General features: G+C 37.3%; 5 protein-coding genes across 7 annotated transcripts; 2 read left to right on the top strand and 3 right to left on the bottom strand.

Moving 5' to 3' along the window:
* Positions 1 to 26,386: 26,386 nt before the first annotated feature.
* On the top strand, positions 26,387 to 30,446 carry LOC122045152 (accelerated cell death 11-like). Its single transcript, XM_042605252.1, has 4 exons — positions 26,387 to 26,640; positions 28,406 to 28,578; positions 29,597 to 29,742; positions 30,088 to 30,446. The coding sequence occupies exons 1-4, from the start codon at positions 26,455 to 26,457 to the stop codon at positions 30,195 to 30,197; spliced, it is 615 nt and encodes a 204-aa protein (XP_042461186.1). The 5' UTR covers positions 26,387 to 26,454; the 3' UTR covers positions 30,198 to 30,446.
* Positions 30,447 to 30,540: 94 nt separating this feature from the next.
* On the bottom strand, positions 30,541 to 33,229 carry LOC122045153 (40S ribosomal protein S12). The gene is made up of 4 exons (XM_042605253.1): positions 33,119 to 33,229; positions 31,283 to 31,562; positions 31,025 to 31,090; positions 30,541 to 30,813 (listed from the first exon to the last, which is right to left on the bottom strand). Exons 1-4 carry the CDS (start codon positions 33,121 to 33,123, stop codon positions 30,754 to 30,756), a joined length of 411 nt encoding a protein of 136 aa, XP_042461187.1. The 5' UTR covers positions 33,124 to 33,229; the 3' UTR covers positions 30,541 to 30,753.
* A 2,570-nt stretch (positions 33,230 to 35,799) lies between these two features.
* Positions 35,800 to 43,833, top strand: LOC122045154 (DEAD-box ATP-dependent RNA helicase 9-like). The gene is made up of 7 exons (XM_042605254.1): positions 35,800 to 36,333; positions 37,810 to 37,937; positions 38,096 to 38,504; positions 39,041 to 39,139; positions 39,241 to 39,465; positions 42,229 to 42,390; positions 42,873 to 43,833. Exons 1-7 carry the CDS (start codon positions 35,923 to 35,925, stop codon positions 43,392 to 43,394), a joined length of 1,956 nt encoding a protein of 651 aa, XP_042461188.1. The 5' UTR covers positions 35,800 to 35,922; the 3' UTR covers positions 43,395 to 43,833.
* Positions 43,834 to 45,440: 1,607 nt separating this feature from the next.
* Positions 45,441 to 50,607, bottom strand: LOC122045157 (protein PAT1 homolog 1-like). 2 transcript variants are annotated; one of them, XM_042605258.1, is made up of 5 exons: positions 49,986 to 50,607; positions 49,389 to 49,544; positions 48,352 to 48,408; positions 47,740 to 47,809; positions 45,441 to 47,590 (listed from the first exon to the last, which is right to left on the bottom strand). In XM_042605258.1, the coding sequence occupies exons 1-5, from the start codon at positions 50,016 to 50,018 to the stop codon at positions 45,540 to 45,542; spliced, it is 2,367 nt and encodes a 788-aa protein (XP_042461192.1). In that variant the 5' UTR covers positions 50,019 to 50,607; the 3' UTR covers positions 45,441 to 45,539. The 2 variants fall into 2 exon arrangements, with proteins under 2 accessions (XP_042461192.1, XP_042461191.1); XM_042605257.1 differs by having other exon boundaries at positions 49,389 to 49,570; positions 49,986 to 50,605.
* Positions 50,608 to 51,175: 568 nt separating this feature from the next.
* LOC122045156 (pentatricopeptide repeat-containing protein At4g21300) lies at positions 51,176 to 57,647 on the bottom strand. Of its 2 annotated transcripts, none has more exons than XM_042605256.1 (5): positions 55,020 to 57,647; positions 53,985 to 54,112; positions 53,243 to 53,359; positions 52,064 to 52,197; positions 51,176 to 51,940 (listed from the first exon to the last, which is right to left on the bottom strand). In XM_042605256.1, exons 1-2 carry the CDS (start codon positions 57,601 to 57,603, stop codon positions 54,081 to 54,083), a joined length of 2,616 nt encoding a protein of 871 aa, XP_042461190.1. In that variant the 5' UTR covers positions 57,604 to 57,647; the 3' UTR covers positions 51,176 to 51,940; positions 52,064 to 52,197; positions 53,243 to 53,359; positions 53,985 to 54,080. The 2 variants fall into 2 exon arrangements, with proteins under 2 accessions (XP_042461190.1, XP_042461189.1); XM_042605255.1 differs by having other exon boundaries at positions 51,178 to 51,940; positions 52,018 to 52,197.
* Between the last annotated feature and the right edge of the window lie 3,301 nt (positions 57,648 to 60,948).

Below are 60,948 nucleotides of genomic sequence, written 5' to 3' on the forward strand. Positions count from 1 at the left end.
CTCCTACACTACTACCTTCTATTCCATCCAGTTCCTACTCTGCTTCTCCTGTTTTTACTGTCCCTTTTCCTTCCATTGCCTCCTCTTCTTCTCCATCTCCGGCTTCCTCTAATCCCCCTCCTTTATTTAGAGTGGATGCGGGCTTACCTTCTCAATTGGGACAGCCTTCTAGTCCTCCTGGCTATGGCACTTTGCAACTGCAAGGTTTATTGGCTGAATCTTGGTCGCAGGGTTATGAACAATTACGAGGCCTTAGTCTCCCCCATCAAGCGGATCGCCATAGTCGTCAAGCAGTGGCTGTAAGCATTCCTAATTATGCGTTTATTAGCTTTGTAACTTTATCTTTAACCTATATTATCCTTTTATTTAGTTTCTAGCCACAAGTCTGCATATTGATCAGCTACTCACAGCTAAAGATCACGAGAACACTAAGTTGAAAGCTCAACTAGAGACATTGAAGGCTGCTTCGCCCTCTTCTAGTAGTGATAGGGCTCAGTTGCAAGAGCAGGTGGCCTTGCAAAATCAACAATTGGGAACCCTGAAGCAAGAATTGGAGGAATGTCAACAACTGTTGAAAGACAAAGAGCTTGCTAGGAAGACGTTAGAATTACAGGTGGAGAGGTTACACTCTGGTCTTCGACTAGAGATTGCTTTGGAAGAGAAAGCTCTTTTAGATGCTTCTCAAAAAAGCCTTATTTTAGAGAAATTAGAGAAGCTCCATAATGACTGTCTTTATGACCAAGCTCAGGACTTAGCCTCTCATGATTTCACTCTCCTACAGGAACAAGAGCAACGGAGAGCTCAAGAGATTGAATTGTCATCGCTTCAAAAGGAATTGGAGCAGCTTAGATCAGAGAAGAATGCTCTGACAACTCAGAACGCCAAGCTACAAGCTGATTTTCAAAGTTATAAGGAGCAGGAAAAGAGTCGGTGGGAAGAATGGCGGCAAGCTTACTTACAGTCCCCAGCATTTGCCCAGGAATTTGTTCGTAGGATAGTGGGTGCGCTAAATCATTCCGTATCGGGAGTTCTCCAACAGTTAAAAGAGGGTGGATATCTACCCAGGGAACCTCCCCTTTCTTTCATAAATCGTCGCAGGCTTAATGAAGAACTACCCTCAGATTTGAAAGGCCCTTTCCCAAATATTTAAGGAAATTATTCATAAAAACTTGTAAAGTAAGAACTGACAGTAGGAAAAAATGCAGTTGATACTGAGTAATTAAGTACTTGCAAGGTGTAAGAAAACTTTGACACTTACTTGCTTCTCCTTTATGCTAGTTTAAGAATACTCCTTCCTGACATGCTTTTGATTGCTAAATATAAACTTTATTAGAAAATCCCTTGTTCATCTTTCAGAGTTAAGCCTTGTCTTGATGGATTCTTCCTTAAGTAACATTCGGTATGCTTTGTATCTCCTCGAGGATAAATGATCTTAATTGAGACTAGATACGGAATTATTGATCTTCAGGCTGAATATAATATCCCAGCCGGATTTTGAATAAAGACTTTCATATATCTGGACTCCCGTATAGAATCCCTTCTCAATTCCTGCTTAATTGGGCTTCGAAGCCAGGAGATTCTCTGATTATTTATGTCTTGCACGGGTTTAGAATCTTTGATCTCTTTTGTGAAGACTCATCTGATGTACTTCATATAATTTCCCGATGGTTCTGCTTCATATTGGTTTATAGTCTCCGGTTTCTCTATGAAGGCCCGTCCGAGTTGCTTCATAGGATTTTGCCGATCTACTTTGATCTGTCTTGGTTTATAGTCTCCGGTTTTTCTTATGAAGGCCCGTCCGGGTTACTTCATAGAATTTTTCCGATCGACTTTGGTTTATAGTCTCCGAGTCTACCTATGAAGTCTCGTACGGGTTACTTCATAGGATTTACCCGATCGACTTTGGTTTATAGTCTCCGAGTCTACCTATGAAGTCCCGTACGGGTTACTTCATAGGATTTACCCGATCGACTTTGGTTTATAGTCTCCGAGTCTACCTATGAAGTCCCGTACGGGTTACTTCATAGGATTTACCCGATCGACTTTGATCTGTCTTGGTTTATAGTCTCCGGTTTTTCTTATGAAGGTCCGTCCGGGTTACTTCATAGAATTTTCCCGATCGACTTTGGTTTATAGTCTCCGAGTCTTCCTATGAAGTCACGTCCGGGTTACTTCATAGGATTTACCCGATCGACTTTGATCTGTCTTGGTTTATAGTCTCCGGTTTTTCTTATGAAGGCCCGTCCGGGTTACTTCATAGAATTTTTCCGATCGACTTTGGTTTATAGTCTCCGAGTCTACCTATGAAGTCCCGTACGGGTTACTTCATAGGATTTACCCGATCGACTTTGATCTGTCTTGGTTTATAGTCTCCGATTTTTCTTATGAAGGTCTGTCCGGGTTACTTCATAGAATTTTCCCGATCGACTTTGGTTTATAGTCTCCGAGTCTTCCTATGAAGTCCCGTCCGGGTTACTTCATAGGATTTACCCGATCGACTTTGATCTGTCTTGGTTTATAGTCTCCGGTTTTTCTTATGAAGGCCCGTCTGGGTTACTTCATAGAATTTTCCCGATCGACTTTGGTTTATAGTCTCCGAGTCTTCCTATGAAGTCTCGTCCGGGTTACTTCATAGGATTTTTCTGATCGACTTTGATTCATATGAAAGTATAATATTTGGGCTAACCTTGTGTTGGCTTGTAATTCCTTGAGGGGAGCTGAATAGGCCTTTAGGAATTCCCCTTATTTTACTGCTTGAAAAATAGAAAGGAGGCTTCTCCTGATACTTATCAATTTGCATGAACCATATTTATTTCCTGTGTCAATATTTATCTTGCCTGACTCTCATCAAAGAAACAAAGTACATAAACTACAAGTATCTCAGTTCGCCTGGGAATTCTAATAACTGTGAACATATTTAAAGTAATATGATCCAATCAGGCTCGATAAGGTTGCAAATGATTAGCGCTCCAAGGGCGTTCCAACATTCTTCCTTCGGCATCTTGGAGATAGTATGAGCCCGACGCGAGCTTTTCTATCACTTTATAAGGCCCTCCCCATTGTGGTGCCAACTTGCCGACATCTCCCACAAGCTTAACTCATTTCCATACCAAATCCCCTACTTGGAAGAATCTGGGAATGACCCTTTTGTTATAATTCTGTCTCATCCTTTGCCGATATGATACAAGGCGAGTAGTAGCTTTATCCCTTATTTCCTCGATCAAGTCCAGCTCCATAAGTCGTCGGTCTCTATTATCCTCATCATACAATTGTCTTCTATCAGACTCTACTCCTACCTCAATGGGGATTACTACTTCTCCTCCATAGACTAACTGGAAAGGAGTGATTCCTGTAGCTTCACGAGGCGTAGTACGATATGCCCAGAGAACACTGGGTAACTCGTCTACCCAGCTACCTCCGACATGATCTAGCTTAGTTTTCAGTCCTCTGATAATCTCCCTATTAGTTACTTCTGCTTGACCATTGCTTTGCGGGTAAGCTACAGAGGTGAAAGCCTGGGTAATCCCATAACTCTGACACCAGTCTAGGATTCTATCGCCTTGAAATTGCCTTCCATTATCAGAGACTAATTTATGAGGAATGTCGAACCTGCATATTATATTTTTCCATAAGAATTTAATAACTGTGTCTTCTATAATCCTAGCGAGTGGTTCTGCTTCCACCCATTTAGAAAAATAATCCACGGCCACCAACAGGAACCTCCTCTGTGCAGCAGCCATAGGAAATGGACCCACTATGTCCATACCCCATTGATCAAAGGGACACGAGACTATAGAGGTTCTTAATAATTGGGTAGGGTGGTGTAATATATTCTGATGCTTTTGACAAGAAATACAAGTTCTGACCAGTTTAGCGGCATCTTCATGTAGAGTGGGCCAGAAATATCCTGCTAAGAGAATTTTACGAGCCAAAGATCTTCCTCCTATATGACTACCATAAGAACCCTGATGCACCTCTTGTAAAATAAATTGTGTGTCTTCTGTGCCTACACACTTGAGCAAAGGTCTGGAAAAAGCCCTTTTATATAATTGATCCCCCACCATAGTATATTGAGTAGCTCGTTTCTTAAATACCCTGGCTTGTTCTGTATCTCTCGGAAGAAGACCTTGCTGTAAATATAATATAATTTAAGCTCGCCAATCACCCTGAATTTCTATATCAATCTGTCTTTCAACACAGGAAATTAACAGGGTCTGTTCCACTGGTCGATCAAGACTCCATGGCACTACGACAGAGGCTAGTTTAGCTAATTCATCTGCCACCTGATTCTCCGATCGAGGAATTTTTTGTATGCTCACATCTTGAAATTGAGACTTCAACTTATCGAATGCCTCAGCATATAATTTAAGCCTGTCATTATTGATTTCAAAATTACCTGATAATTGTTGAGCTACTAGCTGAGAATCAGAACATATAAGGACTTGAGCCGCTCCTACATGCCGAGCAGCCTGTAAGCCAGCTATTAGAGCCTCATATTCAGCCTCATTATTGGTAGCTCTATAATTTAATCTAATGGAGAGTTGAAGTCTGTCTTCTTTTGGGGATATAAAAAGAATACCAATTCCACTGCCTTGTCTAGTTGCAGAGCCATCCATATAAACTTTCCAGGTATCTTCTTCTTCTGGGCCTTGAACCTCTATGATGAAATCTGCTAGAGCTTGTGCCTTGATGGCTGAGCGGGGTTGATATTGGATGTCATATTCCCCAAGCTCGGTTGTCCATTTGACTAACCATCCTGATGCCTCTAGGTTGAGCAATACCCGTCCGAGAGTGCTATTGGTTAAGACAATAATCTCATGTGCTAAGAAATATGGGCGCAACCTCCGAGCAGTCAATATTAGAGCATAAGCCAGTTTTTCTAATGTAGTGTACCTACATTCTGCTCCTTTTAATAAATGACTAGAAAAATATACAGGTTGTTGCTCTTTTCCTTCCTGTCTGACTAATACAGAGTCTACGACATTTTCATTAGCCGACAAATACACCCACAGAGTCTCTCCTGCTATAGGTTTAGCCAACACAGGGAGGGTAGCTAAATAATCTTTCAACTCCTGAAAAGTCTTATCACATTCTTCATTCCATTGAAACTTATTAGCCTTTCTGAGTATTTTGAAGAAATGAAAACTGCGATAGGCTGATCTAGAAATAAATCTAGACAAGGCTGTGATTCGGCCTGTCAATCTTTGAGCTTCTCTCAGGTTGCGGGGTGGCTCCATGCTCTGCAGTGCTTTGACCTTGCTCGGGTTGACCTCTATCCCCCGTTCGGACACCATATATCCCAGGAATTTTCCTCCCTTCGCGCTGAACAAGCATTTGCTTGTGTTCAACTTGAGCCCATACTGTCTTAATGTCTTGCAAGTCTCCTCTATATCCCTGCATAGATCAGCAACTTGAAGAGACTTAATTAAGATGTCATCAACATATACTTCCATATTCCTACCAATCTGCTTCTGAAAGACCTTATTCATAAGCCTTTGATAGGTTGCTCCTGCATTCTTTAGTCCAAAGGGCATAACATTATAACAATAAGTGCCTTCAGATGTTATAAAACTAACCTTTTCTTGATCCTCTTTGGCCAAGGGGACTTGATGATAACCTTGATATGCATCCAGCATGGAAATATATTCACATCCGGCGGTAGAATCAACTAGTTGATCAATCCTGGGTAAGGGATAGTAATCCTTCGGGCAAGCTTTGTTAAGATCTCGAAAGTCAATACACACTCGCCATTTATTCCCAGGTTTAGAGACTAACACCACATTAGCCAACCAGCTTGGGAATTGCACTTCCCTAATGTATCCGGCCTCCATAAGCTTGGTTATTTCTTCCTTGATAATCTGATTTTGCTCCATACTGAAACTCCTCTTCCTTTGCATGACCGGGCGGACATCCGGAAAGACATGCAAGGAATGTTCCATAACAGTAGGAGAAATGCCCGAAACTTCTTTGGGAGTCCAGGCAAATACATCATTATTCTTCTTCAAACATTGCACTAACTCAGCTTTAAGATCAGGATCCAGATCGGCTGCAACGTAGGTGGTAGCTTCTGGCCGCCCAGTTTGGATTTGAACTTCTTCCTTTTCTTCATAAATTAGGATGGGCTGCTTTTCGCGAATGGCATTAACTTCCATTCTTTGAATCTTCCGAGCGGTGTTGGCCTCAGTTCGGATGATTTCTACGTAACATTTTTGGGCTGTCTTTTGATCACCTCGTACTTCTCCCACCTGATCCTCCACCGGAAACTTAACCTTTTGACAGAAAGTAGAAACGACCACCCTGAATTCATTTAAGGCAGGCTGACCCAATATCACATTATAAGAAGATGGAGCATCTACTACCATAAAATAGGATCTCCTAGTTCTCATCAGGGGTTCCTCTCCTAGAGAAATGGCCAATTTTATTTGACCCAAAGGATGCACCTCATTGCCTGTGAATCCATACAGAGGAGTCGCCATCGGTTGAAGTTCACTGGGGTTAATTTGTAGCTGATCAAAAGCCTTTTTGAATGTAATGTTGACTGAGCTGCCAGTGTCTATGAAGGTACGAGCGATAGCGTAGTTGGCTATCACAGCTTTGATAATCAATGCGTCGTCATGAGGTATTTCTACCCCCTCAAGATCTTTGGGCCCAAAGCTTATTTCAGGACCGACTGCTCGTTCCATGCTGCATCATACTGCATGAATCTCCAATCTTCGGGCATGTGCTTTTCTAGCTCTGTTAGAATCCCCATCAGTGGGACCGCCCGTAATCATGTTAATATTACCCCGAGCAGCATTGTTTCTATTCTCTTCCTGACGAGTCATCGTGGTTTCGGAAGGTGCTTTATCTGATACTTGGCTGGTACCAGCTGGGACCGGTATTGCTTCTTGCCGGGTTCCATCCGGGTGATATTCTGGTTTGAGCGGACTTTGCTGCCTGGAGTACTGTTGCCTGTAATAGTTCTGCCTCTGATAGCGTTCTTTATTGACTCGTCTATTTCTCAAAACAAAACAGTCATCAGAGTGATGACTGCTAGTTTTATGATAAGTACACCATCTCCTTGGTGCCTCCGGCTGCATCTCTACATGCTGTACAGCTTGTGGACGATAATCTGGTTGCCGATGAGGTGGATGAGTGGTTCTAGGTCCTCTCGGTGGGGGTACCGGGGTCGGAGCCTTCTCCTTCGCATGAGTAGGAGAAGAGGAAACACCTTCTTTCCTGCGAGCAGCTTGGGCTTCTTCTACGTTAATGAACTCAGTGGCACGTTCAATCAGGGAATCAAAATTAACAGGAGGATTTCTTACCAAATCTTTAAAGAAATCATTATCATTTAGACCCTGAGAGAAAGCACTTACTAATATTTCAGTAGTAGCATTAGGTACATCTATAGCTACCTGATTGAACCTTTTAATATATGCCCGGATGGATTCTTTAGACGCCTGCTTAATTGAAAATAGGCTCCATGGGGTCTTATGATACCGTTTGTTGCTGGAGAAATGATGTAGAAAGACTTTCTTGAAATCTTTAAATTTTCGAATAGACTTTTCAGGTAATCTTTTGAACCAGCGCTGTGCTGCTCCCCCAAGAGTAGTGAGAAACATCCGACATTTCACCCCATCAGAGAATTGTTGCAACAAAGCTACATTCTCAAATTTCAACAAGTGATCTTCCGGATCTGTGGTTCCGGTATATTCTCCAATTTGCAGATTCTGATATCGCTTAGGAAGTGGGTCATCTAATACACTTTGTGAGAATGGGGAGATGACCTTTTCTGGTGAACGATCACTGGTTATCATTTTAATCTTACGCTTCTCTCTGTCCGGCGCCTCACCAGAGGACTCTTGGAACACAGGCTTCTTACCCCCTGGATCCAAGGGAGTGCGAAGGAAGGCTCGTGGATGCCTGGTTGGAGAAACAGTAGCTGGAGGAAAATACAAAGGTTCTTCTTCTTCCATCTCCTTTCCTTTCCGATGCTCAGTAGTTGATATCGCCGGATGATGAGCCGTCGACAGAGTGGCCCCAGTATGAGCTTGCAGTTGTTGCTGCTGTTGTTGTAGGGCTTTCTGAACATGAGAATTAATGAGGAGATCTAAATCTTCGCGGATGATAGTAAGTAGGTTCGACTTCCCAGCCTCTTCCATCACGTAGTCTCAGATTCAGGCGAAAGTTTCCCACAGACGGCGCCAAATTTGATCCTGTCTGAGAAGCTGACCGTGAAGGAGATCCGGGAGAAAGAAACCCACTGTGCTGATGAAGAATAATGCCGGTGGAACCTCGACCCGAGAAACCCAAAGCGGATCGGAAGAAAACCAGAGTCACCAAAGGAAATCTGATAAGTAGGAAGAAATCCCCGTCCAGATGGAAGAAAGTCGAACTCTCAAGCTCCCGAGGCTCCCTGCGCACAAGAGACCAACCAACACTATCGTCAGTGACCTAAGACCGGGGTGGGAATCCCTGGCTAGGCCCTTCGACGCTTAAGTCAGTGATCTCTCTTGATGTCAAGGAAGAAGATGAACAGTAGCCAGAAAATTAGGGTTGTGAAAGTACACAATGATGTGAACTTACCTAGCCAACGGAGAGGATTCCCCCTTTTATACCACTTCATGTAACCTCCGTAGCCATGAAGTGGACCCCGGTTTGTTAGAGTTCGTTATAAGATGACGTCAGTTGCGCCCTTGCGGAAGATAATTTTTAAGGAATCTTTTTTGTACCCCAGATGTACCTTCTTTGTCGTTTAACACCTGCAAGACAAGCTGAAAGCATATTTCCCGCCAGAATATATATTCTCTATCATGGATTATTCTATTCGATATATTCATGTATGATTCTTCTTCATGTGACTTCTATTTGCATCTTTGTTGTGTCAAAAAATAATATTCAACATGTTTCTAAGGCATTCATTGAAGGAGCTGTGTGGGTTCTTTGCTCGAAAGAACCCTCTTGACCGATATTGGTCTATCTTTGCTCTGGAGTATGTATCGGTCATTATTGACTTACCTTCATTCGGTAGGCATGTATCGACCGATATTGGCCTACCTTCGTTCTGAAGGTATGTCCTGACCAATATTGACTTACCTTCATACGGTAAACATGTATCGACCGATATTGGTTTACCTTTGTTCTGAAGGTATGTCCTGACCAATATTGACTTACCTTCATACGGCAAACATGTATCGACCGATATTGGCCTACCTTCGTTCGGCAGGCATGTATCGGTCGATATTGGTCTATCTTTGCTCTGGAGTATGTATCAGTCGTTATTGGCTTACCTTCATACGGCAGGCACGTATCGACCGATATTGGTCTATCTTTGCCATGGAGTATGTATCGGTCGTTATTGGCTTACCTTCATATGGCAAGCATGTATCGACCGATAATGGTTTACCTTTTTTCTGAAGGTATGCCCCGACCAATATTGACTTACCTTCATACGGCAAACATGTATCGACCGATATTGGCCTACCTTCGTTCGGCAGGCATGTATCGGTCGATATTGGTCTATCTTTGCTCTGGAGTATGTATCAGTCGTTATTGGCTTACCTTCATACGACAGGCACGTATCGACCGATATTGGTCTATCTTTGCCATGGAGTATGTATCGGTCATTATTGGCTTACCTTCATTCGGCAGGCACGTATCGACCAATATTGACCTACCTTCGTTCGACAGGCATGTATCGTCCGATATTGGCCTACCTTTGTTCTGAAAGTATGTTTCGGTCGTTATTAGCCTACCTCCTTTGACTCTTTCTTCCTTTTCTTTCCTCATCTGAAGACCCTTAAAACCTAACACATATCGGTTGTCAATAATGAAATCGAGTTCATCATGAATAACCATACTTGGAAATTAGTGGACCTTCCTTCTAGTACTAAACCATTAGGTTATAAGTGGATACTAAAACGCAAGTATAAAGCTGATGGATCGATTGACAAGTATAAAGCCAGACTTGTAGCCAAAGGATACAAACAAAAGGAAGGCATTGATTACTTCGATACCTACTCACCGATGACAAGGATTACGTTCATACGAGTGCTGATAGCTATCGCAACACTGTTTAACCTTAAAATATACCAAATGGATGTTAAGATTATGTTCTTAAATGGTGAGTTGGAAGAAGAAATCTATATGGAGCAACCCAAGAGGTTTGTAGCTCCAGGAAAAGAGGAAAAGGTGTGTCGACTTGTTAAGTCATTGTACGGACTTAAACAAGCTTCTAAACAATGACACGAAAAATTTGACAAAACAATGTTGTCAAACAAATTCAAAATAAATGAATGTGACAAATGTATTTATGTTAAACACACACCTAAAGGTCATGTAATCGTTTGTCTATATGTAGACGATATGCTTATAATGGGCAGTAATCATGAGGTAATCATGAGTACAAGGAAAATGTTGACCAAGAATTTCGATATGAAAGATATGAGTCTAGCAGATGTTATATTGGGAATTAAAATTCTTAGAATATCCGATGGGATAGTTTTGACATAATCTCATTATGTAAAGTCAGTGTTGAAAAGGTTCAATGTGTACCATCTCTCTATAGTAAAAACACATATAGATCTAAGGCAACAGTTAGCGAAAAATCACGGTGAGCACATATCGCAATTAGAATATTCTCGATTAATAAGAGTAGAGGGCCCGGACCAAAAAAGTCAACCGTGTTGACTTTAAGGGTCTAGGCACCCACACCCATTCCGGGCGCCCGGAACTCGATTCTATCCAGATCACGTTTGACAATCTATTACGAAGGGGATAAAATTTTATCCCCCTCCAGTTACTTGGAACCCTTCCAGGCGTCCCGACCAAGGCTATAAATATAGTCTTGGTTCAAGAAGCATTCTTGCAACAACACTTGTACACACTCTAATTTTCATTTAACTTGTAATTTTTGTGTTTACACTGCTATAAAGAGGCTTCTCCGCCTGAGTTAGTGCATTTTACTTCCTTGGATTAACAACCTCCCCAATTATAACCAAGTAAATTCAGGTGTCTCTTTCTTTTTTAGTTCATTTTCTATTCTATCTTTATGCAAGTGTTCATTTAAGTCTGAGAAGGATATTTTTTTTGTTTTATTTTATGCAAGACTATTCAACCCCCTTCTAGCCAGCCCAATAGTCCCAACATTAATTTCTAAAAATTGTCTTCAAATTCATTGTTTGAATTAAAAAAATGTTCTTCAAATCACATTTATACTTTTCAAAAATTTACTTTTGAAAATGTTTATTTTCAAAATCATTCTTATCATATTTTGAAAACTCACATGTTTTGAAAAACTCTGTTATTTCTCAAATCATGATTTTTGAAAACTACTTTGACAAATGTTTTGGAAACTTTTTGTGCAAATCTTATAAACACTTTTCATATTATAAAAATATCTTCTATGCTCAACATTCTTTTCTAAGAATATTTTGAAAAGTTAGTAGTTATTAAAAATTGTTTTTCAAACTTAATAAGAATCTTCAAACACTTTCCTTCTATTTTTTTAAATACAAGTGTTTTAAAAAAAATTGTTTTAACATGATTGTGAAAACACTTTGAAAAGTATTTTCAAGTTATGAAATTCTTTAAACTCACCCAAGTAATCCTAAAAGCTATCCTGTTGTCAAAACTTTATTTTTTATTACTTTACTTAGCACATTTTTAGCTTATTTGTCTATTCATATTTTTGAAGAATGTCAAAGGGGGAGAGTTAGGGATTAAGTTAGCAAACAACGAAATCATAATAACTTAAACATAAAATAAAGACATCATTTGTCTATTTTTGCATATTTTTTCCTAACTTAACCCAAGTTATCATTGTATCAAAAAGGAGAAGATTATTGGTGCAGTTTACACTAACGGTCTAACTCAGATTTTGATGAATGATAAGTAAGTTAAGTTAAGTGTTACTGTAATCTAACCGCTTTACCAAGTGTGCAGGAGTTGACATGTCCGAGGAAGTCCAGCTAGGTCAACGGGCTGACCGGATAGCTGGCGGGAAGTCCAGATAGGTTAACCGGCTAACCAGATATTTGGAGGGAAGTCTAACTAGGTCAACGGACCGACCGGATAGCTGACAAGAAGTTTAGATAGGTCAATGGGTTGGCCGAATATCTGGCAGGAAGTCCAGCTAGGTCAACCAGCTGACCGGATAGCTGGTGCGTGCAAAGTCTAGATAGGTCAACGGATCATCCGGATATCTAGTAAGAAGTCCATCTGGGTCTGTAGACCGAACAACTGGTAAATTGGTAAGTTAAGGTAATTCACTAGAGGAGAGTGACCTTGTGAGGACACGTCTCGGTTGAGGGACAGTAGGCGTCGGTCCAGTTTACGTCCATTTTAGATCCCTAAGCTAAGACCTTGACTAGTTCATGGTCGAGGGAGGACAAGGACTAATTACTACTCCCTATTATAATTGTCCTAACACTTGTCTTGCCGATTATTTGGACTAACATTATTTTGTAGGACAAAGGAACAAATTTACCTTCGGGTGAACAATGTCCGAAGGCGCCTTCAAGCAATGAAGGCATCTTCATACTGTTCATGAAAGGCGCCTTCCATAGCTATGGAAGGCGCTTTTCGCAGGATAAAAATTAACCTCTTCAACGATAAGCTCCAACAAAGTTTAGGATCAAATTTGACCCATTGGAGGCGCCTTCAACAGCTATGGAAGGTGCCTTCCAAGCCCTATTTATGGCAATCTTGAGGAAGCTTCAAAATACAACACATATATGAGCTACTACGTGTTCATTTGAGGTTCCGACTGCTTCGGGCTCCTTCTATGATTCTCCTGCAAAGCTGCTATGCCCGATGACTATTTTGAGGACTTCCAATCACGGCCAACAGACTAACACTGACACATGAATGCTCCCACCTCGATCCTTACATGTCGGTAACAAGTTTCTTGTGTACTTAAATTCTGCAAACAAAAAGTATAGTCTGTTACACTTCTCGTATCTCTATTCTTGTACTTGATTCCCTCTTTCAAAGGTACCAGAATAGGCCTTTAGTGGATTACCCATCGATAGGTTCGCGGGACCTAGGTCTTGGAGTAAGAGTCACCAAAGTCTCCGAATTAAGTTAACCGACCATGTTTTCTTATTTACTTTTCGCTACGCATACTTTAATTTCAAAATGAGAAAATAAGGTTTTTGAAAATCACATGATTCACCCCCCCCCCCTTCTCATGTGTATCTTAATCCAACAAATTTTACCCACAACAATTAGCTAAACAATAATGTGGGTGTAGCTGCAGTAGGTGGGCTCATAACCGACAAAGTAGTGTTTCTCTACCTTAGAATAGATCATCAAATAGTTATATGGAACCCTTATTCTCTAATAGTTAGGACCTCCCATGCTATTAGAATGGACTAGTATAAGAGCATACTACATAGTTATTACCTTTAGATGAAGATATCGTAGTAGAAAAAATAGAGTTAGCACGATATAATAAAATATGATTAGTAATTAGATCCTGTCCCCCCGAAACCAAGATCTAGTCAATGTCTAAGCTTAGGTTTCTCAAATGGACCTAAGCTAAACTAACGCCTACAGTTCCCTCAATGGGGAATGCGTCCTCACTGGATCTCTCCTCTAGTTTCTTATCTCCACTTACCAACTACAGTCGCTTGACTTAACTTTGACCCACCAAGTCTTCTCACCAGTTGTCAGATCCATAACCCCAACTAGGCTTTGGCCGGATGTCTAGTCCTGCGAACCCAACTAGACTTCCCGTCAGATATTAAACCCTGCAAACCTATCTAGACTTCCCACCAGCTATCGAGTCCTGCTAACCTAGCTGGATTTCAGCCTGATGTCAGGTCTTTCAGACTAGTCAACTCCTATACACTTGATAAAGTAGTTAGATCACAACATATCTAACTTTAATCTATTTATCATAAATCAAAACCAGATTATTAGTGCAAGCTACACCAATAAAAACAAGCTTCGGGTTGCTCAAAACTTCAACTACAACATTGCAACACTACTCCGATAACAACGCTCTACTCCAGATTTCTTAAATTATTGTTGGTATATTTACTATTTATTAAAATCAGTTGTATTTCATATTCAAAATTTTGTACTTGACGACATTATAGTAAATTGCTCAACGAAAATACTTAACAAATGTGGGCCTTAGAGTAGAAGTCATCAAAAATTTCAAACCAAGTAAAAGAAATTGTGTTAGTTTTGACTTTTGTCTTTCTTATTTCCACTACATTATCTCTTGAGTTTTATGAAAAAAGTAAAAAAAAAAAAATGACCTGCGTTATCACCCCTGATCTAGCACGCTTTTAGATTCAACAGTTCCTTTATCAACAAATTAGGTATCACGAGATATGCTTGAATCTAGTCAACCTAGTGGGAATGATTTACCGATGAATGAGTTAGTTTCTCAATAGTCTAGCCTATGAAGAAGTAATCGTCAGATTATTTTTTGGAGAAGGTTTGACATTGAGAATGAGGTATTAATGATTCTCCTAGTTAACGATAAGAAACCTCGGACGGTTGAAGAGCATTTAGAGACTCAGTAAAAGAAAAATAAAAAATTACAATGGATGAGAAATGAAGTCTACGAGAAAAAAATAAGTTTGAGATTTAGTCAATCTTTATTCGGGCTAAAGGGATATTGGGAATAAATAGATTTTTAAAATTAAAAGGAAAGAAAATGATCAATTAATCGATATAAAGCTCAACTAGTTATTAAAGGATATACCCAAATGGAGTATATTGATTTTGAAGAGACATTATCTCCAGTTGTAAAGTTTATGTCAATACGTAGCCTCCTAGTTATAGTAGCACATTTTGACATGAAATTACATCAGATGGATGTAAAAATAACTTTCCTTAATGGTAATCTTGACAATGAAATTTATATGACATAATCAAAAGGCTACATTGTTAAAGGCCAAGAGAATAGAGTATGTAGGCTTAAAAAGTCTATATATTAGCTAAAACAAGCATCAAGACAATAGAACATAAGATTTAATAAAGTCATTTTGTCTTATGATTTTGAAATGATCAATGAGGATCACTGTGTTTACTTAAGAAAAGAAAAAAGGAAAAAATTTCATCTTATCATAAAATGTTGATGATATGCTACTAGTTGGAAGTGACATAAAGTTTGTGATAGAAGTTAAATCATAGCTTTCATCACAATTTGACATAATAGATAAGGGAGAAGCTGAGTACATCTTAGGAGTAATGATTATCAGAGATTAATCAAAAAGGCTTTTGGGTTTGTCTCAACAGACTTATATCACTAAGATACTACAATACTTCAATATATCATATTGTAACATTGAACAAACACATATAGCGAAAGGTAATATTCTGAGCAAAAGTATGTATTCTAAGACTCCTGAAGAAATAGCGAAAATGAAGAAAAAAAAATCATATGTAGTGTTATTGGTAGTTTAATATACACGTTATGTACTCGTCTTGATATAAGCTATATTATTGTCTTAGTTAACTGTTTTCAGTCAAACTAAGGATCGAGACACTGGAAATTGGTGAAGATGATATTCAGATATCTCAAAGGGACAACAGATTAATGTCTATGTTTCCAAGGATAAAATATGAATCTGAAGGGCTACACTAATATGTTGTCCCTTCTTACAGATGTAGATTGGGCAGATGTAGATTGGATAGGTGACCTTGATGATAAAAAAATTTACAACTGGCTATACCTTCTTGTTGAATAATAGTGTCATCTCATAAAACAGTAAGAAACAAGCTTGTGTGACATTGCCAATAATAGAAGCTAAGTATGTGACTTGTGCAGCGGCTATGTAAGAAGTTGTTTGGTTGTGTAAAATATGGTACCTCAAATATTAATTAAATAATAAGTTTAAATAGAGGAATAACCTTAACAGAATTTTCCAAAATTTTTAGAAATTTTCTGAAAATTTTTCTGAGGTCGTATGATATAAGTTATGGGGATAAATATTGGGTCATGGGAAAGCCTGTTTAGGCTACCCCATTTAAACGAGGAAAAATTAAATTTTTATTTTTGTTTCTCTTTTTCTCTCTTCCCTGCGTGCCCGAGCTGTCCCCCTTCCTTCTTCCCTTTCCCCCCAACCAACGTGTCGCTTTGCGCTTCATCTCCCTCGCAAACAAAACTGGTGGCAAAGGGAGATCGAGCACCTCTGTGCTCTGTTTTCCTTCCCCTTCCTTCACGCGGATTCTTCTTTTTCCCCATTTCTTTTCCCTTCTTCCGTGACCTAGCCATATTCTCGGCCACGCCTTCTCCACCCGATGGGGCCCCACCCGCAGACGCCTCGATCCCTCTGCTCTAGCGCCGACATACGGCTGCCTCCCCTGTGCCCTAGCGCCGCTGTCGACCACTACGGACCCACGACCGGTTGTCGCCAACCAGAAATCAACACCTCCAGCTCCTCTTCTTTCGATCGCCTTCAGCTGTCCTTCTCTCGGATCGTCGCCCCCTTGCATCAGCGATCTTCAGCCAGAAGAGGGAGTATCGAGCCCTCTCCTGATCTTCCTGTTGGGACCAAAATGTAGCTAGAGGGGGGTGAATAGCTCGTCGTGCGCTTCGTGTTCTTCGTTGCTTGTTTCTTTGATGGTGTGCAGCGGAAATACAAGAAACAAACACATACAATGCTAACAAATGGATTTTACTTGGTATCCACCTCACAAGAGGTGACTAATCCAAGGATCCACACACTCACGCACCCTCCACTATGAAAACCCTCCTTTATGGTAACTACCAAAGGCGGAGAAGCCCTACAAGTTCACACTACAAGAAGAAAAGGAAAGGGAAACAAAATACAGCACAAACTTACAAGAAAACCCTAACCCTAGATTTCTTCTTCAGCTGTAGATCCGCCTCTTGACTTGGAAAACCTCCAAGAACCTTCAAGAACTGGCGATCTGAACTTTGTGGAGAAGCTGTAGGAGCACTGTGGTGATCTGAGACGAATCGGTGAAGTTGTACCGAAGGAATCGAATGCCTGCAGCTTTAAACAACGCCAACGGTCGGATCCCGATCGATTGTATTGCTCCCAATCGATCGGGGAGGCTTTGGATCGATCAGCTGATCGATCCAGAACGCCTCTGTGCTCTGGGGATTTGCTTGGATCGATCGGCTGATCGATCCAGGGTTTGTCGCGATAAATCGCAGCTTCCCAATTGATCCACTGATCGATTGGGACCTCTGGATCGATCCACTGATCAATCCAAAGGCGTTCTGTGCGCTCGCGACTTCCTCCCAATCGATCCACTGATCGATTAGGACGAAGGCTTCTCGCGGGGACACCCCAATCAATCGGCCGATCGATTTGGCTCCAGCCAATCGATCGACTAATCGATTCAGCTACTGGTTTTTGCCCAAAACCAAGTACCAAATCCCCAAACCAACATCCAGTCAATCCATGACCTGTTGGTTCATCATGCCTACTATCCGGTCACCCTTGACCTGCTAGGACTCCCTCACCAAGTGTCCGGTCAATCCCTTTGACCCACTTGGACTTTTCTTCATCATACCAAGTATCCGGTCAATCCTTTGACCTATTTGGACTTTCACCAGATGTCTGGTCAACCTTGATCCATCTGGATTTCCCCCCATGCCTGGCTTCACTCACCAGGACTTCCATTCTGCCTAGCTTCACTCACTAGGACTTCTCTTCTGCCTGGCTTCACTCACCAGGACTTCCATTCTGCCTAACTTCACTCACTAGGACTTCTCTTCTGCCTGGCTTCACTCACCAGGACTTTCACCTAGCTTCACTCATTAGGATTTCTCTCACTTCCTAGCTTCACTCACTAGGTCTTTCCCTTGGCTTCACTCACCAGGATTTTCCTTCTGCCTAACATCCCAGTTAGGACTTCCCAGTCAAGTATCTGGTCAACCTTGACCTACTGACTCTTCTCCAACCAAACTGATCAGACCCTGATCAGAGGGGAATTGCACCAAACAATCTCCCCAAATGAACAACTGCACTTGCAATTGTCCATATCATCGAAGTCTTGTTTTGTCAAACATCGAAACCCAAACCAAGACTCAAGCTTGGTTAACCAGGTCAGCCTTGACCTGATGGATATTGCACCAACACTTCCCTATTCCGTGCCCTAGACTCCACCGTCGAGTCTTGCTTATTCGCTCGCCTCTTCAGAAACGCCGACAGAGAGGAGCGACTTGCACCAATCTAAGGCATATTTGGGTATTTGGATTTTTTATTTGGGCTCCTGTGATGAACGGGTTGTCTGTTCACTGTGATGACAGTCAATGTTTTGCTACAGAAACATCTCCAAATACTGACCATTGTTTCTCCACAGCACGCGTCTCCAACAGTGCCTCCAATCATTCAGACTTGGTGTTTCTGGGAGGTTTCGGCTGCAAAATCTTTGGTAGCAGTATATTTCAGCAAGCAAACTTTTGGTCAACAAGGGAGAGCTTGTGATAGGGTAAGATGAAGGAAATTTAACTCCTGTTTTAGCTACATGAATGGTAGCTTAAAATCCGTACGTACATGACCAGTAGCAATTATTTGACTCGGATCATAAATTTACATTTATTGAGAGGTTAAAATTCATCTTAAACTATTGATCAACCTATAAATTTATAAGATGGGATTAGCTAATCGAGTTATATAGTTTCTGATCGGATTAGGATTTTGTTTAGTTATTTTGTTATAATAAAACTTAGTTAAACTGTATGATTTATTACAAGACTCTGATTTGCGACGAGTTACCTTTCGTGGGATTACTTTTGGCACCCGCTATATTGGATACGGGTACCTTGACTTATCTCTTTTGATAATGTCATGTTGATATGCTTAGTAGATTATAGCCTCTAGTAATAATTATGTTCCTCTTTGTTTCGGTATGTCACTACATGATACCTGTTGCATACTTTCATCTGTTTTGTATTTATGATTTATTATTTCCTTGATTATTTATGCTCATAGTGGTAGTGACATACCATGCCTTATGATATACCGGACTAGACATTTACCATATCTGACACGTGTATCCATATTTCCGTATTTGATCCATGTATTTTCTTTGGGTACATATTTTATGGACATAGATATGGGCAGGATCTTCATGCTTAGTGTCATGCACCATCTTGCATGATTGCATGCTGAGCGATTGGTAGTCCCATTATTGTTGAGCTCATCGCCAGTTACATGGATCTGCACACACAATCACTCATGGGTTAGTGGTATATCAGGCAGGGTGTGCGGCAGTTTGCTCTGTTAGTGCTCCACTGGTACACTTATGGGTAACGTGACGCAGCGTGGTAACACGTCAGGGATCCCTCCTCTAGACTGTCTCAGGGAGATGAGAGCATTGCGCTCCCCCACTTATGATTTGGGGTAGGAGGATAAGTGTACTCCAACAGCATCTTGTCCACTCGATCACTCATCAGGAGCAATAACGGTAGAGTGTACAGTTGTCATAGCCCTACCCACTCGGTTTCACCATCGTGTGTGAGATGGCTGGTATCCGCTGAGTGTTGGACTCACCCCGTTGATATTATCTATTTCAAGTTGAGGACGTCAGAAGGTTCCAGTCGCTAGTCCCCACTTCGCGTCACGTCGGTTTTCTACTCTTTAATCTTTTGGTTCCTTATTACATTTTATATATATGTGATGTGTATGATTTGTACTCGAGGAATTTTTATCGAGCTTTGGGTTTATTATTTATTTTTCACTGCGATGGTTTCTCTGTTGTGTTTTGTCTTTTCTATTGTAGTAGTGGAGTATGTGGTTTTCAAATAAACTGCGTGGTTGTGTAGTCAGCTGGAGGCTGATTTATTATTAACTACATGGATTGTTTAGTTATGTTTATTATTATTGTTCCGGTCGTGTTGGCCAAGGTTTGTGTGGCCCAGAGGGTCTTGTAGTAAAGTTTCATATTGTCACCCGTACAGGGGAGATGCTGCCGAAATTTCTTCTAGCAGAGACTACCTGGGGCGTGACAGGTTGAGAAGATTTCTGAAGCATTTGAAGATTACTAAGGACAATAGGATTCTTGTTACAGTGTACTATGACAGTCAAGCTACTATAACTTTTTTTAAGGACCCCAAATATCATAGCAAGGGCAAATACATATAAATTAAGTATAATTTTGTAAGGAATATTATGTTGGGGTTATGAGTCTGACATGATTGCATGCTTTAGACTTTTTCACAAAAACATACACAACAGAAAAATAAAAATATAATAAATTCCTAATTTATTACAACACACACCCACACATACAAGATATAACACGTGTAGACATAAGCACAAAATAAAATTTTATAAAATAAAAGAATAATAATTATTCTATGCGTACCCTACAAATGATGCAAAGGGGAAAGACTATCAATTTTAGTGATGTTTATGAACCTTGTCTCTATTCATATCCATGCCAAAATCTTTAAGACAGCTCCGGTGAGCAATAAGGTTCACCTCCGATTGGTACTAGCTAAGCATGGAGGTGATGCAATCCAAGAGGAGAAGAAGAAGCAGAAAAGCTTTGGAAGAAAAATCTCCCTTGGCTTCTTGGTGGCCGACGACAAGGAGAGGGAGAGGAGAGAGAGGGTGGCTAGGGTTTTTCAAAAACCTAAACCAATGAACCTATGTTAATATGTTTCTCCTCATGGAGGAGTATTTATAAACCTCTACATGACTTTGGGAGTAAGTCATCTCCTCAACCCAATAAGCAAAACCAAATTGATTCATTACCATTAAGAATAAGTTTAATTCAAAATCAAACCATCTTGGTCCAAAACCAAACCATCTTAGTTAATAAGTAAACCAAACTTATTTAGTTTATTATTAAACCAAGTTGTTTCATAACTAAACCAAACCTCTTTTGGTTTATTATCAAACCATTATGAAACCATATCTTCTACAATAGTCATGGCTCATTTGTACTTCCATTTCTACAAATATCTTTCCATATTTATCATTTGTTTGGTCCAACCAAACATCTTATCTCTTAATCTGAGAATTGAATTCTCAAACTTATTTTACATCTTTCAGATATCATGATCCTTAATTAACCAAAAAAATATAGTTGATTCTAGAATAAGTTTTAAACCCTTCAGCAGCTACAATGAGTTGTGACTCGTTCCTTTCAGTTATCTTATACCTACTTGGTTCAAGACATGGTCTATGTGTGTGTCCCACTAGGCTAACTACGTCACACCTAGCCCAAATAATATTTACTCATCATGTGGATTCAAATTACTCCAATTATGTGTCTAAGAGTCTCATACTTTTAACATGTGATATTTTGCAAAGGCTTTGAATAACAACTTTGACAAGTGACCATAGAATATACGTCTTCTCGCAGGGAACAATGAATCCTCTGTGGGCTATAAAACCCTTAAACTATACTTAAGGGAATTAGAAAAAAATAATATTTACACAATTGACCTACCAACCTCCTTGCTAAAGTGTCTTTTGACACAACAAGAGGAAACCAAGTTGTGGCACAGAAGACTGGGTCACACTCACATTAAACTTATTTAAAAAATGAGTCAAAATGGCTTAGTTAGACATCTATCTAAATTAAAAAATTTAGAAAATACAATTTGTAATGTTTGTCAACAAGGTAAACAAACTAAGTCAATCCACAAACTAACAAACCTAAATTGAACCAACTCAATACTTGAACTTTTGATACCCCAATGTCTCTAACTAGTGAGTAACAGCTACTTGATTAGACCAAGAAGTATAACTCATGCTAGTCTCACAAAATTGATGATGTCTAGATACATCAATTCATTGAGTATTGAATATTCCAATACTTTCATAATTACATATATAGAGACGCTCACTAATTGTGATCTAATAACAAATTCTCTCATGCTATAAATTGTATTATGGGCATTCAGTATATGAGTTTAAGACCATTCAAACACATAAACAATGTGCACTCAAATAATGAATATTTATTTATCAAAATAAATAGTAAAAATCATAAGATGATTACCTTAGGACACCTCTCAAACATAACATATTGTTGACAAGAAAAAGATAATTCTTGAGTATATTCTTACACGTGTTATGTTTGCAAATTCTTTTACTAAGTCATTGACTAAAGAGCTATTTTAAGTATATATGAAGTCTTTGAGACTTCATAAAATGTAACACATTATAAAATGTCATGATCTATTCAGTGCATATGTTGTTGTTACATTTTAAATAAAAGTCTCAGTGAGCATGTTGACAGGTTGAGATTGATCTACTCATATGGATAATCATCTTTATTTGTTAAGTATAAATAAAGGTAAGATCATTACTTATGGGATAATTTATGTAGCTGTGAATTATAGAGACATGCCCATAAGTTAGGGTCACCTTGATAATTATGTCAAGATAAGATTATTTATGTATTAATAATGATTAGAGTAAATGAACCCATTATATTCTAAATTTACTAAAGGATAGATTGGAATCCATAAGTTAAATTCAGGATTAGACATTAGGCATGTCTAGATCAAAATCTATACGATATTAAATTTTGAGAAAAACATGCACTCTTTATTAATAAAGATAAAAACATTGTAGCATGTAATTCATACCACATGTGCTATAGCGACAATAAGGATAATAGGAGAATGAATCACTGCTTCTCTACTATGTGAGACCCTTGAGATTATAAGTTAATCTCAATTTTACCCTAAGTGACTATTTAGTTGTATATTTGAAGTTTTAATTAGTGTCTGCTACTTTAGTATGTAATCTATTGGCTATGGATGATTTGATGTATGAAGCATAACTAGGAAAGTAACTGATTATAATGAATTGATTTTAGCTAAAAAAGAAGATTGAAATATATTTACATCTTTGGCATTTATTCAATGATCGACCAATTATATTTTTTTTGTTAAGTACAAGTCATTATGAGATATTAGAGATGTTTATATTGATGTAAATGATTAATCTGAGGTAAAACCAAGATACTGATGTCTCTGATTTGTTTAATAGAGCAACTAAGTTAAGTGTAACAACTTTCTTAGTAGTAATTGCTCAGTGTGTTTACTGTCGCACAAATAATTTTTCCTGAAGTATGAATTGAATATTCTTATATGGTCTTTGTGACTAGATGACCTTTATAAATTGACTTAGATAAATGGAAGATGTTGGATAGAGTGGGCTTTACATGTCCTCTTATCTTCCTCCATCAAGAAGGTAATGGAAGAGACCTTCCATTCATCTTCTTCTATCAAGAAGGAAGTGGAAGAGACCTTCTTCTCCTCTTATAAATTTGTTCAAGAAATCGTAATAAGGTGCGGGGTGGAACATTAAGAAGATCTTGGGGATTTAGTTCATGGAACCTGGAAGAGTGATTCGATTTGTAGTCATTCTTCCGACGACAAGCATAAGAATCATTTGCAAGGTAGGTACGAGGACTATTATAAGTGTTTACAGTTTACATATGTATTTTAATGCTTTAGAACCAGCATAAAGATTTTCTTATTTTTATCTATAGATGATAAAAGAAAATAAATTATTAAAATTTTCAATTATTATATTTTTGGAATATAAAATTACACCTCTTTATTTATTTATTTATTTATTTATTTATTTACTTATTTATTTATTTATTTATTTTTACGATAATTAACATCCATTGTCATTAATATTATAACTATTCTTTATTTTTATATATTTATGGTGTAGCGGTTAGACCTTCATATATCTAAGTTTCGCATCGTAGTTACGATGTAGTACTTTAAAGATTTTTCTCAAGTGGGATGACAAATATAAGAACACTAGTCGTTTAGATGAGTTTCTATGAATACTTCTTGATTTATCCTGATAGTAAATGAGAAATTTTCGTGAATCATATTGATCACTTCTTAAAATTAATTAGTTAGAAAAATTAGATAATTATATTTTAAAAAATGAATCGTGAAAAATCATTGCCTAGTTAATTGGGTATCAAGGATCTTTTTTCTTCTCTTAAATCAGATTTTATTAGGTATATACCAAAACATGTCCTAATTAAATGGGAATATTGAAAGTTGTCCCAATAATCACATTTTATTAAAAACAAATGCCTTTATTTTTTAAAATACTCTAGTTTTAAAAATATACGCTCTCATTTAATATCATTATAACAAAGCAATAGTTTTAAAAATACCTAAAACACTGGCCGCCCTAACTTTCATGTCGTGAGAGGATTTATAGAAGTAGGTAGATTCTTCGAATCTCATATTTTATCAAATTGTTTTTAATTCCTGAATATTATGTATTTTGAATTTATGATTTATACAATTTTTATTTATTAAAAAATACAGTGGTTTCCTTCATTGATCTGCGAACCGTTCACTTGACTCTTTTCTCATTGTTTGATCGAAACAAATTATTAATCAGGTGAGTGCGTTCTCATAAATTAGCTATAAATACATTACTACAATAATAATGTTAAATTTTTTATTAATATTAGTCATCGTGCACATGTAAATTTTATAAAATAAATATTTTATATCAAATAATTAAATAATATTATTCAATGATACATACTATGATTTATTCTCTAAAGCATAGTGTCACATTTAAGGGACTCATTTTTATAAAAAATTAATTTAATTCTTTATATCAAATATTAAATTGATAAGAACAAATACTACATTTAATTTTAGCCAAAAGGTTACTCATAAATTGGGTAAAGGTACGTCAAACCCATGCAATAGCGCAATGCAAGGGTAACACTCGAGAATCGATTAGTAAGCTACTGTAATGAACCCCATTATAAAAAAATTAATTTAATATCATATTTGATCTTAACCAAAAAAATTCGGGAAAAATATATTTTTTTAACATTATTGATTAAAGGTATTTATAGAAACTTCTCTGTTTACAAGATCCGAAAATATGAAACTTCTCTTCAATTAATGCACTTGAGTTTTGGAGATCTCAACAATTCAGATACCCAGAGTTAGCTAAATTAGCTAGGGATGTTCTTGTTGTTCCAGTTTCAATAGTTGCATCTGAATAAGCTTTTAGTCTTGATGATAGAATTCTTGACCAATATTATAGTGCAATGTCTTCACAAGTTGTTGAATCCTTAATATGCAGTAGAGATTGACTCTTTGGAGAAAACGGTAAATTTTCTAGAGTTATAATTTTTTTAATCTAAAGTTGTATTTGTATTGTAATTTTTTCGTATCTTTTTCATGTGGATATATCTCCGGTCAAATTGGAAGATGTAACTCAAGACATTATGGTTTTGGACCTCAACAAAGGTGAAGCGGAATCTAGTTTGATGGAAGGTACAAATTTAAATATTAGGTAATTAGATAATTGATGAGTCAATGTCTTTTTATTAATCTTTGCATAAGTTTATTTCATAAACATTTTTTTGGTCCAGAATTTGATGGTGTAATGTTGTTTTATTTGGATAATTAACTTTACTATTTTGAATTGTCATAGTGGATGAAGGAGTACATTTTTTACAGAGGTTTAATATTGAATTGTTGATCCTCTTCTATTCAAAGACTCTTATTCCTGTCAAAATATTTTAGATATTTTGTTATTTAAAATGTTGATGAGCGTCTGATTTATGGAAATTTTATATTTGACAGTGACATTTTGAGTTTGGATTATGATTTCTCGAGGATATTTTTAGTTTGTAATATTAATGGTTTACATTATTTGTGAATTTGACTATCATTTTATTTGTGATTTGATATTATAGTTTGGAGTTTGGACTATGATTTGATTTATAATTATATTTGATAGTAATATTTGGAGTTTGGATTGTGATTTATATTTAATTTGTTTAATCTTAAACATAGAGATGTGCTATTGGTTATAATGTTTATATGATTTATCATTTATGATGTGAATTTTAGATAAATGTAATTTTTAATTTTTAAATTAATATACAAATTTTTTTTATTAAATTCGGGTCATGTTCGGGTTAAACGGTTCAAATGGGTTAAACGAGTCAAACGGGTCGGATTCAGGTCAAGTGTAAATAAACATATCAGATTCAGGTTGAATAGTTTAACTCAAATTAATAATCAGGTCGTGTTCAAATTGTTATTTGCCAACCCACTAACCTGTCAACCCGAACTCGTCAACCGAACTAAATTATCACCCCTAGGTTTGGTTATATTTAGTTCTAATTTGGTTCAGTTCAACTTATAATATCAATTCAATTTTGTTTCGATTTAGTTCAATTTGATTTGATTCCGATTAATTGGATTCAACTCATAATATCAATTTAATTGATTTAACTGAATTTTAATTTTCAAAATAGAACCGTTATTTCTTTTAAAAAAAAAAATCTAATCAAACTTTTAATTTCAATCATTTTGATCGAATAATTCAATTTAATCAAAATTCTACTTCCCAAATACCTGCGTCTGAGTTAAGCATAATCTACAAATAAATAAATAAATAAATAAAAGTTAATGGCAGCTGACTATTTGTCAATTTCTTTCCATTTGCTGTGCATCTCATCGTTGAGCATAGGTCGGAAGAAGGCGGAGAGAGAGGGTTTATGGAGAGTGGAGGAGGGGAGAAGCCCTTGAGGCGGATCGCGGCGGCGTTCGAGGCCTTGGAGGTCAGCTCCAAGACGGCGCCCATGGAGGTCGATGCCTTCTCCCGAGCCTGCTCTCAGGTCTCCTTCCTCTTCGGATGTCTAGGCATAGCCTTCAAGTTCGCAGAGATGGATTATGTCGCTAAGGTCAAGTTTTCCCCTTTCTCTTCGAATCTTACAGTCTGCTTGATCTCATAATGCCGGACTGGAATTGATTTTGCGGATTTCTGCTTTTTCAAATGATTAATTTCCACCAAAAAGTAGTTTCGGTCAAAATTGACGATAAACTGATTGATCTATATGTCTTCTTCATCTTGGTATCTGTCGATGTGCCTGCCTGCGATCGCACAACCTCAGAAGAGTCACATCTATATGCCTGAGGTGTGAAATTAGATTAAAGTACCAAAGTGAGAACTGACTACACCTAGCATTCTAATAGCTATTTACTCATTTTCATGAATTGAAACTTCACCTGATTGCTCTTCAATATTAGTATATAAACTTTTATTTTATCTTTATAGTATTTCCAGACATCCATGCTCCATCTCAACATGACTCATACTTTTTTTAAGTGTCATTATGTACCTTCAACTATGCTTACCTAATTGACAAGATTTATGCTATAGTACATTAAGACAACTTTAGACTAGATATTAATTTTTGAATTTTAACTTGGAAAAGATCTATAAGTCAATGGTTACGCTTGAAATTGGCATGTAGACATTATGTAGATTACCACTCTTACACTGTGTCGATCACCATCTCATCCATATGCAATAGACAAGAGTGATCATCCATAAACATGACAAAAAATTATTCATTTGTCTTTTCAGTTTCTCATCAAAAACATCTTTAAGAACTTCTTAGAAGAAAAACAAAGATAAAGACATGATGGAGGATGATCTAGCAGTTTCTATATTGAGCATGTGGTTAGCCACAAAAGAATCAAAGGCTTGCTAGGCAATCAAGAGAACTTGTTAGTTGTTATATACTCCTTCCTTGGTGACTTCATGATTCATTGTTGTTTCTGTGATTCTGTCTGTTTACCTTGTGATATTGAATAGATCGATGATAATGCATTGGGTAGATAATTTTATCCAGACAACTTAGAGTGCGTTTGGTTTACGCACGTTCCATTTTCATTTTCTGAAAAATGCGCGTTTTCTAGAAAATAGAAAATGACTTTTTGTCATTCTCTATTTTTCCGGAAAATACTATCTATTTTTTTAGAAAACAGACATGGAAAATGTAAACCAAACATCATTTTTCATAAATGCACGTTTTTCAAAAAATGAAAATGAAAAAACGTGCAAACCAAACGCACCCTTTCATTTTTAGTGTTATTGAAAACAGTTTGACAACTATACTGATAATATGTTCCTTGCTTCCTGCACTTTATTTACTCTGCAACTTCAGTGCTTGTGTTGTTGCACAAAATGTAATGTCAAATGATAAAAACCTACTGAGAGAGTTTGGACATTGAATACTGACTCCATATATTTGTGGGCAACGCGTATAAAGACGAAAAAGCATGTTCTTATGAGATGTTTTCCCCAGATTGAATTTTTATTGTCTCTTCCATTCAAGAAGACAAACTATATCCAAAGAGTTTTTCCAGATCAAACTTCATGTTGATGTGACCAGCTTCATTTGAAGTGCTCTGGCATCATTTCATCTGAATGCTTAGGCAATCAACAATACTGGTCTCATCTCTAGTTTAATCCCATTTTCAATTGCATTAGCTTTGGCTTAGAAAGCTATGTATTGAGGAGAAAGGAACCTCCATAATCAAGTTCAAGCGTTATATATGCTCATGCTACACTTATAATGAGGTTTTACTCTATTTTTTAGATGCCAATTTATTAACTGGTTTCTTTTTTTTCTGCCACTTTCTGGTGGACCATGAATATAGGTTGAGGATTTATGTGAAGCATCAAAATCAATCTCAACTCTAAACAATTTGCTTGAGTTAGATATTCAACAGGATTGTGTGAAACAAGGTGGTAGCCATTCACGGAATCTACTTAGAGTTAAGCGTGGACTTGATATGGTCAAGGTGTTGTTCGAGCAAATTCTCGAAAAAGAGTATGGACATAAACTCATACCTTTCTTTTCCATCTGCAATGTGCATGCTAAATATTATATTTTGACATAATAAAAGGATGTCTAAAATTTTATATTCCAACTATTTTCTGTTATGCTTGAAGAAAAGTTGAACACATTGTTAGATTATTCTTCATACGTATGCCAACTAGTTCAAATCATGCTTAAACAAAATTCAAACGCATTACAACAATGACTTAATCTTCAAAGAAAGAATATCAATCTACAAGAATGTTCAAATCAAATCCATTAGTAACTGACTGAAATAATGATTTCCAACATAAATCATTCTAACATGTAGCTAAGGATTTGCCAGATTTGAAACATAAACTGATCTGGTTTTCTGAGCATTTCAAGCCATATTTTTAATGGTAGGTAGACTAACCATCCATCATAAAATTTAAAAAAACATGGTAATTAAGTGCATAAGACTTCACTAATAGCATTTCTGAGAGCTTCCAAAAGTACCTATAAACTATTTATAATTCAAAGATGCTTTCATGTTTTCAAACAAACCATTAAAATAATGAAATATCAGTTCTTAGTTATTGAATTAAGTCCATAGTATTAGAATTCCAAAATGTTCTTCTCTGATCATCTGAAACCATTCATTTCATATTCAGTATGCATTCAGGTGTTTCGTTGCACATCTTGGTTGCTTAAGAAATTCTTCACCAAAACCTTAAGTTGACATTTAGTATGTATTTCCTCTTGTAGTTTTGTTCCTACATTTATGTGTGTTTCATCTTGTTAATATGTTCTCTTTTGCCAGTTGAACAATAAACTTCATCTCATTGTCAGAAAATGGAAATGATTCTAAAATTTGCAGAATCCGTGTTTGAACTTCAGTTACTGTAATACTATAAAACCTTTGCAAACTCCTACCTCAAAACAGTTGATTTAGTATGTATTAAATTGAATATCATTTAGTTAATGAATTATTACAGACGTTGGCATTAAGTCTTTTAATTCTTTTTCATTTTCTTCTTTGCCAACACAGTGAAAATTCCCTGAGGAACCCTGCGACTGTAGCCTATGCAAAGGTGTTTGCTCCTCACCATGGTTGGGCAATAAGGAAAGCAGTTGCTGCAGGAATGTATGCCCTTCCATCAAAAGCACAGCTGTTGAAGAAGCTAAATGAAGACGGTGAGTTTCTATCAAACATGACATTGCTATTTATGGTTATGGTTAAATAAAAATCAGTATGAACCTGTTGCCGCAGTCTTCTGGGATCATACAAGATTTTGAAGAACTTTCTGCTTAAGTCCTTTTATCTGCTTCTCAATTTCCCTTAACTGTCAAAATGGATGACGAATAAGATACAGTTCTAGGCAAATATAAAAGTAAACCTGAGTAGTGTATCAGCAATCTATACACTTGAAACTGTTTTTTTAAATGGTGTGGAGTACATCTTATATCTATGCTTAAGATCAGAACCTTTAAATCCACTTGCAGAAGAATTTTGGCTAACTAGTTGTTGAATGATTGCAGAGGAGGCATCAGCAAGAACTTATATGCAAACCTACATCAGAAGCTCAGGTCCTGTGATCGCGTACATTGAAGAGCTATATAACTCGAGACAAATGGGGATAGATTGGTGAGGATGACAGGCGTGACCCATCCTACAACTTGGCTCATGAGTTTACTCGGGAAACGTTTGTTCATATAGGAGAGATTATTTGAGTTTGATTGATCTTTAGACGAGCTAGATAATTCTTGATCATTACTCTTGACCATATGAAAATGCTCTTGTGGATCATGTTAAACATATAATTTAACATTAGCACTTAAATTTCCCCACAATATCAGTGTATCATCGAACTTGGTAAAATAAGTTTTTTTTTCCAATTCATACAGAGTTCGTTTGATGAAAACTTTATCAATCCAAACCAATTGACAATTCACATTTAGTTTTTCGATGGTACCAAGTTAGAACAGTTAATATGAAGAATTTCCATCACAAATTATCCATATCAGAACCATAATAAAGCAATCTAATTTACTACAAAGTTCAAAATGCCTTCACAAACCTAGACAATGCTAGGCAAGTTCAGAGTCAAAACATTCGACAAAATAATCATGAAACTGACTCGTATTTGAAGGATTTCAACAACACAATTTTCAGGATATGACGAGGTAGAACAAAAATTCCAATTCTCAATGTGATTTGACATATTCTTGAACTATGTGAAGGCCTTCGGATTCTTCACCATAGTCCTGCAAAAGAAATTAGATGGCAGATGAGCCGCAAAGTACAATTTGAAGTTGCTATGGCAACAGAGCAAACTACAAAGAACAAAGAAACTGGACATCTAGTTAATAACAGTCCAAAAATAATTTAAGAAATCTGAATACTGCTTATTGTATAATCAGCCAGAATGATTCGATGAAAACGATGATGATAGATAAAAAAAGGGTTCCTCATCACCTTCACGACGAGACATGAGCAGCCCACCACTTTCCTTGCCTTGCCCTCTGAATCAATCTTGCAAAGCTGCATGGTATTGATCATAAAAAAAAAGAAACTCTTAAAAGTAGCCAAACACCAATTGCTGTTCCAAATGAAAATATAAACTAAAAATCAACATTATTAACAGTTTCTCTTCTACAAGGAGGGTCAGACTAAGAATGTATGCAAATTATAGAAAAAATGAGATGGAAAAAAGGCATAAGTGAATCAACTAACCCCAGCCCATTCACCAAGCGTTTTGGCGCTTGGAACAGTGACCAAGTGCACGTTATGCTCAGCACAGAGCGCCTTCACCAGCTTGACGTAGTCAGCCTGGTTGCAGTCCTCAGCTACAATACAAAGCTGAGCAGCATGCTTCTCAATTGCCTTTGCAGCCTCACGTAGTCCGCGAACAAGTCCATCATGGGCCAATGACTTCTTCAACACCAACTGCAGAGCAGTCATCAAATCCATGGGCTCGCCAAGAACTGGACCAGATTCGGCAACAGCATCTTCACTGGCAAATCAAAAGGGAATCAAGAGCATACTTAAAAGAAAAGATGTAAAATAGAGAAGTAGAGAAGGAGCAGAAGACAGAAATAAGAGAGTAAGCAAATCCCTAATGTTTAATAGCAGAGAGAGAGTTGTAAGGACCAAAGCAGGTAATTCAGTTTTGAAATTCTGAACATGTAATGGAGAATGAATGTTGAACTTGTGCTCGAGTTGATTCATAAATTTGGAAAGTCTAGGAAAAAGAACCAATGATTGTTAACAAGCCTCCTACTTCAGTAAACCCAGGAATTGGTGGCAATCTATCTATGAAGACCTCACCGTGAGGCCTATTGTGTCGACCTTGGAACACATGAAGCCTTCCACAGGTTCTCCATGAAGTTGCTTGATGAATAACAAGCCTCTCAACCAATGTAAGGAGACCCACCAACCATTGCCTTAACTAGCAATGCCTCTCTTTGAGGCCTGCTGCTGACAAACAACACCACAGTCCAACAATTGCACTCATATCACATTTTGAGGCTCACTAAGTGAAGTATACAACATCTTGACGTTTGCAGCCTGAAGAAGGGATATGATAGAGTTTTGTGGAATTGGATTAGGAAAGGATATGAGAGAGTTTAATCTTCACTTTTTTATGGTCTCTCCAATTTTTTTACCAAGAAAACAAAATTTTTAGCGCTCTTTCCTACTTTCTCCTACTATGGTTGGAGTGCCAGACAAATGAACCAAACAACAACAGACCAAGAGGATTTGACTTGGAAGAAAGTAACAAACTCTCAGGATCTTCAGAGCATCAAATTGTCCTATATTCTAAATTGAAGGATACTTCACTACTCAACTTATTTTTTTTTCAAAATGTGGATTTTTTAACATCACATGATGGTCATAATTCAAACTGACTTTAAAATTTTATGAATGTTTTTTAAAAAACTAATAACTCTTCAACGTTTCCCCCTTCAAAAAATGTAATATTACTTTGTCTCGCAAAACCCAAAATCCTGCAACCACCTCTACAGAGTTGCAAATATGATACATTATAGTTAATCAACCATAAAACAAGAAAAAGTAAACTATGTTTTAAAATTTCCACTCCTCTTACAAGTCTCTATAACAAAATAAGAGTCATGGATATCAAGGTTATCATTCCCAAGATAAATAAATCACACTCAATTCCATACATAATCCATAAGGAAAGGATCAACGTGACTAGCTTGGTAGTTTTCTCAATTAGCTTAATAACTTCCCTCTCAACAATTAGCTTCGTATATCTATGTATTTAACTCCATAAATCCACAACGTATAAACTCAAAACGCACGCTCATAGTCAAGGAATCACGAAAAGCAAAGAACTTTGGCAAAAAGGAGTAAGATTAAGCGACCTAGAGACTAATTATACATCCTGTCACCCTCTTGAGAAAATCCTAAAACCCGACTTTTTTCGAACACCAAAATCGCAGAGAAATAGTACCCGACAAAATATGGCCAAATTACCATAAAAACTTCTACACATCGGAGGTAAAATAACAGGAGGCCACGGAAATTGGGAACAAGATCACTTACGCCATTGCGTTCGCTGTGATAAAAAACGAGGGATCGATCGCCGACGAGCTCAAGTGAGGAATGGAGAATGGCGGCGCACCACTTTGGAGGGCTTAAGAAATGCGATCGGACCAGCACCGCGGACGAGCAATTTATCGTAGGTAGCAGGCACATCTTGGCCGTCGATTTAATGGACCCTTTGATAATTAGAACCGGCCGGTTTGGGCTGGGAATGAGAGGTGGGCCTAACTCCAAAAATTATAAAAAGAAATCCAATTAGCTTTATTCCATATTAAGAAAGTCGATCTAATGCTCTCTTTACTCCAATACATGGATAGAGAAATGAAAAAAATCCTTCAAAACTAAGGAAGAGAAAGACAATAGATGGATAACAACAAGAAGAGAAAGGTACCATATGAGTAACAAATCATTATAAAAAGGAAGAAAGAAATTAAAAAAAAAAATGGGCGAGTGTCCCAGGGCACCTGCTTATAGGCGAGCTCTCCTAGTCGTCTACTCATGGGCGAGCGCCCTCGGTCACCTGTAGGGTTGTAAACAAGTCGAGCCGAGCTTTGGGGTGTTCAAGTTTGTTTGATAAGGTAACCAAGCCGAGCCAACTCGAGCTTAAAATGAACCAAGCTTTTGAAATGAGTGTTCAAGCTTGGCTTGATTTATTTTTTATGAGATTGAGTTTATTTGAAGCTTGGCTTAAACTTGGTTCGTTTACATGTTATTAAACTCTCAATTCAAGCTTGGCTTGAGCTTGGTTCGAGCTTGGCTTGAGTTTGGTTCGAGTTTGGTTCGTTTAGATTTTATCAAGCTCTCAATTCAAGCTTGGCTTGAGCTTGGTTCGAGCTTGGCTCGAGCTTGGCTTGAGTTTGGTTCGAGTTTGGTTCGTTTAGATTTTATCAAGCTCTCAATTCAAGTTTAGCTTGATTTATTTTTTATGAGGTTGAGCTTATTTGAAGCTTGGCTTAAACTTGGTTCGTTTACATGTTATCAAGCTCTCAATTCAAGCTTGGCTTGAGCTTGGTTCAAGCTTGGCTTGAGTTTGGTTCGAGTTTGGTTCGTTTAGATTTTATCAAGCTCTCAATTCAAGCTTGGCTTGAGCTTGGTTCGAGCTTGGCTTGAGCTTGGTTCGAGGTTGGCTTGAGCTTGGTTCGAGGTTGGCTCGTTTAGATTTTATCAAGCTCTCAATTCAAGTTTGTTTGATTGTTTGAAACTTTTAATTGTTTGATTGGTTATTAAGTTTGATAATTTAAATTTTTTTATTTATTTTATTGTTTATTTAGCATATTAAAAAGAGTTTTATTAATAAATATGATTCGTTAACATTGTTCACGAACGTTGTTTATGAACATTATTCACGAACGTTAACGAGTTGAACACATATGTATTCAAGCTTGTTTGTTTAGCTTAACGAGTTGTTCAAGCTTGTTTGTTTAATTAATCTTATGTATATTAAACGAACATAAACAAGCTCTTATCAAGCCGAACACCAAGTTTATTCACGAACGCTTGGTTCATTTACAACCCTAGCCGTCTGCTTGCGGGCGAGCTCCCCCGACCACCGCCTGCTCGCAGGCAAGCACCTCGGACGTCCGCCTACTCTTGATCGCCTACCTGCTCACGTCTGCCTACTCGCGAGCAAGCGTGAGCCTGCCTACCAACTTGCGATCAACTAGCTTGCTTGCTTGCGGGTGAGCGCGAGGTCGGCCACCTGCTCGTGGGCGAGTCACCTGCGAGCGTGAGGATGCCCGCCTACTCACTTGCTCATGGCGCGAGCACAAGACTGCTTGGCCGTTCGTGAGGTCGCTCACCTGCTCGTGAGGTCGCCCGCCTACTCGCGGGCAAATCACCTATGAGCGCAAGACGTGAAGGTGTTGGTGACGGTGACACGGAGGGAGGAGCGAAGGAAGGAAATGTAGGTTGGATTGGTTAGAGGCGGACAAAAATATGAGGGGAGAGAAAAGGCTTAGAAGAGAAGACAACGAGGAGGGCGGTGGCAGAGATGTTGCCAACATGTGTGAGGAGGATGGACGTGGGCTTTCCGCCCGATTTTGGGAGGTTAAAAAAAACACAAAAAATGATTCGCCGATGAATTTAAGAATCCATCCGTCCATTATTTGATAAGAAGTAAACAACGAAAAAAATGATTAATCCATCCTTTCTCACGAAGTAAACATTGAAAAATTTTCTCTAAGGGAAACTTTCCTTGATTTTTAAATCGGTCAACCCAAGTAAACAAGAGCTAAGTGAATTTGTATGTTTTCATTTTATTATAATATTAAAAAAACAGAAGATCGTTTTTTAATAGAAATATAAAAAGTATTTTTTTAAAAAAAAATCATTTCAAAAATGCACTTTTCCAGCCAAATCTTGCTATTTTAAGTAAGTATCCACCTTCTCAGATGGATCCTCTTCGGCACGGCCCGTAGCTTGTTTTGGGCCGCCTATGCAAAGTCCGGTCCCACGGCGTCGGATTTGGGTCTAATATTTCACCATTTCGGATCTGGTTGGCAACCTAAAATCGACCCGCTGCGACACGGACGTTCGATTTCATTGGTACAGAATATTTAGCCTAAACCCTAAATCCTTGCAGCCAATGGAAGCGCACTATTATTCTGTTTGGTGAATTGACATTCATACTTGATCTAAAACCCTTTCCCTATAAATATCTCTGCTTCTTCATATTCGCTCTCACAGCGAGGGTTTTGCGAGTCCTCCTCGAGTCATCGCCCACCAAAACCCTAGTCGCGCTGTGCTACGATCTTGCCTCCCATCGACATCTTCCCGTGTTCGGAGAGGGTTTTTAATCAAAGGCGATGAGCTTCTTGTTACGTAGGTCCGGCTCGACTGCCATCTTAGCGTCGCGTCGAGCCCTTGCTGCTCTTGTCTCTCCGGCGGCGCCCCGTGTCCAGCCACCGAAACCTGCGGGGGCTCCCTGGGATTCTGAGATCGTAAACGGAAGCCCCTTATTTGGGTGCTGCAGATCTCAAAAGTTTGGCTTTTGTGATGTCGGCCGCAGGGAGTTCCATTCGTTGCGCCCGCTAGGCTTCAGGGCCACTGACATCGCCTGTGCTGAGTACGCCTTTGATGACTATTATGAAGAAAAGAAAGAGAAGAGTGCTTCAAAGAGTGGGGAGGAAGGGCTGGAGATCAACAAGCTGGGAATTGCACAGGACATCGTTTCTCAACTTGCAAAAAAAGGGATCACGGCACTATTCCCTATACAGGTATCACGCTTTCCATTTTTAAATAACAGTGGTTTCTAATGATTCGTTCTAGTACCTTTTTTTTGTTGCTTTTCTTTTTTGCTTGTAGAATGTGGTTGACTAATCATTTGTTTAATTACACTTATTGTCTTGTTCATGTATAGTCAAATGTTTTCTGGAAGTACTCAAAATTTCCATGATTCAGCCCATGCCTGGATGAGAAAAGCCTAATTTAGCAAAAAAAAAAAGAAGATTGGTTCTTAAACCCTGATATGTAAAGTGGGCATTGAGAGCTTTTGAATTTGCAAAATTAATTTTCTGAAACGACCTTTGTTTGACTTAGTTTTCTACGTTAATCAAGACACTGTTTTATTTTTGTGTCTTACTATCATATCAATGCACTATTTTTGTCATAGTTCTTTATTGATGTCATGAGATGCTTATTTAATTAATATGTGGTTTTGTTACCATTCATCTCACACAATGATATTTTGTCGAATAGAACCTTTTTTTTGTGGTTAATGTATTTTTATTTTGAAAGAACCCTTCTTACTCGTATTTTGTGGAATATTGTACAATACAGTTTACTTTGCACAAGGTAAATATATTATTAAATGTCTAGTGTTATTTTGTCTGACATGTGAACACTAGTTTTAATACTAATATACAGTATTTTACTAGCTTAATTAGTAAACCAAGGATTATTATAAGTGTATTCTAATAAACAAAACAAAGTTTGATATGTTGTAGCATGCTGCATAGTAAGATTCTATTATAAGTGTATTCTAATGAACAAAACAAAGTTTGATATGTTGTAGCATGCTGCATAGTAAGATTCATTATAACAATTTATTCAAATGAGAAATTCAAGGATTATATGATTTCTAAATTCACGTCTCTCTGATTCTATTACATTAATCTAGATAAAAATTGCTTTGCCAATTTGAAAAGAGAAGCTTATACCTTGGGAAAATATGCTTTTAGATTCTAGAATATGTATATATATTTTGAATTGAGCAAGATGGAATTTATGATAAGAAAATATTGTAATTTGTGTACTTATGCATAAAATGATGAATCATATGTTGGTGAAATTACTTGAACCTCGATTTACCAAGCATTTTTTCTAAATTATGATATTTATCTATGTTGGTCGTACTCTACACTATTGTGTAAAATTAAGTGTGACAATTACATATTCATTAAAGAAAGTAGCTTTTTAACTGTGATCATAATAAAATTATGTGACACATGGTTCTAGAGTTTCATAGAACAATTTTGGCCTGATAAATCATGATACGTGTGAATATGCTCTATCAGCCAATGTCTTGTTGAGCTCATGTACAAAGATGCAAAATTTTATTAGTTATACTGCTCCTGCTATTTGAAGAATTTTACTTGTTTTCTTACTTTTCATGTTTATTTGTTTGCTATTAAAATTGAGCAGTGTTCCCATTGTTACATCTATTTTATATTTTTCTTTGGATATTTGATTAGAGAGCTGTTCTTGAACCTGCGATGCAAGGGAGAGATATGATTGGCCGTGCAAAGACAGGCACAGGGAAAACTCTTGCTTTTGGAATTCCAATCATGGATAAAATTATACAATTCCAGGCCAAGCATGGGTAGGTTCATAATCCAAGATGGTAGATTCTCAGTTTATTCATGGTTCTATGCATGCAAATATTTTATTGCATATGTGATCTGATTTTTTTCCCTGATTTTACAAACATCACTACTTCGACTGCCATGTCTGATTCTATGTTGTGTTCTATTTTTGTAGTCGTGGAAGAAACCCTTTGGCCATAGTGCTTGCACCAACCAGAGAGCTTGCTCGACAAGTTGAGAAAGAGTTTCGAGAATCTTCCACTTTGGACACACTGTGTGTCTATGGAGGCTCTCCAATTAACCAACAGATGAAAGCACTTAATTATGGTGTTGATGCTGTAGTGGGCACTCCTGGACGAGTTATTGATTTGCTGAATAGAGGCGCCTTGAATTTGTCAGAGATTCAATTTGTTGTACTTGATGAAGCTGACCAAATGCTTAATGTTGGATTTGCTGAAGATGTTGAGAAAATTTTGGAAAGGATGCCATCAAAGCATCAAACTTTGATGTTCTCTGCAACTATGCCCCCTTGGATTCGGAAACTCACACAAAAGTTTCTAAACAATCCTGTTAACATTGACCTTGTGAGTTTAACAGTTCAACTACAAATCAAGATGTATTCTTTTTGGTTGTTAGTTGATTTTCTTTGAGGCAATATCAATATTTGTCTCTCTTTTGACTAGTATGAATACCTTTGTAGGTGCATCCAGGTTCGTCTTCTTTTGCATGTTTATGGTCTTTATTCTAATTTTCTGTACAAGTAAATTTCTGACACTATTTTTGTTTGAAGGGTCTGCACGAAGTTAGAGGTCTCTTAAAGAAGTGAAATTTGAATGAAATGCATCCTAAATGACCTCAAAGCAATCTAAATATTTCATAGAAGTAGGCTGTTATAGAAATTTATGATAGTACAAGCTAAGTTTACTATAGGATGCTTTAGAGAGAGGCTGGTAGTTGGGATATCCCCTTATCATCAAATACAAGAATGACCCAGTTTGTCTGCAGCATTTTTTATGTCTAAAATATAGCAAAATGTCTGCTGGATTTTATAACTATGATTTATATTGCTTTTAGTTGTATTGACATAAAATGTTTCATTTGGTATATTTTTTATCTGTAGGTTGGTGACTCTGATCAGAAGTTAGCAGAAGGAATAACACTCTATTCTATTGTTACGGATAATTATTCAAAATCATCAATTCTTGTCCCACTAATTAAAGTAAGCTATAAATCAACTTATCAATATTGCTACATTTAAAGTTTAATTAGTATTTGAATTATTTTGGTTCAATTGTAAATAACATCTTGATTTCCTTGTAGGAACATGCAAAAGGAGGTAAATGCATAGTATTCACTCAAACAAAACGTGATGCAGATAGGTTAGCTTATGGTATGGGGCGGAGCCTCCCTTGTGAGGCGCTCCACGGTGATATTGCACAAAATCAGAGAGAAAGGACACTAGCTGGATTTCGTGATGGTCGCTTTAATATTCTGATTGCTACTGACGTTGCTGCTCGTGGTTTGGATATACCAAATGTTGATTTGGTCTGCACTTTTTCTTGTTCGCATGTTACTATGCTCTTATTAAGAAAGCATGCCCATTCCCTAATGTTTGATCTTCTTGAAATTTTTGCATATGTTAGATTTTCCATACCATGAGAACATGTCCCACAAACTGTCTTCACAATAAGGCCACTAGACCTGTTCTTGGATAGTCTAGAGGTAGAGCTAAAGCATATAAGAAGAGTTGGTGGCTTCATAAGCTATTTAGGTTAAAGAAGTCATAGTTTAAGACATGCAAACTTTCAGAAATAATGATAATTTAAATATCTATGGAATAGCTAAATTCAAGGTGATAAAAAATTATTAAAATTGCAAAAGTTTAAAGTATAGTAAAAGTTCTGTGATAGTTTAGGAATTAAAAGTTAGGAGAAGGATATTAATTGAATTGCAAAAGCTACAGAAAGGAAATGTAGAGACTTAGGCAATGGTAGATGCATAAAAAGGTTCTCATTGATTTTAATGCAACTAAGGATAATTATTCTTATAAACTATGTAATGAAAACTTTACAAATAATTTGATTTTGGAGACTAAAAGGTTCTGAAGATGGAATTGTAAATTTGTTCTTTATAGTAATCAAGTGAGGTTAAATAAGTTGTAAATAAAATAAAGGCATGTAAAATTGTGGGGCTAGATGATATACCTATTGCCGTTTAGAGTAAAGTGTCTAGGAATAATTTAGATAATTGAATTGTTTGCTAAAATTTTGTGAATTAAGAAGACATCTGAAGAATAGTTTTTAGTATCTATTTATGAAATCCTAGGAAAGAGTAAAATGAGTGATTTGAATTAATTTCTGAAAATCAATTTAATTATATCATCTGAAGATCAACTACAATTTCTATTTATTTGATAATGGAAAAATATAGAAAGGATTTGCATAGGAATTTATTTATTTTAAAATATGCTTAAATTTGTAAACAACTATTGTGGGGGATCTTTGAGGAGAAAAGAATTATCTTATTGTTTATTAATGCCATAGATGTTATTGGGATATTGTCATTCTTGGTGTTAAAAGTTTCTGGGAGTGTGACATATCTTTCTATAGTTATAGTTTTACTTCAAGGGACAGTTTTAAGCTCCTACCTTTTCATATTAATACTAGATGAGTTAGCTAATTATGCTGAAGATAAGCCTCCTTGGTGGATGTTATTTGCAACAAAATGATGTGTTATTTAATGAGACAATTCCATTAAATTTGAAGCTTGCATTATCTGATTTTAATATAAGTAGAATAAAAACATAGGCAAATATTATGTATGGATCCAAACCCAATGGCATAGGAGTATCCATATAGCCAATTCCACTTAGTGGAATAAAGGCTTGATTGGTGTTGTTGTAGAATAAAAATTAAATATATGAAATGCAATTTAAGAAAAGCATTTATGAAATAATTAATGATGAATGGACATGTAATCCTTGTATTCTTAAATTGTTTAGGTATCTTGGTTAGGACATATATTATTCAGCATTAAGAGGGTATTGATTAAGAGATAATTACTTGGATTAAGATGATTGGTCTAAATGGAGGAGAGCTTTTGGAATCATGCATGATTGTTATATCCTTTCTAGATGGAAAATTTTATAAAATTGTCATACTATGCGCCTTATGGACGAGAGTGGTGATTGGATAGAAAACAATACATACAAAAAGTCAAATGAGTAGAGATGAGAGTGTTAAGATGAATATGTGGAGATACCATAAAAGTTAAAATAAAATAGTAACATTTAAGATAAATTTGATGTAGTTCTAATAATGATAAAGTGAGGAAAAAAGATGTTACGGGCATTGTTCAAAAATGACCAGTTGATTCTAAGAATAGCTAAAATCTTTTAGAGTGGAAGGTGTAAGCTGAAATTTTAGGAATAAATAATATTTTTCATTAATTTTAATAATATTAATTATATTGCTTTACAGCTGCATGAAGATGATAGTATGGTTGCTAGAGGGAACATCTTCAGGAATGTCATACATAGGCTAATAAGTTTGATATATCTCTTCATATTGTGTTATTTTTGTTTATGATATTCCAGATGTTTGTGCGATTTATCTACTACAATATTGCTGATCATTGATCTTTGATTTTATAATTGCTCATATCATTGTATTGCTAAATTGATTTAGTATCTTAAATAATGTGTGCCTAGTGTTCTTTCCCACTGTTACTAGTGGAATTCATCTGATTGTGATGGCTACCTCTGAGAGTGAGGCCACAGTTTCTCTTTCTTCCTTCCTCCTGTACTCCACATAATTTTGTAATGGCTAGGACCCTTTCCACAGACACAGTTGATCCATGTCATCTTATTTATAGATTAAAGTGTTAAGCAATTAGGAAAGACAAAAAAGCTAATGCAATAGAGATGAGAATATAAGATGATGTGTGTAATTATTGTGAAAGATAAAATAAAACATACTGCTACTATACTATTATTCAGAAGTAAATAGGTATAGCCCCAGTTGATGATAAAATGTGAGAAAATAAATTGAATTACCATGGAAATGTTCAAAGGATGCTGATGAATTTTATAAGGAAAAGGCTAGTAGTAATAAAAGTGATTTGTTTGAATAAGTAATTATATAGCGTCATATAGAGTTTCAATTGGTGGATTCTTTACATGGCTTGGTGATGACAATTCTTCTTTCTCTTCCCTTAGTCTAGTTGTTTTTTTTTACTTTTGTAGTGTATTTGATTATGGAGAAGCATACTAAAATTTTTCTTGATTTGTTGTTTTTTTTCTTTGGTTAGGTGATACACTATGAGATGCCAAACACAACTGAGTTATTTGTTCATAGATCTGGTCGAACTGGGCGAGCAGGCAAAAAAGGCAGTGCAATTCTCATACACACGAATGAGCAAAATCGTCTAGTTAGAGGTGTTGAACAAGAGATTGGGTGCAGGTTTGTTGAGGTATGTTATTACTTGCACTCTGATCTTTAAACTTATTTGAAATTTCCTATGTACAAATATTAAGAATCATGATTAATTTTGTTAAGGTTAAAACATAGAGAGGAAAATCTTGAAAAGAAGTATACTTTTGTGTTAGTCTTTAGACCCATTGTAGCTTTTTTTTAAAATTTAATATTGCCTATTTTCTTTTGTTCTTTTCCTTGGGGCTTTCTTCCTGGTTTTTTAGGGACACACAATTCAGTATGGTTGTGAATTGCTTCTCTTCTTTACCTTCCCCTCTTTTTCTTTGCTTGTAGCACAATGTATTTTCAATGCTTATTGCATCTAGTTAGTATCTTGATAGCTACTTATGAATACTTCTGCCTATTTTTGTTTTTTTTGTGTTTGGAGTTAAGCCCCTAAATGTCTTTATTTGCTTAAATTTGTTTTGTTTAGTTATCGTGACTTCATCCATTTTTGTTATTATTTTTTTTTTATTTCAGCTTCCAAGAATTACAGTTGAGGGTGCAGGAGAAGACTTCAGAAGCATGGGTGGTGGACGTTTTGATTCTTATGGAGGTGGTGGTCGGATGGGTGGTTCAGGCTTTGGTCGTGGTGGAAGCACTGGTGGTTCTTATGGTCGTTCTCGTGGTTCTGGTGGACGTTCAGACAGTTTTGATGACTCAGGATCAGATCGTTTTGGTTCCTTTGGTGGTTCCAGTTTTGGTCGATCCGGAGGTTTTGGCGACTCTGGATCGGGACGTTCTGGCAGTTTTGGGGGCTCCAGTTTCGGTCGATTTGGAGGTTCCAGTGACTCTGGCTCAAGGCGCTCTAGCAATTTCGAGGACTCTGGTGGTTCAAGTTTTGGCCGTTCTGGTGGTTTTGGCGGGGGCAGCTCTGGTTCAGGGCGCTTCGGCAGTTCTGGATCTGCTCGACCTGGCAGCTTTGGCAGCTTTGGTGGAGGCTCAAAGAAGGATGACAGCGACAGTGGTTGGCCCGGAAGGTCTTTCATGAGTTCCGATTAGGTCAGCAGTAACACTATCTTTGTTACTCATGGGATCAACTTGTCACGGATTCATTCTTCTCCCCAGTACTTATCGACACAAGTTGCACTAGCTATCGCATCTAATCTTCAACTCAAAGGGTTTGTTCAAGTCTGGAATTCCACTTTCGATTCATTTTGCAGTGCCTGTACTGCTGCAATAGGTTCTTCGAAAGGATTGCCACTGCCTTGTGCTTGGTTGAACGAAGATATATAATCGTAAAAGTATGTTAAATAATGTTTCTTTAACTCAAACATCTGTAGGTTGATGGTGATTTAGGTTTCTTTTTATCAGGTAAGTGCCATGCAGTTTTACTCTCAAATTCAAGTTTTGTAGAACAAATCAGAAGAAACACAACAAATACTCTGATATCATTATGTTTATTGGATTATCGAAAGAAAGTGCTCTCTGTTGTGTCCTATTTTATTTTAGTAAGCATCTATAATTTTTTTTATAGATATAGTATTTAGGTTAAAGGAAGTGAAAATAATAATAATAAAAATAATATTAGATGTTATGGGGTTCTCACATAGTAATATATTATTTACATGTGGAAATATTAGATTAAGATTTAGGTGGCGTTTGATTTAGAGGTTTGGGAATAAGAGAATGAGTTTATTCTCAAATTTTATGTTTAGTTGATGGAAATGAAATCAAGATTTTGGAATGAAATATAAAAATTTGGGCATGGATGAAACTCATTCTTTTCTTTGGATTTTGATGAAATAAGAATAAAAATTAAGTTTTGGACGAAAATTTCTTTAGTATATTTGTTTAATTTTTTTTTTCATTTCACTCTCTCTCCTTGTTCTCTCATCATACTTTCTCCCTCCTCATTTTCTCATCATATTTTCTCTCTCTATTTCTCTCTCATCACATATTCTCTATCATTTTTTCTTTGTATTCTCTTTTATCACACACTCTTATTATTTTCTCTCTTCATTCTCTCCTCATTTTTTCATTATACTTTTCTTTTATCATTGTTTCTCTCTCTTCAATATCTTTGACCATACTCTCTTTCCATATTTTATCTCATCACACTTTCTCTTTCTCTCTTCATTCTCTTCCATCACTCTCTCTCTCCTCATTTTCTCTCATCCTCTCTCATCACACATTCTTTATCATTTTCTCTCTGTATTCTCTCTCATCACATACACACACTCTCTCATTATTTTCTCTCTCTTCATTTTCTCTTCATTTTTCCATAATACTTTATCTCTCATCATACTTTTTCTTTTCTCAATCTCTTTTACCATACTCTCTCTCCATATTTTCTCTCATCACACTTTCTCTTTTTTCATTTTTTTCTATCACACACTCTCTCCTCATTTTCTCTCATCACACTTTCTCTCTTTATTTTTTCCCATCACACTTTCTCTCTCATTACATTTTCTCATCATACTTTCTCTTCTCAATCTCTCATTTTCTCTTATCACACTTTCTCTCTCTTCATTTTTTCCATCTCTCTCTCTCAACACACTTTCTCTCTCATTATATTTATTTTCTTCTCAATCTCTCCTATCACGTTCTCTCTCCTCATTTTCTCTCATTACATTTTCTCTTTTCATTTTTTCCATCACATTTTCTCTCTCATCATACTTTCTCTCTCATCATATATTCCTTTCACATTCAACTTTATCTTTCATTTAATATTTTCTCTTATTTTTTTCTAAGGATAAAAAAGAAAATTTAAGTTCATTCCGATTGAAAATATTCAACTAATCAAATATTATTTTTAGGAATGATATTCAAACTCATACTCATTCCCATTCCATAATACTATGATGCATTCCCATTCCATAATACTATGATGCTCATTCTGATTCTTAGGAGAAAATCAAACGTCACCTTAGTCTTTAGTCCTCAGTTCCCTAGGTTGATTGTTTTGTTGAAGCTTTTTCTTAGGTAGGTGGTTATTTTAAAGACGTCCATCATGACTGATCAAAGGTTTACTCTCTTTAGCTTAAATATTATATTCTTTTTTTTTAAAAAAAAATTAATACTAGATACCCATGGAAAGCTCATGAATAGGCAAATTTATTCGTGATATTTAATATTTACCTAATTGATGAATTAGAAGTGCATTAGTCAGACAGCTTGGACACTTGGATTTGTGCATCGTTCAGTTCATTGAAGATCTCTAAAAGCCATAACAGGCATCAATTTCTCAGCAAACTCGATCAAATCCTTCTGCTGGTGCTCACTCGTATGAGGAAGGCTCGACCGTAACAGATCGACAGGCATCTCCCTCCTCATTGCTATAGTTGCCTCAGAGACAGGGATAGCATCTTTTGATGCCTCGTCGCGTAACATTTGCTGAATGTTGTCGTATTTACGCCGGCAGTACTCAGTCAGAAGCCTGAAGAAAGCGTCGAATGATTCCCGCCAAAAATTCCACTTAGATATGCTGTAAGAGCCTGCAGCTTGACGGTCCGACAGAAGATGAGTTGCCCGGTCAAGAACAGATTTCACGACGATGGTGGCTCCGTCACCGGATGCGCTTCCAATGGGGCGAAGAGGCGGTTGTTCAGTTGAACAGACCGCGGCAGCAAGGCAAGCGCTGAGTGCACTTAAGTCCATATTGTGCACACATAAGGAAACAGTCTGTGCTAGATTTTCTATTGTCTCTGATGAACTGGAGTCGGATGACTGTCCACCGAATATGAATCTCAAGTGCCGGAAAACAACCATGCAGACTACTCGCGTGAGGTTACTTCTGGGGTCGAGAAGTTGAAGATAACGTGATATGAGTTTCCGGCCCTTGGCAAGAGAGATTATGTGAAGACAGACAATGTCATCCTTTGGATTGAGACCAGAATAACCAGCTCCACTAGGTCCCAGTGGATCAACAAGATTAAGTGTTGCTGCAAGTCCATCCAGAGAAATCTGTCTCCTCCGCCGCAGTTGTAGACCGCCATCTTGTGGAGGATTGAACTGTAAAAGCCGATCGATATCATCTACATCAAGGAGAAGGGAGATACCATCTTCAATGGTGATTCTAGCAGCTACAAGTGGCTCCTGCTCCAGGGATTTCATGGAAGACTTCGAGGAAGGCATGTCAACTTCAAGAAGAGGATGAGGTCGGTGAACTGAAGAGAGTGGAACCTCCCTGACTGCATCAACCTGAAGATGAGCATGTGATTCACTACTGCCACGCGATCGAGAAGGCAAATCTTTTAGGCTTCTTGGACAGAAATTGCATTTCGGCCTTCCAGTTGATTTCTTTGCAAGACAAGCCTGGTGATAATAATCAGTTGTGTATGGATCGTTGTTGCGGCTTGCTGCATTTTGCATCTTCAAAATGCTTTCTATTTCTTCAGATGTCATGTACTTTGATCTAATCTGTGGCCGCCTGTTATCGACCTTCATGTTTCCAGTATCAGAAGACTCATGTGAAAATTGAAAATGGCGCTTTCCTTTTAGTGATGCTCTGTGTCTATTGTCTCTTGAACCAGGCACTCCGATATCTAGATCAAGCTTGTTCCTCATTTGCGAAGGGGAACCATGAGAGTGAAACAAATTAGCCTGCGAGTGAGAGAAACAGAGATGGTATGGCTGGAGTTGTGACAATCTATGTTGTTGATGCTGCAATAATATCTGTGAAGCTACCAAATTGCTCGGCAGAGACAATTGATGCCGAAGCATGTTAGGAGACAGATCGTCACCTGAAAATAGACCAGTATGATTCAGCAAATAGTCCCTTGCCCAACTGCTCGTAGTAGGATTATGAGCTACTCCGCGGGCAATGTCATGAGCATAGTGCAATCCACTAACCGATCTTCCCAAGAGTTGCTGAGGATCAGTGTAGGAGGCAAGAGTCGGGCCAAGGAAATGTACTCCAGTATTAGCAGAGGGAATGCTTAAATGCTTTGTAAGATTTGAGAACGACTGAGATGGTTCGCCATGAGGATCATAGGAAGTGAAAAGTGAGCTGGCTGGAGGGGTTGATTCCTGAGCGTATTGCTGCCTCTGCTGCGGCTGAAAGGTTTGTTGATAATGTGGCTGCTGAGGATCTGATGAAGCTCTGTACAATGGTTTTGATAAAGAAAGCTGAGACGATGGCGGTCGTGGTTGTGACCGCCATCTCTTGCCCTCCTGAACATTTTCAGCATCTAATATTCGCTGATCAATCCAGTTTAAATAGTCTTCATCCTGTGTCCAGTCTGCAGTAGAAGAACCTAAAACCCAAAAAAGGGGATCAAGTACCAACAATATTGTTGATAAAGCCACAGAGATGCAAAACTTTTTCCGTATGAAGGAGAACGAATGGATCATAAACTTAAGCCGACACTAAGAAACAACTGAGGCGAAATGAGAAACTACTTACTTTCTCTAGAAAAAGATCCTCTATCACCAATAACTCCAGGAGTCCTTGGACCACTGACCACTCTGTTTAACTGTTGTAAAAATTGCAAAATATCGATTAGCAAGTAAATATAGAATAACAGTCATGAACAAAATCATGACAAAGGGCTAGCTTACACTATTCAAATAGCAACTAAAAATAATACTAAATTTAATGAAAGATGCACTAAATCCACAAGGAGCACTTATAAAACAGGATTTACTCAATGCAAAATATGAGCCAATGGATGCAATTCTAAGGAGAATGTGATACAATGATCATCATACATTACTGAAAAATGTAGTATTTGGCCGGTGTCTCTGGATTTGCCACTTAAGCTACCAGGATGGTGTTTATGACAAAATGAATGGCTGAGCATGTCAATCTAATTGCAAGTATTCATTATCGGATAACTGAACATCTTACTTTAACTCTTTATCTGTCGTTTTGGAGGGAGGAAAAAGTCAAACAAATCTCCTATTTCTTCATAAACACATTTTGTGTTTCAGTAAGCAATAGGTTATCCTGATGATCTTACAAATACATCAATTAAACAACTAGGAAATGTAAAAAAATTATGATAGGTAAACCAACCTTTGCAAAAGTGCTCGCAAGGTCATCGTTATCAGATAAATAAGCTAACCCTTCAACCTGCGTATAGAACAAAAGGCCAACAATGAGAATTTTCACTTGGAAAATGATTAAACCAAATATTTGATTAAATAATTTTCAATGACAAAAAGGGAATCTTCCACATGTAGGAAAGAGTGCACATGGGAACTAAAGTGAAGTTTAATATAGCCATGGATACAAGAATCATAAGATTTGATCCTAAGTAAATCAAGAAGTGCAGAAATATGTTTTATAGCAGACTCTCAGTCGAGACTAACATGGCTTCTCATGGTTTTTGTAATATAAGTGAAAAAGTATGGAAAGTTAGTCCTATAGAAATCTATCACACAGAAAAGCATTGTCTATGCTGAACTTGAGTTAAAACTCAAGGTGACAAATCTATGTAAATGTCCCACTACATTGTAATTTGGCAGCTGCAATATCGTGTATGGTGATATTATCATACCATACCAAAAGATGATTCGGAGTTGTTGCCAAAAAACATGCCGCACAAGAAGCACAAGAGCCCTTGCATGCAAAGAAATTCATTCCCTTTTCAAAACCAGCAAGATTATGAGAAATCAACACAATCCAACGGAAAAGAAAACACCATGAAATAAATTATTATGTAAAAGAAAAAGAGTGCATGTTTGTGGAACATCACTCGTTCATCAAATAGTTCAAAATCAATGTGCCAATTCAATCTTCATAGACATGTTAAGCAAATTGATAGCTACATTTGGTCCTTGCAGGTATCAGATTCTTTTTTGACATGTTTGTTAATTGTACTGTCAAAAATCAATTAATAAGCATGCACGAGAAAGTGAACATCAAAGACTATTAGGTTTTTGGTTGTAGTAAAATAAATAACTATATATTTTGTTAAAAAGATGTTTAGGTTTGTCTTTCAGTGGCAAGAGTAGAGAAGAAAGAAGTTCAATTTACTGAAGAAAGAATATTTTACACTCCAGTGACACAAGGAAGTATGAACAATGTAGAGTTCTATCACACTGAGGTACCTCATTTACATTTTGTGCTCCAGAAGGAACAACTCCCTCTCTGTCTGTAGTAGTAGGGAAATGGTATTCATCACCAATCCTAATAAAACTACAATTGTCACCTTCATCATCTTCCAAACCTCCCAACTCGGCATCTTCCTTTCCAAAGAATACATACTGTGAGGCATCGAACAGGGGGTTATCTACAAGACAAGGAAAAAGTATAAGAGAGATGGCAAATGCTGAATTAATAAGTAAATCAAGTGATCAACAAAATGGACTGAGAAACAAGTAAAGTAGCTAAGAGCTATCAACTTGAAGATCCTAAGGGCATCGGTCGAAATCATCATCGCTTCGACTAAGTAGATACACACAACAAATAATATTTCTTTACGGTCCAAAAATAGTTTGAACAAAAGACACAATTTTAGCTTTCGATCGATGCTACGCCGTGAGAATCTTCCAATTAAACTAATCAGGACTCTCGCACCCCGGAAAACTGACATCGAGCAGCCAAAACCATCAAACTACGATCAATATTCAATATAAACCACAATCAACCAAACAAACACACTCAGAGCCCACGAAGGAACGCGGCAAACAGCCAAAAAAAATCACCTGCGACAGCATAGCCGGTATGTTGAGGATCATCACAGGGGCGTTTAGGGTTCCGAGGACCCGAACCTTCCCCCTCAAATCTCCTTACCATCTCCCCGCACCGCGAAATCCTCAGCCCCGGAAACTGGAAACTGGAAACGCCGAAGGGAGGACGACAAGGACGCAAAAGGAACCGCCTTTGAATCCAATTCTACCACAAACCACCCTGAGCCGACGAAGGGAATGGAAAAGCAGCTGCGAGGCCACTCGCTCCACGAATCAAAAAGGAGCACGAGATGAATTGGAACAAAGAAATGGCACCAACAAATGCAAAAAGGAGACGCCTTTATGGAGAGAAAGGGAGAGAGATGGCTTCCCCATTACTCCTTCTCTCTGCTGAGTTGAGATGGACAAAGATGAGTCCTCTGCACTGCGCTTCCTTTCTTCTCTTCTCTCTCGCTTTCCTTCTGGTCTTCTTTTTTTCATTTTCTTTTTAAATTTGAGGGAATAAGAAATGGAAGAGAGATAGAAACTTAACGTGGCTAATTATAATTTGAGGGTCTTAGTTTAATTGGCCCAACTTGATTGCTTACTACACAATTAACGTGTAATTTGACAATGAAAAATCATGGGAATATTTATTGTACAAAATAAGTTTTTATAATGTATAAGGAACATTTTAATATGATAAGAAATCAGGTAAGAAGTAGTGGAGTTTGTATGATTTCATTTTTGTAATGTGTAAATATTATTTTAGATTATCTTATGTCCCTAGTTTAGGAAAGTCGTTTGATTAAAACTGAATAAATCTATATGATTTATCTTATTCTAAGTATGTGAGATTGTCCTGAGAGACCGCTAAAGTGAAGACTTCCCATTTACCACCAAGAAAGAAAATTTTTTAACTAATAATAATCTTGATAATATTTAGTGGAAATCCACTAAATCCAAGGTAAGGTAATTTGAAGGATTATGGCATGAGTAAGTGAAATTGTATTATCTATTTTTGGTCAAAAAAAAATCAAAATAGTAATTTATTTATTTTTATTTAACTCAAAAATATGCTTATTTTAATATTATTATAAAATAAAATTACTCAATTGTGCATTTTAAATATGCACTTGTGGTAATATCCATGCGTGCACATTGATCATAATGGCCCACAAAGATTTACTAATATATGTCATAGACTAGATTGACTAATTAATATTTTTTTAGTGTTTAGTTAATAATGTCCCATTCTAATCTTAATTGTGGGCCAAAAAGTTGGTTTATTAGATTGAGGCATGGTAAGTGAAATCACAATGAATCTAGTTTATACATATCAGTTACATCAAACTGTTTGACTTAAACTTTTTTTGTTTTTTGCATATAATTTAACTTGGAGAGTGGCTAATATTTTTTGTTTGATGATTAACTTGTGATAATCGTGATTAACTAGTATATTTGGATAATCGTGTCTGGTGATCAAGCTTATCTTCAACCTTAACAAGGCCTGAGTTTTAATTTTACTACTTGCTATAAAAATAGAGGATGGTGTAGTATAAGAATGCAACAAGTCATTGATATTACATTTTTTTTTCGATCTACTTGAGAAATATTTATGTGAATGCAACTTGTTGATTGACCAGTCTTCTTTTTCATCTTCACAAAGTACCTTTGTGACGTTGCCTTCTCCACCAAAAGTTGAAAAATAAGGCTTTCATGGAATAGGCATGATGCACTATTCTACATAAACTAGAGTATATGTATTTTGATAATCTAGATATTCAAGCTTAGTCCGAGTAATCCTGCAGATAGATAGTCTTCCCTCTTAATTTACCTACCGGATAAATCTGGAGTTCAGATTATGCACACTTGGAGCCTCCTTACTGAGCTTCAAACTTTGGTCCTTGTAGTTTGTTAACTTGTTATTATACTTGATGATGCTTGAAACTGGGGCATGTAAACTAAATTAGGCCTTGGCTTGCACAACCCTAGTAGTCATCGTCAAAATAATTGTTACACTTTTTGCACAATTCACCAACTTTATAGGAAAACTTAATGAAATTACCATAAAGGAGGCATTAGGATTTAGGTGGAATTTGTTAGCGACTCACTTCCTTGTGGAGTTTGATCGAATGTTGATGAAGCTACTCCAGTTCTTTGGTAGATTGTTTTACCTGCTAATTCTTCTTCTATTGACTCATGCAGAATGTGAATCCAGATTGAGTGGCTGTCTGCAAGTAGTTTCCTGTGTGGCAAGTCCAAAACAATGACAAGGATAGATCAGTATCCAGTGCGGAACGGAATTAAGTAGACGCGTCTCATCTTATTACTCATGAGGAGATTGTTCTTGTGCGTAAATTCGTGTATGAGCTAAAGTGATCTTTTAAGCTGTAGTTTGATAAATTAAGCTTAACTCTTCAGTTTTGGATGATCGGGTGCATTATATCACTAAACGTTTCATCTTAACTCCTAGTCTGGAAAACATACTTTTGTATTGTTTATGCAGATGATATCTTCATTACTAATGATGGTTTTACAGGGATCTCATCAACACTTTCAAATTGAGGATCTAAGTGACCTAAAGTATTCCTTAGCACAGATGTTGCTATGCTTGAGTCAATTAGTATGCTAAGAGGTAAGCTACATTGCAATCCTATAGATTCTAATGTTAGATTGACGTCATGACAAAGAGAGATATTATCTAATCTAAGTACATAAGACTAAGTTGAAAAGTTGAATTGTCTTCCTGTCGTGAGAGTAAACCATCTATTGCAAGTGTGATTAGTTAATTTATTTGCCTCAATGCCAATAATCATTGGGAGACAGCTCCAAGGATCTTCCAATACATTAAGAAGTCCCTAGAAGAGGCTTATTATTATGACATTAGCCACAGAACTGTTTATCAATATGATCTTAATTGACCATAAAAAATGCTTGATTCTTAAACTGTAAATATGATTTATTCCATGATGCACAATTTGTTGTATGAGGATACCTGTACGTTGAATAAAAAGTGACTAATGCAGTAATCTCTAACATTATGGTAAGTGTATGATTGTCTACACTTAGATTGCTTAAAATCCATCTAAATCAAGAAACTGAATGATCATTTCTCTAAATAAAAGACATGTGAGCAAACCCCCCACCTTTTCAGGGAATTAAACTAACACTACCATTTGAGTGCGCTTAGGAAATCACTACAATGGTAAGAACATTCAACCTCCATATCATTACTGGTCGTTGAATATAGAAAAAAGTTATGAAATTAGAAAACTGAAGAGAAGACTTACCTTCACACTTGGGGCAAACACTGGAGAGTATAACCATGGCCACTGGGAGTATTGCTCATAATTTGCAAATAAGATTCCTTATTGCTCAAAAACCATCAGGAATCAATGAGTGGCAACCTACAGGAAAACAATAGGCATTTACTGTCTAATGATGCTGATTTTAGCTACATGGCTTCTTGCACCAGTGGAATGGAGAAGTTTGTCATGAGATTTTTGTTAAAAGATATTATTATTAAAATTAGGGGCAAATAACTGTTAGTAAAGAGTTTTAGCATGTTTAAAAATCATTGTGTAAAAAATTCACTTTGACTAGCACACAGAAATTAGCTATAAGTGGTTCACTACACCATCACCCTCGCTTGGCTTTTTGATTTAATTGTTATTGTGGACCAAGGTTATGGTGTAACTACATACTTAGTTGTGCAATTGACCCTATTAGGAAATGCCAATTGTACAAACTTTGGTTATGATATCAATTCATTAGCAAACTTAGCATTTTAACCAAGGTTTAAAATTTTGGAACTGGAGTCAGGTTTTAGTATCAATTATCATCTCAGTCGAGTTGCACCCATGCTCAGTTCAGGCTGGGACAACATGGTTTGGACTAGCCCAACCTTATTTATTCTCTCTTAAATTTGTTTACTTCCACAAAAAAGAACATAATAGTATTCTAATCAATTGAATTAAAACATCATATAAACAACTTAAAGAAGTATGGAAAACATTTCAAATTATAACATACCATACTGGCAAGAACATCTCTGCTAATTGTTGTCAGTAGGAGTCCCTATTTTTTCTAGAATGAGTATCTTGTGTTAGACGAGAGCATATGTAGCTTCTAAGTGAGATCAACTCCACATTTTCCTTTACCTAGTTCACATATTGCACAAAGAACAATTTGATATTTGAATTGAATTCATGTATATAACAATATAACTCAGTTGACAATACAAAAATCATACTAGTATAATCAAAACTGGAATAGACAAAGGTACAAAATACAAATAAAATTAGGTCCTGAAGCTCTGACTTAACTAATCATAATATGATGTGGCAAAACCATAGCAATCGGAAACATGAGTGTGATGAACTTCAAGCGTGTGTTTAAGATGTGCCGTCATGGGTTTATTGGTTACTTATTATAATAATAGCATACTTATATTATCTAGTTATGCTTTACATTTTAGAGTTACTTTCAAATCTACTAAGCCTTTAATTAACCAATGTTGTACGTTTAGCTGATTAGTTACTTGGACTAGAATCTATATTAGGTTTTATTTATGTTTAGATACTTAATGGGTTCCACAAGGTTTAAGCATGAACAAATGCTGTAGTTTGGTGCTAATGTCATAAAAGATACTCTTCATGTAGAAGTGAATAGGAAAGATATTAGCAATTTAAAAATGAGAATAGATAGTCTAATAAGCATGTCTTTTGCTACTTAGAAACTCACTTATTTCAGCAGCCATCTATATATAAATCATTAATTTCAAATGTGTATTGCTGGCATAAAATGCAATTAAGTAATTAACATCATATATTCAGAGTTGAAGATTGGATGACATGAAACATAAGTGACCCAAAAACTGAATCTCAACTTGGCAGGACCTTAATCATTTTTTTAAACAGATGACAACATAGCAGCACAACTCTTGAACTTTGCCAATAGCCAACATATACAAGTGCTATGTATGTTTTTCAATTTTGGGAGGATATACATTTGTTATTACTGTCTTCTTTAACCAATTTTGGGGTAGAATAAGCAGCAATCATTTACCTGTTTGAGGTATCCATGTTTGGTGGAAATTTATGTCTGGTCTAGGAACATAACCCTCTTCCCTAAGCACTAGAAGGAGATTCTTCAATGTAGAGTAGATGAGTTCACAATCTGGATGGCATTTGTCATGGGCAACAAACGTGTGACTGACATTGCTTATTTCTATCCAGCTGTAACCTGGCACTTTTTGTACCCTTCTTTCCTTCATCAAGCTTCGAGCTTTACTTACTCCCTCCCACCTGCCAGCCACAGCATGTATGTTTGACATGAGCACATAATAACCAGAATTCTCAGGATCCAACTCAGAGAGTTGCTCTGAAGCAATCTCAGCTAGTTCAACATTCCCATTAACCCTACAAGCTCCAAGAACTGTGCCCCATATCCCAGCATCTGGTTTAAATGGCATACTCTTAATCAGTTCTAGAGCTTTATTTAGCTGCCCAGCACCCCCATAAAGATGGACCATACAAGCATAGTGCTCCATGCGAGGTATGATTCCATATTGCTCTTGCATAGAATGAAATAGCTGAATCCCTTCTTCAACTCGACCAGCATGGCCACATGCGGATATCAAAGCAAGGAATGTTATATGATCTGGTAGAAATCCTGCTTCCTGCATATGATGAAACAAACACATAGCATCTTCAAAAAGACCATGTGCCCCATAAGCAGCAATTATACTATTCCATGATACTTCGCTCTTATGTGTCATGGAATCAAACACTTGACAAGCCGCTTTTAGATCCCCACACTTGGCATACATATCTATCAAGGCACTTTCAGCAAATAGGTCTGACCTAATATTGCTTCTCATCATATGACCATGAATCTCTTTACCATGGCGTAATGCAGGTACACTCGCAGATGCTGATAAGGCTGAAGATATGGACACAGAATCATATCTCATTCCATCTATTCCCATTTGACGGAAAAGAGTTATGGCTTCCTCTGGTTGCCCATTTTGAGCAAAACTTGCAATCATTGAGTTCCATGCAACAACATCCCTAATTGACATTTTGGTGAAAACTTGATAACCAAGATCAACCCTGCCACATTTGGTATACATGTCAATCAATGCGCTAGCTACATAAATCTGACCTTCATATGCATTCTTCAGAATGTAGCCATGTATCTCCTTCCCCAAAGTTAAAACAGCCAAGCAAGAGCAAGCTGGTAAAACGCTAGCTATGGTGATTGGATTAGGCTTAATTTGTGTTTTTAGTAATTTGCGAAACATATTCAAAGCATCGCCACTCATCCCGTTAAGCACATAACCAGATATCATTGCACTGCCAATTACTACATCCATTGTTCCTGTAGCACCAAAAACTTTCGTTGCCATCACTGAATTCTTGCATTTAAAGTATACATCAATCAGTGCACTTTTTAAGAAGGCATCCATTGGGACATTGTTCCTAATTATGTGTGCATGAATTTCTTTGCCCTGCTTCATTCCTGCAGTACCAGAAAAGCTGGGAAGCAAACTTGCCAATGTAATACAATCTGGTTTCATCCCTGCAGCTTGCATCTCACAGAACAGTTCCAAAGCCTCATCAACAAGCCCACTCTGGACATACCCAGAGATCATCCCATTCCAAGTGATCAAATCAATCTGTGGTATCAAAGCAAACAATTTTTGCACATCAATCAAGCAGCGGCATCTAGAGTACAATGCCAGCAATGTGTTTGCCACTGAAGGTTCCAACTCCACACCAAACTTAACTGCAAGCCCATGAAGCTGAGTTCCATGCTTCAGCATCCCTTTTGAGGCACAGATAGACAAGATGCAAGCGAAAGTCACAAAATTTAGCTTGGTGCCTGCAAGCCTCATGCTATCAAACAACAAAATAGCATGCGCAGAATCATGGATTCTCATGTAGCCATCAATCATGACATTCCACAAAATGCAGTCCTTTTCGGGAATTCTATCAAACACCTCCCTTGCAGTCCCAATCTCATTGTTCTCCGTGTACATCTTGATCAAGGAACTACCAATGAATATATTTGTTTCGAGACCCATTGAACATATAGTACTATGAATCAACCGACCTGACTCTACAGCTGATAAAGAAGCAACGGACTTGATCACATAAGGGAACGTATGCCTATCAGGATAGGCACCGACGAACCACATCTTGAAATAGAACAGCAGAGCTAATTCAAAGCAGCCCGTCATGGTAAACCCTCTGATCATCCAATTCCACGGTAAGGACGAGCGTTTGTCGAGCGAAAAGAACAAATCCTTGGCGTCCAAGAGGCTTTGGCAGAGAACATACATACCCAAAAGCCTAGCGCCCATAGTGAAATCGCTGACGCCATTGACCACGGCTTGGGCGTGAACCTGGCGGCCTTTGGGGAGGTGCGAAGGATCCCGGCACGTGACGAGGATGGAGAAGAGGCGGCCCGTGAGTTCTTCGACTGTCCGCGCTGGTGAACAAGAGCAGACGTCGCTTTCAGACGCGTAGTCGGATTCAACGACCTCGACGGCGCAGCTCGACAGAGATCTGTAGAGCCTGGAAGAGAAATCGGAGCGGAACGCAGAGATCAAGGAAGACGATTTCAATCCTGCGCTCAAAAATCTCATTTTGGCGGTGACGACGCAAAGGAACGTGAAAAGGGTCCTGTTGCAGGCTTGCAGCTCATTGGGTTATATTTGGGCATTTTAACGAATAGGTCCCTAATGTATAAAGTTTTGTCTAATTCACTCTCCGTTCTTGTTTATTTATCCAATGATCCCCTTTGATGTGAGTTAATTTTAAATAACGCCTCGAATATAAAAAATTATTACAATTCGGGAGGCTTCTCGGTTGAAGGGCCTTCTCGGGAGGCTCCTGTTGCAGGCTTGCACCATGACCTATATGAAGTCGAAGGGTCTTCTCTCCGAGTCCGCTTCTATTCCGGCTGGCGATCAAGTGACTCTTTTGGATAACATCCTCAAGACCCTTTATGATTATATTGAGTAGTTTCTGTAATTGGGCCACTCGACTGGATGTCATCTCTTTTTGTAATTAGGCCGCTCGGCCTAAAGTTTTAACTTTAATGCAATGTTTTCCTTGTATTTGTTGCCTCTTTATATAACTAAATTGTGTATTTATCCGCTTGCCCATTGTTACTTCTGAAAAAAAAAAAGTCAAAAGCCACCTGTTTTATCTTCAAAATATCCCTTATTTCAATATTCGTGTCTAACTATTCAACTAGCTGTGATAATATATAAAAACTATTCTATAATTACTTAAAAGCTTACAATATATTTAAGAATTGGAGTTTAGGATTTAGTTTGACTGTAGTAAAATAGATGATTTGCCAGTTTTATATTGTAAAAAAAAATTAATTAGATTAGCTAACTTTCAATTTTGGGATGATCAATTTGATCTTATAAAAGTTTTTCATCGGTTCTCAGAGTAAATCGAGAAGCACTCGCGATAAACGGCTTAGAAATCCAACATCCCTTAGTTACTTATTTCATTTGCGTGGATGTGATTGTTTTGGCCGTTTGGGTTTTGATTTTTATTTTGAAGTAGTGGCTTTGGTTTAGTAAATTTTTAAAATAAAACATGATAGGGGGTAATACTCGCTGACAGACATCTCTTATAACTTTTTTTATGTTCTTCTTTACCATCTAGAATGTGGATTTAGCTTAGCAACTCCATTCCCTTTTGCTTCCCTTATTTAAACTATGGTCTACTCATCACCACTAGTGAACTTTTTTTTCTAAATCTATGCTTTTTGAATCTATTTTTTCTATGTTTTTTCTCTATCAGTTTTTTTCCCATGAAGTGAACCCTCATTCTTGTCTCTCAAGAGATTGATAGTTGGTTTGTTGTATCTTATATCCAAATAAATAAGTTGTTAGTTGTTAGATGGGATACTTAGATATGAAAACCCAGCATGAGATAGCTTGAAGCAATAAGTTTATGTTTTACTTATTGCTTATTATCAAAATAAGATAATTTATATGGTACTTATTGTTGATTTATACAGTAACACAAAATAGCTTATTTCTTATTTTTGAATTGATTTAGCACACAATCTATGAACATTAAAAAATATTTGAATCTAAGTAATTCTTATTTGCTTAATAAGTTGTTATTTGATGGCATCATCAAGTTACAGCTCCATCGACAATACGAAATTCGAACATATACCATGTAGAGATTGTGGGCGAAGAACATTGGTATGTGTTTCTAGATCGACCAAATATCCCGGAAGGAGGTATTATGGATGTGCGCAACATAGCTGACAAAAGTGAGTGGTAGCCGATACTTTGTCTAATGAAGACATAAGTGAAATATGTCGTGAAAGGTTAGGAAGAATAGAGTCAAGGTTAGGAAGTGAATTCATTGCTTCTCGTGGACATAATCTAGGAAATTGGAATGTATCATCAGTGGTCTGAATATTAGTTATAGTGAATTTAACTCTTTTAGTCGTATACCTTATTACTTTGTTAGTTCGGTCTTATTAATTAGTGTTGAGTAATGTTGTTGTTGTAATATGACAGATTAAATATTTGTAAGAACCAGCTGAAGGCTAATTGGTTTATTAGTTCAGGTGGTTAATTAGTGTTGACTAATGTTGATGTTGTAAGGTGATAGGATAATTTGTTTTTAGTTAAGATGAATAATGCAGAACATATTATATAATGGTTTGAACATTTTGTAATGATTTATTCTGCGTTGTTTTTCTTTTGGGACTTAGTTCTCATCTCTGATACTTATTCAGTCAAGCAAGAATTTGAAATTATATGACAGTATTACGTGCTATGTTAAATCCAAGCAAGAATAGTTGATGGTTTGATCGCAATTATTGTTGGGACTCCAAGGTTATTTTGGTGTGATCAATAAGTTAAGTTAGATCCTGTGTGTTTCTAACCTTGTGTCTAAGTGTGCAGGAGCTTAGGAGCACAGGTAGTCGAGCGGAAGACGCAGCTAGCGAGAAGGACGGCACGCGGTGCGTCCGAGGGACGAGGCGCTGCGGAAGAGTACACCGGCGGACGAGAAGGAAGCGTGCGATGGTCCTGAGGGACGAGAAGTCGGAACGGAAGACTGCTCGAGGAGCAAGAGACGCAGCTAGTGAGAAGGTTGGCATGGAGTGCGACTGAGGGACGAAGACTGCGGATGAGTACGCTGGCGGACGAGAAGGAACCATGCGGTGATTCTGAGGGACGAGAAGTCGGAGCGAAAGCCTGCTCGAGAAGACCGGAAGTTGGGTTCGGGTGAGCCCTTTTCCGGATGTCCAAGATCACCCAAGCGAGCGAATCCAGAGTTGAAGACCCGGACCGAGGCGACCAGAGCCGGAGCAGAGGACCCGGACCGAAAAAGTCAACCAGAGTTGACTTTTGGGTCCGGGGCGCTCGGAACGTACTGGGGCGCCCGGAAGTCAATCTTTGACCAGATCGAGTCTTTCGGGATCTAACATTGGGGGAAAAAGTTTTATCCCCCCTAGGGTGTTCGGAACCCTTCCAGGCACCCCAACCAAGGCTATAAATATAGCTTTGGTTCAGAAGCTTTTCAATGAACTCAGAAATTCACTTCCAACGCTTGTGTGTTGTAATTTAGAGTTAAGCTTATGTTTTCTGTGCTTTAACATTGTAAGAGGCTTCTCCGCCTAAAGGAGTATTTAGTGCTTCAACTTCCTTGGATTAACAACAACATCGGTTGTAACCAAGTAAATCCTTTTGCCTCTTCTTTTAATGTTCTATTTACTTTCTGCTTATTCTTTATGCCAGTATTAGTTTAAAAGTTCGAGAATGGTGATTTTGTTTTTGTATTTACAGGCTATTCAACCCTCCTTCTAGCTGGCCACCAACGGTCCTACAAGTGGTATAAGAGCCGAGACACTTCAGGAGGACTAACCGTCGATCGAAGCAACAAAACGATGACCAGAGCTTGCGTCTACCCACCAGCATTCAAGGGGGAGTTTTCTTTATGGA

Source organism: Zingiber officinale, chromosome 2B (assembly GCF_018446385.1).
Source record: "Zingiber officinale cultivar Zhangliang chromosome 2B, Zo_v1.1, whole genome shotgun sequence".
Classification (NCBI taxonomy): domain Eukaryota; kingdom Viridiplantae; phylum Streptophyta; class Magnoliopsida; order Zingiberales; family Zingiberaceae; genus Zingiber; species Zingiber officinale.

What these genes read in the sequence shown, in the direction of transcription:
- LOC122045152 (XM_042605252.1), top strand. Translation starts at nt 26,455, where the DNA reads ATGGAGAGTGGAGGAGGGGAGAAGCCCTTGAGGCGGATCGCGGCGGCG. An exon ending in AGATGGATTATGTCGCTAAG is followed by an intron (nt 26,641 to 28,405) that starts GTCAAGTTTTCC and finishes CCATGAATATAG; the next exon opens with GTTGAGGATTTATGTGAAGC. An exon ending in GAAGAAGCTAAATGAAGACG is followed by an intron (nt 29,743 to 30,087) that starts GTGAGTTTCTAT and finishes GAATGATTGCAG; the next exon opens with AGGAGGCATCAGCAAGAACT.
- LOC122045153 (XM_042605253.1), bottom strand. An exon ending in CGCTTGGTGAATGGGCTGGG is followed by an intron (nt 31,091 to 31,282) that starts GTTAGTTGATTC and finishes AATACCATGCAG; the next exon opens with CTTTGCAAGATTGATTCAGA. An exon ending in GCTCATGTCTCGTCGTGAAG is followed by an intron (nt 30,814 to 31,024) that starts GTGATGAGGAAC and finishes TTTCTTTTGCAG; the next exon opens with GACTATGGTGAAGAATCCGA.
- LOC122045154 (XM_042605254.1), top strand. Translation starts at nt 35,923, where the DNA reads ATGAGCTTCTTGTTACGTAGGTCCGGCTCGACTGCCATCTTAGCGTCG. An exon ending in CAATTCCAGGCCAAGCATGG is followed by an intron (nt 37,938 to 38,095) that starts GTAGGTTCATAA and finishes CTATTTTTGTAG; the next exon opens with TCGTGGAAGAAACCCTTTGG. An exon ending in ATATACCAAATGTTGATTTG is followed by an intron (nt 39,466 to 42,228) that starts GTCTGCACTTTT and finishes TTCTTTGGTTAG; the next exon opens with GTGATACACTATGAGATGCC.
- LOC122045157 (XM_042605257.1), bottom strand. Translation starts at nt 50,076, where the DNA reads ATGGTAAGGAGATTTGAGGGGGAAGGTTCGGGTCCTCGGAACCCTAAA. An exon ending in TTGCGAGCACTTTTGCAAAG is followed by an intron (nt 47,810 to 48,351) that starts GTTGGTTTACCT and finishes TTTTTACAACAG; the next exon opens with TTAAACAGAGTGGTCAGTGG. An exon ending in AGGATCTTTTTCTAGAGAAA is followed by an intron (nt 47,591 to 47,739) that starts GTAAGTAGTTTC and finishes TTTGGGTTTTAG; the next exon opens with GTTCTTCTACTGCAGACTGG.
- LOC122045156 (XM_042605256.1), bottom strand. Translation starts at nt 57,603, where the DNA reads ATGAGATTTTTGAGCGCAGGATTGAAATCGTCTTCCTTGATCTCTGCG. An exon ending in AACATGGATACCTCAAACAG is followed by an intron (nt 54,113 to 55,019) that starts GTAAATGATTGC and finishes TATGTGAACTAG; the next exon opens with GTAAAGGAAAATGTGGAGTT.